Raw genomic sequence first — 71841 nt, 5'->3', positions numbered from 1 at the left:
TTGCCAAAGGAGAGACAATACATAATATCCCAAAAAATTCCAAAGACATTAATCGGATGCAGTGAACAAATGGAAGCCAAGACACGCCATGCAAAAAAGAGGGTGGCAGCTAAACTTGCCTAGGTTGACTCGGAGAATGTTCTAGTGGACAGCCTAGAGGAGGAACGATCTTCAACTTCTACCACACAAAGCTTAGGCTCTAATGCATTTGAAGGTGTAGGATCAGAGGATGAGTAGTGTCCTTTGAAGGACCAGTGGCATGTATGTTTGTGCAACAATGTGATTTGTACCTTTTTAGGACTTTGAAATGTGTTATGCCATGGTCCTTTTATGTGCATTGGCCCTTATTGTATTGGTTTAAAAGAATTAATGTATTTTTTGAAATTTTGGTATTCCAAGTGTAGGTGTTTGTGCCCATTTTCCAAAAAAACTTTGTCAAATTTTCATAAAGCATGGTTTTTATGTGTTTTTTCAAAAACTGTCGTGCAAAAAGGGCATCTTTTTTAAATAAACATAAAATTCACATGAAAAAGAGGGAATCTTTCCAAGATTCCCCTAGAGTTCTCTTTTTGAGGTTACAGTTCTCGAATTAGTTGTTACACTATTATGGATGGATGCCTCATTCATACGTGAGGAGCTCTTGGAGACCCTCCCATTGTAAAAGTGGTTAGGAGAGGATGGCCTAACCTAGTTTTCTTCAAGTGATTTGGGGATTGCAGTTATACTCCCCTAGGGTTAGCTTTCCAAGTGATTTTGTCTCTACCTAGCTACTACTGAGTCAAGGTTGTATTTTTCCTAATCTTGATAGGGGGAGATTTGCTGATAGTGGCTCTTGATCACCCTTCTTGATATTTCTTATTGCAAGATCTAAATTAAGTTCTTGAGCATGTGGTTGCATCCTCGTGTTGTTGATATCATCCATGATAGCGGTACAAGTTTTGTTTAGTAGCGTAGCATCTTTAACAACATCTTCGCCTTTTGGGAGGAAATCAAGGAGCCTCAACCTATCATTGTTCTTTTTTTGAATTTTGAGAAGGGCTAGGGTGGGGTGATTTTTTTGAAAGGCCCCATGAGGAGGATGGGCTTCTCTTAGGAAACAGATTTGGGGGGTTGTGGCCTTGTATATGGGGGGTGACATTTAAATTCTTATTAGGGGGGAGGCCTTCTCTCTTTCCTACTCTGTGTTTTAGGGTCTCCTCTAGCTCACTTCGAGGAAAATTTTTTCGTTCCCAATTGTTGGACTTGTATGGATGCATCTATTGATCCATTTTGATGAGAGTTTCTAGACTTAGAGTTTGCAGATGATACATCCCTTTTGTGGAGGGCACAATAGTTTGGGTACCCTAGAAGTATACTACCAGGCATTTGGGGTTAGGATTAACTAGACCAAATAGATTAACTTCTGTACAACAACAGTTGAGGAAGTTTTGTAGATTGTGGACTAGAGGGCTGATCTTAGCTTCCAATGGATCTCATGATGTTAGATGATGAGGTAATTAGGCTGCTAGATGGGTGATGACATTTCAGTCGGTAGTAGATTACCCCTATGCTAGAAAGTGTATTGCACAAGCATTTATATTGGATCTTGACCACACTCTCCCAAGTGGGGCATGCCCTCATGGCCTACTAAATACTTTTAGCAATGTCCTACTACATAGCCTCTTGGTGGTGTGTTCATAGAGGATGCATGAAATAAATTAGGTGCTTGGTGAACAACTTCTTATGGTATGATCGAATGTCATAAGAAACAATAAGCCAAGGGTTACCTCTAGTAGATGGTGATCCTACCCCCAAGACAGGGGGAGGAATTAGATCATAAACCTAAAGATATAGAGCATAGCCCTTTTGGGCAAGCTACTAATGTGTGGTCTCAACCTAGGCTTGGGGCCTCAGATTATCTTGCTTAAGAGAGGGCTTCTCAAGAACACCCCTTGTACAATAGACTAGTGGGGCAACAGTCTCATTTGATGGATCTTCTTAGAGGCCCCCCTAATTGGAGGAATCTACAAAAAATTTGGTAGTATATTCTAGGAGGAGTCATTGGTTCCAACACTTAGTGTCACAAGGAGTTTGAATGCCAGCCCCTACCATGACATCTAGAGGTTCGAGATCAAGAGGACCTCATGCTAGGGAAATGGATGTATATTGGCTTGGCCAGTTCTTTTGGATCTTGGAGTTTTCTTTCCATTGAAACAAAGGTACGAGCAAGAGCCCTCTCTCACCTAAGGGGGAAAACCCATGGATGCTAGAGATAGACTCCACTATACGTGAGTTTTGGAGGGATAGAGCCTGAACTCCCCTTAATAGATAGTTCTCTAGGATAGGGGTGCCCTTGAGGATCAAGTAGCTGCACTGAGCCTTTGGATCTATTTTTTCCAAGCATTAGAGAATGGGCCACAAGGTCTTTTTCAACAAAATTCAGATTGATACCTAGAGATGGATGGGGACTTGGACTTGCTTGGGAGGTAGTGGATCGAAGTAATGGACCATTTGGGCTAGAAATGGACCATCAAATTGGCACTAATCACTTTGGGTTAGGACCGGTTACTAGTTCTAAAGACCTTTAGAGTGCATAGTGGATGTCTTGAGCTCAAGTGCACCATTTGCATCAACTTTTGAAGCTATCCCTTTAGCATAACCATGATTGGGGTACTCTAACTTTTCACTAAGAAATCAATTGAATTTCTCTATTGAAAAATAAAGACCATTTCAATTACTTTTTTCCTTAGGTAAAGTATGTGTATGGAATAATTTGTTGAGATTATGGGCCTTTAGAATAGATAGATGGAAATTTTAGATGATCAAACTAATGGAGGAATTATGTGAGAGACACTAGGGGGCTATGCATATTTATTAAGTTACAATAAGATGAAATAATGAAATCTAAAAACAAGTCCAAGTCATTCTCAATGAACTTGGGTAAGATTATGAGAACTTGGTACAAAGCATAGCCATTCAAAAGTAATTACTAATACTAAAAAAGCTACAATTAGGTATATTGGGCAAAGTCTTGAGAACCGAACTAATTCCCAACTAATTCAAACTACGAAATGACAAAGAAGTGAGAAAGCATTTGCAACTCAAATAGGGGTAGAGTTAGATAATCAAATAGAGGTGGTGAAATCAACATAAGCATCAACAATCAAACCATTGACAACAAAATAAAAATCAAGGTAGTCACACCAACTTTATCATTCAAGGAGGTAACTACCAAAACAAGGGTAATTCTTCAAACATTAAAAATATCAAATAGATTGCAAAAAGAAACAAAATGATCAAGGAGGACAATACAACAACAGATGAAATTTTAGAGGAAGAGATAATTATCATAGACAAAATCAAAGTCACAATCATTATGCAAATTGCCAAAATGAATCCTATGAATGAAACAACTTGAAAATATGTATATTATAATCAAAAGAATGGAAGAAATAAATCAATAGTCAATTTCAAAAGCAAGTACTTTAGGTGAATACATTTATCATATCAACAATACAAATGTTGATAACCAAGTCCCATGGTATATTGAAAACAAAGTATCATTTCATACGACAGGTCATAAAGAATGGCTCACACAAATTAAACATTTGGAAGCATCAAAGAATGTAGCCTACATTCCTGATAATATACCAATCCCATTAAGGTAGGGGGAAAGTACCCATGGAAACTATTCAGTCAAGAAAGAATTGACAATTGTTGTTACTATGTTCCAAACATTAGCAAGAATCTCATCATTTGGACAGATTATAGATAGAAGATTTATAGAGTGATCTTACATGGAGATTAATGCATGAAAATATAATTTTTTATTGAGTTCAATGGTTAGAGAAGTAGGGAAAAAAGGCAAGATGATAGCCTATGTAGCTAATCTACATGCAATGACATTAGAGTATCAGCCCATGTTGTGGATGTGAATTCTAGATGCTTAGCATAGCTTAGAAATAAAAAATATGTCAATCTCTCTTCCAAGACTTAGGTTCCTTGGAAAAGTATAAAGCATGTTTTTTTTCGAAAACATACAAGAGCCAAACTTTTCAAAGTCATTATTGAAAACTAGACATGCAAAAATGTCAAGGTACTAAGAGCAAACTGAGGGGATGAGTATGTGTCTACAACATTCATGAAAATTTTCAAGGGTCATGGAGATAGAAGAGCATTGAGATGTTTTGACACACCTCAACAAACTATAGTTGCAAAAACAAGGAACAAAACATTGGCTAAAATTGTGAGTTATGCCAAATGAAAAACATTTACCAAATCAGCATTAGGTAGAAGTAATATGCATTGCCAACTACTTGCTAAAGAATCTAAAAATGAACGGTTAAGGGTATCACATTATGAAGCCTTTACAAGATATAAGCCAGATATTTAGCATCTTTGCATTTTTGGTTTCATAGCATATGCTCATATTATGATGATTAAAGGAGGAACTTGATGCCAAATCAAGAAAGTGCACTATGGTTGGATACAATGAGCATACTAAAGGATGCAAACTATATGATTCACTTAGTTGAAAAACAATGATCTAAAGAAATATAGTGGTTGAGGAAGATTTAGAGCAGAAAATGTTAAATACCCAAGAGATGATTCTAAAAAAAGCACAAAATACATAGTGATAGATATTGAGAAGTGAAAAAAGAACATGCAATGCTTTAAGAGTAGAAAATCCTAGCAAGAGAAAGAAGCAACCACAAAAGTTAAAATATTTTCAAAAATGAAAAGCTATTTAATCTGAATGCCAATTTTGCACGGATGACAACAATCACGCAAACAAAAGAGCCAATTTACTTTGAAGTTATACTCTATAAACAACAAGCAATAATGGTAATGCGCTATACAAAAATAAGTCATTGGGAATTATGTGACTTGCCACTAGAAAAGAAAACCATTTGTAGAGACAAATGGAAACCATTTGTAGAGACAAATGGATTTACAAGGTAAAGTACAATTCAAATGGAATCATTGAATGGTACAAAAGCTAAACTAGTTGTTGCAAAAGGATTTGCCATATGGAGAAGAAAAGGTTCCCCCAATTGAAATAATTATTAAATTTGTGGAATAAAATACGTATGCCCAATTGAAAATAATTAATGAATATATGGAGAAGAATACATACCGCCAATTGAAAAGAATCCAAAAATTTATTGGTGATGTCCTTTTATTTATGAGGGGTCCCTCCCATCTTATTTATGGGGGTAAGAATTTATAGCCCCTTATACTCTAGATTTCCCTAGCATGTTCCTCCTAGGTACAACCTAGTTAGTGAGTGATAGCTGTCTTGAGTTCAACTCTCCCCCTCTTCCTCACAACAAATTTTGAAGCTATCCCTTTGACCTTGGCTTTATTTGGGTGCTCATCGTCTTCACTGAAGAAATCAATTGAATTTATTAATTGAAAAGAAATGCCTTTTTAATTACTTCTCTCTTAGGTAAGCTATATGCATGGAATAATTTTTTGAGATCGAGGTTGAAATTGGTAGATGGGGAGTACAAATGAGCAAATTGATGGATTTATTTAGTGATAGATAGCGTTGGTGGTGGTGATAGTAGAGAAGGCAACAACGGAGAAGCTGGAGGTGATAGTGCCAATGGTGGAGAAGAAAGAGTTGGAGGCGGTGGAGAAGAAGGTGATGGTGGTAGTCATGTTGGTGGTAGTGGGAGTGGTGGTGATGGCAGAGTAGGTGGTGGGGATTAGTGGTGAAAGTGATGGCATAAAAGGTGGATGGAGGTGGAGGTGTAAAGGAGGAGGAGAGATTGAGGTGGAGCTAGAGAGGTGGAGACATGCAGGCTTGTGTGTGTGTGTGTGTGTGTGTGTGTGTGGGCATGCATGCATGCATGTGTGTGTGTGTGTTACTTATTACTTTAGTGAATCTACACCTCCACTAATTCACAATCTTAGTCAAAGATTCGGAAGGCCCAACACAACTATTGTTTCATCAAGACTATGTTCTTAATTAAGTTATTACTCAAATGTGCAGCCAAGAGAAGCAAAGAGATGCATTTGCTTACTCTAGCTACATTAAAAGAAAATGAGAATCCAAGGGAATAGTTTCTTGTCAATTTTTGCTTTGATAAAATCCAAAAGATAATTTCTAAATTAAGCATACTTTGAGATAATTCATATTCCAATTCCCACTGCAAATGGATACAATTATATAAGTGTACTCAATAGGGTCAAGAGTACTATATCTCTCATTATAAGTTTCTTAAGTGTATTCGTCAAGGTTGCCAACGTTCTTTTTTGTAATACTATGCCCAAGACTCCACTTGCAAATCCAACAGAGAGGTGTGCCAACTCACCTGGCACTATCATAACCAAATGAAAGTTAGAACAATTCATTCAAGCTGTGGTAGCGAGGCTTCAATGCTGGCACACAGATGTTATCCATGTCACACTAAAATAGAAACCTACATATGGATCAAAGGGTAAAATATGTCTTGACTCAACTCATAACCAAGACATGCTTCACTTGAATAATCTAGAATGTAGGGGCAAAAGATTATTTTCAAAAGCCAATTGTCCAAGATCATTCGAAGCATAACATACTGTGAAAAAATGCCAATGGCAATTTGTTGAAACTTCAATAGGTGCATGTGAAATGCTATTATTAAAATATCAATTTTCTATCCATTTAAACAAAGGATAAGGGGGCGTAAATAATCCAAAAGAATCTAAATCCTTGGCCCTTAAAGAATTTTATCATCCTCGGGGGGTTTTCATATGTTAATCTTTGAATTTTTTTATCCCAACAAGGCCCATTAAAGCCTTGGCCCTCTAGTACTCCAAGGGTGAGTTTCCAAGAGCCATAAGGCAGAAGCTTAATAGGTTAGGGCCATTCATGTAAAACAAGTATCACCATAAATCTTAGAAGTGTGAAGAATTCTACCATGTAAAACAACTTGAATGGTAAATAATCCAAAATCATCCAAAGGGTACAATAATGCCGTTTTAGCAAAGTCATCCCAAGTCATGTGTAATCATTAAATCCTTGGTTTTCAATCCTTGTCCCTCTAGTTTAAATTAACAAATACTTATACTATAGCATGAAAAAGTGGACATCCCAAATATATGTAAATAGCATTAAAAATATGGACATCCCAATGAAAATAATCAAGAAATGGAACATATACTATCCCCAACAAATACTTCCAAGTAGTGCTCAAAGTTGCTACAAGACAATCCTTCAAAAAACCATCTGTTAAGAAGTCCAAAGAAATCCATGAATAGGACTCATGAGGAGTTAAGCAAAGGAATGTTGTCCCCCTACTCTTTGTATACGTAGTCTTCTTATGCTCGTGGGCTATCCCTAGCAAGGTGAAATGTTGAGCATGAAAGTTTGAGTGTAAAGCCTAACATATTGTCTACTATATAGGTTCCAGGCATCGAAATCAAGCTCCGGGTGTCCAAAAACGTCTCATACCTACGTGGAAATTAGAGCATAGCTTAGAAATCTTTGTTAGGTAATCCCATAGCAATGTCAGTGCCACAAATTACTAATGATCCATCCCAAAACAAAAAATATCTACACATATATGGGTACTCCAAATGACTTCATAAAGCGAGTAGCAAGGTGTCCAATCTTGAGGTCTCTTTTTATTACACTATAAGTGTTATCTCCTTCCATAGAGGAGGCCCTAGTACCTCAAGCAGGACCATTTCAGTCTATTAGAGAGACCGTTCTATGGACGCTTCGGGAGGACGGGTATAGATGAATATTTTATACAAAGTACTCCCAACTATCAACAAAAGGATATCATTGTTTCCACAAATGATTGGCGAATTTGGAACACCTGCCCCCTACAAACATAGAGAAGGACCTTCATCGAGAGAGGAACCTCAAAAATATAGTATCTCGACCAAGAGCTCAGTCTGGTCATGTAGCATAGGTACTCTCACATCGTTTCTTCTACATATAGATTTTCATGTTAAAAAGAAACAATAGCCACCATCAGATCATGAATGCAAAAGTGAATGCAAAGGGTTTCCACAATGACATACTTCCTCGCCAATTTCAGGCATTGTAAGAGAGGTGCTCATGAGTTGGTACCATACAAAGTGGACCGGGCACGAAAGTGAGTGAAATATCTATACCTCTAACATCTATCATTCATATCAAATGAAGTAAAGCATAGGGTAGGATTCTGCACTCTGGCCAGCAATCTACTATGGCGCAGCCTGTCACATGATCATAGGTCACCAAGATGATAAAAGCTTATGGGCTCGTTGGTTAACAGAGAGTGCTAGAGTCTCACGACTACTCTGTCGGGTTAGTGCTTTTGAAGTTCCTCAGCTTCGCTCTATACACCACCTCTATTCAACGTTACTCCCAACGTGGGTTGAGCTGGACTAGCCACAATAGCGCCCTCCTAGCAGAAACACAGGCAACAATATTATAAGTGGCTCATCCCATTCTCTTTGTAGTAAGAAAAGACATCAAGGCAACATTGCGACTCCTCTAATTGCCACAAGCCACTTCAACGCTCCTAGGAATCGACCCAACTTCATATATAAGCATCACACAGACTAGCCTAAACGTGATAGTCAGAGGGTGCTTCTGAGGTAGCACACCGTATGGGCAAATAGAAGGGCTCAATCCAAATGTTAGGGATGCATGGCTAAACCTCTATCTTTCGAGCCATAGCATTGTTGAGATCTGACGAAGAATGAGTGGTTGCAGTATGCAACCTATGTGACCAAGCCATAGCACACCATTGAATGACTATGGACCAAGGTGGCGAAATTGTAGATGAAGGCAGAGTATAACCACGACCCAAACAATCTCTGAGCAGAAGGAAGGAGAGTCAAAACACTCAAACTCAAACAATATCATACCAGCAGGTTGGAAACCTTATAAGGGAGTTGCATGCCATCGGCGGGTGATTATGAGTTAGAGTAGTGTGATTGTCAATGACAATAGAGCCAAGTAGTTGTAATGCTTCAAGCAGCCATGGCCTAAGGTGTGGAGGTGAAAAGGTAGAGAGCCACTCTCAATAGCTTCCTCCTGGCTCATAATCTACATTCAGGATACATGTAGCCCCAAAATATGTAGTGTTCCAAATCATACTTTCCATCGAGATTCGAAGTTCCATTTCGGGTCTAAAGTTCTAAAGATTCAAAGTTCTGAAGCTTTTGCATCTCGTAATGTAATAGTAGAATCACTGGTATATAAGACGAGATCGAGCGGGTAAGAATTCCATGCATTCTAGGAGTGATCCCCCTTGTCATAAGCTACGTCTATCATGAGCTTCAAACATCAAGTTTAACATACTAGACAGTGCACACCTCCATCTCCATTCACCATTCCGCTCCCTCAATGAACGTTTCCCGTGTCCCCTCCTCCTAATATGCTCCATCTCTTGAATGTTGGGGAGAGTACTCTTTCTCGACTACTACTCTCTACTCAATTGAGTCATTCCTTCAAAATGGCGAGGTGGGATCTCTATAGAAAATCTATTAAGATCTCAAGATCTCTCTCTCTATCTCCAACTACTAAATGCTTGTCGTAGTACCACTAAATGTGGTTGTCTCAACACTTCCTCTTAAATCCTAATATTATTATTAGCCTAGTATATTATTCCACAACCACCTTGCCATGTAAGGATTATATAGTTAAGGTGGTCCGTACTATTTTTTGTTGGCAATTACCATTCCCCTCCAACGCATCCCCATTGGGGTTGAACTTAGTACACTCTCTTCTCCATGTGACTTTTTTGATCTAGTATACGTCCATTGTTCTTATGAAAATTCAAAACCAACAAGAACTGCATTCCCATGAGTTTTGGTTCTATATAGTGCCCCAATGGTTAGGCTTTATAAGGCCTAAGCGCATAGCAGACACAAAGGCAAAAGATGATTCATCTTAGCTCATATAAATCAAAGGATCCCAAGGATTCTTGTTACTTGCCAAATATTTATATGGTATGAATATAAGGAATCAATGTATTTATTTTAAGTGTGTCAATAAATAGGGGGCATTGGGTCCTCTCTTTTTGCTGATTATACTATACCATTTTCCACAATGTGGTCCAAACAAGCTCTTTACAACTCCATTTACTATGATTGGAGTTTAGGATTAAAGAAATGCAAATGCATATATGCACTCAATAAAAATGGGGATCCAAATCCACATAAGGAGTTTAAAAGAACCAGTACATGGGGATCTAGAACCAGGTATTCTCAAGGTGGAAATCCAAAAGTACTATACCAACCTATTATGAGAGGGCAAAGTGGTATCTATATCCCCTCTATGTCCTTGGGGCCCATCAATTGTAGGTGCACCCAAGGGTTACAAAGGTCCTCGGGGGGATGCGATATTATATGGGCCTAAATCCTTAAGGAAATAAACAAAAGGGCCTAAATGTTACAAAGGTCCCTAAGGGGATGAGTATGCACACTCAAGAATCACAAGGGCCCCCAAGGGGAAAGAGTGCACACGTGCATGTGTGCATGCATGCGTGTGTGTGTACGCATGCATGCATGTTTGTATATGTGTGTGTGAGTGTGCGCATGCACACTCGCATGTTATAAGCCAATACATGGTACTTCTAAGACTAGAAAGGTTGTATAGACGATAGGGTGGCCATAAGTACTTCCCTATACTTAAAAGGGTGCCCATGGGCTACAATTTTTATTGCCTTATCCAAAGAGAATTTGCATGTGGCTCTAAATCTTGCCTTATGGTTAAAAATGGTTGCCCACACTTGGCCATATTTCTAGCCTTACATCCAAACGTACAAACACAATCAGCCCTCTCTTCTATCTTATGCACAATATAGTGGCCATAGGCTTCCCTATTTATAGAACTGTGCAGTTGCCCTATTTCCCTAGCTAAAAGGAAATCTTATGAAATAACCACAGTTTTGGCCAACTTTTCATACCACTCTTTTTATAGTGTATTGGATCTTTAATGTATTTGACAATTTCAAAGCCATATATATGTTAGTCTGCCAGTTCATCAGCATAATTTATGTCAAATCCAAAACAATAACACTACGTGCAACCAAGACATCAAAGGCACCAAACAAACTGTTTCAAATCCAATTCAGAAGAAGTAATAATAGGTTGCATGGCTATTGTAATAGATCAAAATACTAGAAGATCAACCCAATTTTACATATTTTTCCTTAGCAATTTCATGGTTAACAAACAAACAACCAATTTGTTTTTTGGCATCAACAAAAGTAGCATGTGAAGTTATATGGCTCAAATGCCTATTGTAAAAAATAGAATATTTTGATGAGACATAGCAACAACATATTGTAATAATCAATCAACTTAAGAACTTGAAAGAATATCGTAAATCATTATTGGGCAAAGCATATTGATGTCAAGGAAAAGTTCAAGGAACAACATATTGACATCAAGGAAAAGTTCATCAGACAAAGAGAGCTACTTAGTGACATCAGACTACAAGAATATCACAACAAAGATAGTGTTGTGGATATCTTTACCAAACTACCCAAAAAGTGCTTTTAAATAAACATATACAAGCTTTGGGTTTATCTCAAAGGAAGTACATCCCACTAAGGGGGAGTGATGGAAATTAATGCTTAGTCCTTCTTCAAAACTTTGAATGATTAGCCTGAAGGAAGGCCAACTTCATGAGGTCAATATTAAGGGAAGATGTTGATGAAACAATCTCAACATTATGTAAGTACCAGGGAATATGTTGTTAATATTGTGCAAGGGAATAGAGTGGGATAGACTAATATTAAGTAAGTACCATGGGAATGTGTTGTTAATATTGTGCAAGGGAATAGAGTGGGAAAGACTAAGGTCCATGTTAAGGTAAATCTAGGGCAAATGGGAAGCAACTCCTAACCCTAATCCCTAATTCTATATAAGTGTATTCGTTCATTTTTCAATAGATATGTACATTGTAGGCTTGTATAGTGTACTCTCTCCTTCCATTCACTCCATTTTTGACAAAAAGGTCCTTAAAGGACCTATTTCAAAAAGGGGTGGCATTTTTACCATATGGCAAATTAGCCTCAAATTCTCCCTTACAAAGCCCTCTCACAAAGTCACATGGATCAAATGATTATTCCTCATGAGAGCATCTCCTAATGGTTTGGGCTCCTTTGCTTTTTGGTTGTTTTTGCATGTTTTTTTTGGGGCACTTGATTGGCTTTTAATTTTGCACCTTAGTTGATGCTTTTTGAGAATTGAAACCAGGAATTCCTTTGAAATTCGAAAGAATTGGGACCTATCTCCTAGTACCTTTCGTTCCTCTAACAAAGACAAGGTGACAAAACATGCTTTAATGAAAGGATGAGTAGTTGAGGTAGTACTAAAGAAACGCAACCTTTAATGCCAACTAACAATGATCACAAACATGAACCTACGTGCTAACATGGTCAGCTTGACTAGAAACAAAGGAAAACAAACATTGGCCCATGGTAGCCAAAGAATCCCCAACTTTCCATAGATCCTTACCCTCATAATCATCCACATGCACAAAAAACGCAAGGGCTGTAGACTCAAAATCACCCGCAGCTAGCACTGATGGTGGCTACAACCTTACCGGGCGATCCGAATGGTATGGCCACTTGCTACTCATCACTTTTCCCAGTGACCTGCATGCATAATTTTGGTGAGCAACTCCTTGAGTGGGAGTTTCTGGTTGTCAAGGCTTTCTTTGATATGTAGACTTTGGTTTACGCACGGCAGATTGGGCGGGTTTCTCAAGGGGGACGTGCCAATGGATAGAAATCTCCAAACAAGCATCGATCCTTGTCTTAAACTTCACTCTCAGGCTGGGTTCATACCACCTGTGGGCCATCCTCCAAAAGGTGTTGCTGTCCTAGTTGGCCTGATAGGAGGGACGGGCGTGGACATTGACATAAACATTTGTGTCCAGACTATGAAGATGCCGCCAACTCCTTGAATTGGTACATGATGGGCTCCTCTAACCTCTACACAAATCACTTGTTTTTTTTTTGGGCGGGGGAAATTCAAAATTGTATTAAAAGAAAAAGGAACTGTACATGAAAGGAAAAGCTGACTGCCTTGAATAAAGGCAAGAACAACACATGACATTAGTTCTGAAGGTCTAGTTCTTATGACCAAAATGCTAAAGAGTCCTCTTGACATCGTGAACTACTCTCTTCCGACTCTCACTCTTTTGTAAACTAGAGTCCCCTAGAGTTCCCTAGAAGGGCCATCTTCCACCTTGCCTTGAGTGAGACTTTTACTGATTTCCTTCCAAACTTCTCTCGTGGAAAAACAAATCACATGTTGGTGACACGAACCAAGAGAAGATAATTCTATTCCATCCTCCAATTCTATTTACTAGCCTCATAGAGCTTGCTTACTATTCTCTTTGACACACGCATGAAGCTCTCATTTTAGGCTGGCTTCTCGATGGCAGTAGTCCGTCTCTCCCTCCTCAAAAGAGCTATTGTCTCGCCACCGTTTCGGCTTGGCCTCGCTTCCCACTCTCGTTGCATTAGCCATTCCAGGCATGTTTCAGAAGAGCCCACAGATCCTGACTCCGGCTACAGTCAGAATGTTGGATCCGATGCATTCGACTCTGCCTTGGTGGAAGCTCAGAATTTGCCCCGGGAAGACGGTAAACCATCTCCAAGCACCCGTCCCTATCTGGAAGAACTGCGGGAAAGTTTGACAGCTAAATATCTCCGTAACCAACCTGTTGCAAAGCCGCACTCCCTTCATAAAAAATATTCAGAGAAGTTGACCTTGCCAGATGTGACCGTAAAATACAATAAGCGTGTATCGACGTTGAGAAAAAAATATGCGCGTGAGGTGGAAAGGAAGAAAGCAGCGAAGGCTACGCACGACCTCAAGGAAAGGGAGCAGCTTCTCGCCGCAAAGGAGCAAAGGCTTAGGTTAAAGAAGGAAAAGTCGGCTCAACGTGCATTAGAAGTGGAGAAGGAAAGACAGATTTTCCAGGCCCAGCTGGTAATGTCGTTACTATTTCTTTACTGACTGTGTTCTCATGGTTGCCCCGTGAAGGTTTTCATGTTTCGAGAAGGAGCTTAATAAAATTGGATAAATTTCTGCACTACTACAAATTTATGAGAGAGAAAGAGAGCGCTTTATTTGGCCTTTGGAAACCAAATTATGATGTATGGATCTAGTTCTGGATACTTGATTATTGCATGGGTGGCTACATCCAGCTCAGGCGTAATATGCTCGCTGCTGCTGGAGTCGGTCTCGTTCTACAATGTAAGAACCAAGCTGTTTCTGTTAGCAGAAAAGGCTATAAGGTTCTTGAAGCCATCTATCATTTAAGTGTGTGTCTTTGACCTGCTGAAGAGTTGGGCAAAGCATCAGATCATGAATCGTTGTGTTCTCGTTCTAACTGAACCACGCCTATATCACAAGAGTGCATAGTTGTGAAATACGGAGCTGATCCCTGGTCACCCTCATCAGGCAAAGCATGAGATCATGTTCTTCAAATTGGACCACACCCACGTGGCAGATCTATGGTGTGATGTGGCAGACTGCACAGCTGCTGATGTGGCATTTTGCCACTTGGATCCATCACGGCTGTGCTTGTTGGTTGGCTTGCGTGTGGTAGGTTTCCTAGGCTTTGGCAACGCGTTCTTTTACGGACTCCATGATCTGCTCATAGGTCTCTGTGGTGCGATTGGCTTCGTATACCTTCTCGGATGTCTTGGTGAGAAGGGACTTGAACTTCTTTCCGAAAGCTGCCTCATAGGGAGTCCGAACCACGTTGGAAGAATGGGTGTCATCTAGGATCCCTTGAACTAGGGGTAAGTATTGTTCCCAGCGGGACTGAGCATCTGCAACATAGCATTTTAATATCAAATGCTAACTTGTTGTAGACATCTGTCTCGCCATCTGACTGTGGATGAAAACTACTGGAGAAACTAAGCTTGATACCAAAGTTGCCGAACAGGGCTCTCCAAAACTGGTTGGTAAACTTGGAATCCCTGTCGGACACAATGATACGGGGCATTCCACACATCGGATACTACCATTTGAGAAATAAACGAGTTGTGTCTTGTGCGTCGATGGTACCTTTGCATGGAATCAGCATGACAAACTTGCTAAACCTGTCCACGATGGTCAGGCACATGTTGTTCTTGGTACCAATAGTTGGCGGAAGGTTTGTAACAAAATCCATGCTAATCTGCTCAAAGGGTTGGTTTGGAATCTTGAGGGGCTGGAGTAACCCTGGTAGCTTCTTGCGAGATACCTTCACTTGCTGGCATATCTGGCAATGAGACACATATTGATGAACATCATTGCATGAATGAGGCCAGAAAAACTTGCGCTCTATCTTCTCGTGAGTGCCTGTGACGCCTCTATGTCCGCCTGCTAGAGAATCGTGCATATCATGGAGTACGGTAGCACGGTAAGAGGGCAACACACAAAGTCGTCCTTTGAAGAATAACCACTCGTCATGTATGGCATAGTCGCCTGGGCGTTCGTTGAGCATGACTTTGTACCAAGGTGTGTGGAAATCTGCGTCTGTATGGTACTAGTTGTGCATCTCTTCGATAGAAGACTCCCAGACTATGGAAATAGAGGTGACCATTCCTCATCTTCTGCTAAGAGCATCTGCCATAACATTCTCTGATGCGGGCTGATACTCGATCATGCCGCCAAACTATTGAAAAGTTTGGCTCCATCTGGTTTGTTGATCGAACCACTGAGCGGCGGGCATGGTCTGAAGCCACTGCAAGGCATGATGATCTGTGCGAATTGTGAAATCCTGACCATAGAGAAAGTGTTTCCATGTTTTGAGGGCATGGATGACTGCACATAACTCCTCGTCATAGATTGAGTATCTGGTCTCTGCCGGAAGCAACTTGCGTCCCTCGAATGCGACAGGGTGATCGTTTTGCTCGAGAACCGTTCCAATGGCAATGTTGTTGGCATCGTTCTGTACATCGAAGGGTTGATCCCATTGTGCCAATGCTAGGCACGGGGCTGTAGTAATTGCCTCCTTCAACTGGGTGAAGGCCGAAAGACTTGTTGGAGTAAAGGTGATAGGCTGTTTCTTGGTTTTTACTCCTTGTAAAGGTTGGTGATGGGAACTGCAAATTTAGCCAAATCCTTGATATGCTTCCGGTAGGCCTCGCAAATGCCCATAAACATCCGAATCTCCTGTGTTGTGGTAGGCACCTCCCACTCTACAATATCCTTCTCCTTGGCTGGGTTCAGGCAAACACTTGTTGGAGTGATGAAGTACTCCAAACAATGTACCTCCTCCAAGAAAAACTTGCTTTTCTTGGGGTTGATGTACAACTGGTAGTCCTTCGGAAGTTGAAGAACCTGCTGAAGGTGCTTTACATGCTGTGCTAGATCCTTCGAGAAAGTCAGAATGTTGTCGAGAAACACAAAGACACTCTTACCGATCAATGGCTTGGAGATTCGAAGCATCATTCGGTTGAAGGATGCGGGTGCCCTGAGAGACCAAAGGGCATCACCATACACTCCAAGATGTAGTCGATCCTCGATCCTTGATGGTCAGCTTGTTCAGTGTGTGGTAATCCCACACATCCGAGCTGAATTAACCTTCTTCTTGACGAAGAGGATTGGAGCTGCATACGGTGAGTTACTAGGGCGGATGAGGCCACTGCGTAACAACTCCTCTAATTGCTGCTCAAACTCCTCCTCCATTGTCTTGCTGAGATGGTAAGGATGCTTGTTGGGAGGTGATGATCCAGGCAAAAGCTCAATACGATGGTCCTTTGGCCGGTTGGGTGCTAAGGCTGGAGGCAAGCTCGATGTGAGAAAAATGTCCTGGTATTGTTGAAGCAAAGCTTCCTGCTTGGGGCTCCTAACTGGAACTTCTGTATTGGTTGCGTTGACATAGACAATGTATGCTTCTCCTCCTTTGCGAAACTCGCCCACCATCTGGATTGTGGAAATCAAAGCGCGAAGCAAAGCGTCTTTAAGCCAAGCGATAAACTTACCCCCGTGGTCTGGAATTTTGAGGTCCAAACCCTAGTTCGGCGAACTTCAAACTGGTGCCACCATCGGGCTCCCAAGATGATGTCCACTGCTTGAGTTGGTGCGACCTTGAAAGTACGGACGTCGGCCCATTCTCCTATCTTTAGAGTGGCACTTGAGGTGCCCCATTCAGGGCGATGGTATCAGACGGGGTGAGAGTCAACTTGGCTCACTGAGCAGCTTTGGTAGAAATGATGTCCTCGGAACTCCCTGAATCTGCGAGGATGAAGACTTTCTGGCCCCCGATTTGTCCATAGAACTGGAACATGGTGGGAAACTGGTGAGAGTCCCCCTTCTGCTGATCTTCTTCAATCTTTTCTATAACCACTGAGGTTGTCTTGGCCAGAGTCAAAGCTGTAGAAGAACCACTTGGCATGGATCCGTTGGCTTGCTGCTTTTTGAAATGCGGGCAATCCTGCTTTTTGTGCCCCTGCTCATGGCAAAAGAAGTAGCGGCTCTCTTTGGCATAGGTTGTTCGGGTGGCTGCATCCAAGTACCCTCCATAGCCGTTGCAGTCTTTTGCTGGTTAGTTCTTCTTCTGTTGCCCCGTGCTGGCCTTTTTTCCTTCATCTATGGCGGAGGCTTCTTACTGTTGAACGGCTTGGGTCCTTGACCCTTGTGCATGAGCTCAAAGTTTTGAGCAAGCTCGTATGCATACTCAATAGTCTCGTGGCTGAAAACTATGGACGTACCACTGGATGTCTGTGTTAGAAATGACCCAACAGAGGGTACGCGCAGCAGAAGACTTATAGTAATGCCTAGGAGCTCACACAGTGTGCGTGTGGGGTGTGGAATCACAAACTTCTCTACTTAATGTGTATAAAATAGGTGTGCAGACTCATCAATAGACAATGAACCAGCCAGATAGAGAAACCACCAAAATATATTTCCGTCCAAAACTATGGACACAATACAAAATAGATAGATCCAGAGTCCCACCAATGGTGTGGTCCTTTGATCTAACCACAAGGTCCTCCTATCTACTGGCTATCTCTAGACTCGAGTCTGCGTGCTCCACCTCGAGCATCTGTAGACTTTCCGTCCAGTGTGTTCTTCTCCACCTTACTGCCTGTGAATCAACCTAGGTGGGCAGCCCCTGCCAAGCTTTGTCTGCAGCACACAGGTCCCTGTTCCACTGCTCTAACCTGCTTGTGAATGGCTGCTCTAGAAGGTATGATGATCTCAGCACCTTGCTGCCCTAGAAGACAGCATAGTTGCATATGAAACGCGTTTCATACTTTTATGAAACGCGTTTCATAAAGCCTCAAATTTTGGGTAGGGTTCAAAAGAGGGCAAAATCGCGATTTCACGCATTTCGCCGTACCTGTGCACTCCGTACTCCCGTAGCTCCGTCCGTGCAGCCCGTACACTCTGTCCGTGCAGCCCGTACGCTCCCTCTTGCTCCTTCTCGAGGTTTGTGCCCCCAATCATCCCCAATGTGCATTCAATCGTCCTTTCAAGTTTCTACAGTCTACCCTTCTTCTTGAATTTGGCGCTGCATCCTTTCATGCAGGCTGAAATCTGCTCTTTGAACTTTCTGATGTTTCTGAAATCTAAGTTCTAACGCTCCTCTCTTGATTCATCTGCTCATCTTGCATGCATGATGTAGGCTGGAAAGCTGCAATTACTTTTGCTGTTCTACATCGCTTTTTGCGAGCAAGAAGATGCCTCGAAAAGGTAGTGCGTTGTGGAGCAATGTCACCTTCAATTCCTTTGGTGCACACTATGATAAGAGTGGCACAAGCAAGTGGACCTGCAACTTTTGTGCTGAGCCGCATCATGGGACATTTCAGAGATTGCAGGCTCACTTTTCTCGAACAAAGGGCTTTGGTATTGGCCCTTGTTCTCGTGTGCCAAAGGAGGTGTATGATGGCTTGAAGGCCTGGAAAGCTAAAATGCTAGGGATTCCAATTGATAGAGTCAATGCATGGGATGAGCTTGAATTAAATATCTCAGCTATTCCAGCATTAATGAGGGAGGAGAATGACATTTTGCAGATGTCGCAGTATTCAGGCTCCACGCCCACAGCTAAAAGAAGTGCCCTTCCCGTGTTTAAGCGAGGAGATATGAAGGTAGCCATGCAAAAGGCAGCTATGAAGGAGGCAACTAGAGAGGTAACAAAGTTGTTTGTGCAATGTGCATTGTCTTTCAATATTACTCGAACCGCCCGTTGGAAGTCTACTATGCGAGCTATCTCGCGTATTGGGTGTGAGTGGGAGGGTCCGAGCTATGAGACATTGCGTACAAAAGAGCTTCGCCATGAGAAAGAAGCATTGATGAGAGAGCTAGAGCCTCTGAAGGGAACATGGCAGAAGTATGGTTGCACCTTGCTATGTGATGGCTAGTCAGATGTGAGGAAAAGAAATGTCTACAACATTCTAGTTTCCTCTTGCAAAGGAACTATGTTCCTTCGTGCTATAGATGCATCAGGTTCAGGGACAGTGGTGACAGGTGCATATATATGGTTTCATTTGCGCATAGCTATTCTTGAGATTGGTGTAGCAAATGTGGTGCAGGTGATCACAGATAATGGCTCCAATTGTGTGTCCATGGGAAGGATGCTTGAGGATGAGTTTCCCACTATTGTTTGGACACCATGTGCTTCTCATAGTTTGGATCTTGCCATTGAGGACATGGCAAAGTTGCCTTGGGTTTCTCAACTATTTTCTAAAGCTTTGAGCTTGGTAAATTTTGTAACCAAAAGACCCAAGGTCTTGAGCATGTTCAGGGAAAATAGTGACCTCGAACTTTTAAAGCCCTCAAAGACACGGTTTGCTTATATGTTCGTAATGTTGGAGAGGGTTGTTCAAGTGCGGCATGGCTTGCTACGTATAGTTGTTTCCCGTGATTGGCAGCAATGGGGGGATAGGAATGAGCCCAAAGCAATTGGTTTCAGCCACATGGTCATGAGAGATGCATGGTGGGAGGAGGCTGCAGCTCTAGTGAAGACAATGAACCCCATGTACAACGTTCTCCGATTGACAGATATGGAGGGGAGCACCATTGGGCTTCTCTATGAGTTCATGGACAAAGTGGGGGAAGCCCTTGATGCGTGTACTCACCTATCTGCAGACATGTATCCCGTACTCATGAGTCATCCTTTGAAGTTTAGCATTTTTCCAATTAGCAAAGTGGCATGCTTAGAATTCCTTTTAATCTATGTTTTCATTTTTTCTAAACATTATTGGTTTTGCCTTTGATTCATAATTTCTTATGAAGGATTGAAGACCTTAAGGAGATTTGGAACACGCGTTGGGATTGGTTTAATAGGCCAATTTATACTGTTGCTCATATCCTTCATCCTCTATGGAGGAATGAGCAGCAATATCTCGATAGAGAATTAGAGGACAGGTGGTCAGCTTATATGAGCAAGATCGTGGGAGATGATGATGATCTGCTTTTGAAGCTGGAGGATGAGCGTCTTCTTTTCCGCAACCGAAGCGGTGTTTTTGGATCACGCAATGCACAGAGAGAGGAGACTCAGCTAGCAGCAGTTTCTTGGTGGGAAAAATATGGCATTGAGGCACCCCACTTGGTAATACTTAACCCTAGAGGCAATACTTTCTTATTACTTGAAAACATGTGGGTATAGCTCAACAATTGGAAGCTGCCACTAAACTGTAAAGTCTGAGAATGTCTCTTGTTTTGTTTCAGAGACGCATAGCTATTAGCGATGCGAGTTCTCTCACAAGACTGTAGCTCTGGACCTTGTGAGAGAAACTGGAGTACATGGGCCTTACTCCATACCAAGAAGAGGAACAGATTGTCCACTGTGCAATTGGAGAGGTTGGTCTTTTGCCACTGCAAATTACGATTGCTCGAGCAAACGAACTACCCCATTGAGCCTCGGCAGGTGAATCCCTACAAAATCGACGTCACAAAGTGCAAGGAGATGCCGGTGATTCCACCTGAGGAGAGGGATATCTACGTTATGTTGTATGAGGAGATCACGGCTTCATCTCACCACACCCGATCCTCCCAGGCAGTTGGTGCCAGTACTTCAATTGCACCTGCATCTCATGAGGATGCTCTTTATGAGTCTTCTGGAAGTTCCAGTAGCAGTGAGGAGGAGGCTGATGAGGACATGGATTTGGTTGAGGAGGAAGATGCTGACATTGATGATGAGGCTTGACTTTTGATTTGTGACTTTGTCACTTGTGACTTATTATTGATAGACAGTACTTTGAATTCCAGTTGTAGTTTGACCTTTTTACCTTCATGGTCCATCACCATGGAGGTCTTGGGAGGTTCATTGATGACTCTAGTTTTTATTATTATCAGTATTCAGTATGTGTGATCAGTATGATGAAGATTCAATTATCAATATGTATGATCATTCAGTATGTATGTGTGAAGATGATCTTTGAGTACTCTAATATGTATAATGTATGATCATTGATGACTAGCTTTTTGTAAAATTGTATGATCAAGATTCAGTATGTATGGTGCTTATACTTATATGTATGTTTTTTGTATCATGTATGCACTATGGAGTCACTTACAATCTTTATTTGCACATTTTTGTATATGTCATGATGCATACCCTAGGTATGAATGCACATATTTTCACATTCCGAATGAAACCCGTTTCATTCATTTTTCGAAACCCGTTTCAAACGTATGAAACCCGTTTGAAACCTCCCATTTTAGAAACTCCTGGCAACTATGGAAGACAGCCAAGGTCCAGCCTCTCCCTAGAGCTAAGTCTGCAGCACCTGTTGCACTCTCTCACCTCCTGTAGATAGGCCCAGAGAGTAGGCTTCCTGCTGCTCCTTTCTGCCCTGGAACTGCTGGCTATGCTGGATATTAAATGAGGCCAAGAGCCTCTCCTTATATAGGCCCTAAGGCCTGCTGAGAAAACCGACCAGCCAGCCTCATACTGGCCGACCAGTCTGCTGCTGGTCCAGCCCTATTAGGGCTCACAAACCGTGGCCTTTATGGCCCACACTTCTAGGACTTTTGGCCCTCCAATCTAGGCAAGGGCCCAGCCTATTTAAGGCATGCCTCTGCCCACTGGCAGCCCCATTTGCTGCTCCACCAGGCCCCAGCCATGTCAGCGCCTGTTCACCCTGCTCTCCTGACCCGCCTGTACCGCGCCTTTGCTCCAGCCTTCTGGTCATCTGCATCTGCTCCGTACCTTGCTTCCAGCCCTCCGTACTGGCCCGTACAGTTGTGGTGTCCACCTGCACGTCTGCTGCAGATACTCGCAGCCCAAAGACCTCGCTCCAGGCTCTCCAGGATGCTCTTGAGCAGTGCTGCCCACATGACAGCCTTGCTGCTGTCCATGTGGCAGCCATCTCTTCACTCTTGGCTGTGAGGTGCTGCCCATATGGCAGCCCCCTCTCTTTCACTTCTCTAGGCATCTTCTGCCCTAGGTCTCCCTCCCCCACGCTCTCCTCATATGGGGGCTTACAGATGGGGAGGTGACCTTTCCAACAGTCTGATCGCAGCCCAGAAGGAATTTACTGAGCTTCTGATTCTCCTCTAGCTGCAACTGTACGAACTCTTGCGTGAATTTATTGGTATAGTGATTCACTGACTCGTTGTCCCCCTAGTGTAGCTCGTAGAATTGACTCTAGAGCTTGTCCAGGTATTGCGGTGGCAGGAACCGTGAGCGAAGATCTGTCATGAATTCCGTCCAGCTGCAGAAAGGTGTCTCCTCGTTTGCATCATAGTGGTCCTTTTGCCACTTGAGCCACCAAGTGACCGCCTCGCCTATGAGGTGCATGGATGCTAGGATGCACCGCTCGTTGTCTCGTAGGCATCACTGAAAAATAACTTTCGAGCTGGTCGGAGTAGAGAAATGAGAAGCTGCCGATCCCGTTCTTCCTTCTCTTCTTGAGCAGTACGTTCTCAGAGCTCCTTGGCCTCCTGAGCCTTGCGGTCCCGGACTTCCTTGGCTTCCCAAGCCTCGCGATCGCGTTTGTCTTTTGCTTCCCGAGCTTCTCGATCACGTTCTTCTTTTGCCTCTCGAGCTAGCCTTTCATGCTCTTTGGCGGCTTGCTCATGATCCTTCCGCATCTCTTGAAGCTGGGTCATGCGGATGAAGAGAGCCTCGGACTGTTGTTGCTGCATTTGCATCATAGCCTGCAACATGGCTGTCATGGCAGACATGGAAGTGTCTTCAGGATTCTGTGGTGGGGGCACTGAACCCTCCCCCCCTATGTTGGACTGCTCACTGTTGCTCGTGGTCTCCTTATCGCATCTTGTCTGGACCATTGTAAAGATCTACGGGTGAAGACGGGAGCCGGCCCGCTGCACGATGAAGTAAAGGGAGGGAGCGACGAATGGAGTATGGTACTACCACTAGTATGATAACCCTCTGTCTCAGGAAAGAATTTGAACCTCTGATACCAATGTAGTGGGAGATAGACTATCCTCACTCTCTCTCGTACTCAATACTAACTGCAACTGCAAAATGATGCACTCAATACACAAAGTGATGCTGTGGATGTGAGTGAGAGAATCAAAGGGAGAGAATGTAGTAGACCTCGAAGACTGAATAATGAATGCCTAGAGGTCTGAATACAACTATATGAAGGGGCTGAAACCCTCAGTGCAAAACTACCTAGAGGAGGTGAATCCTCACTAGATCCTTGAAAAGGCTGAGGCTACCCTACTGGTCTGCTTTGCGGGGAGGCCTAGGTGCTGCTTCTCTGAAGGCTGGAAGGCCTGAGGTGGGATGCGAAATGAAGGCCAAGGGGCTGCCTTTTATAGGCCTCCTTGGGCCTCAAAACTGACCGACCAGAATGGCCAACCCTATTACCGCCCACCGACTAGGCTGATGTGGCACCGACCAATCCACGTGGCAGCCGATTGGCTGCTGACGTGGCGCCTTTGCTGCGGCTGCTGCTGTCCGGGTTGCTGCTGAGCTGGCTGCCTCTGTGGCAGTCCAATATGGCCACGGGCTGTGGATGCCCGTGACACCATTGAGGAAATACCACTGATAGCCAACATGCTAATACAATTAGAGGATGTCTAGTATGTTGATCGTGGTGCCACCCAGCACATGACTAACAAGAGGGAATGGTTTTGTACCATCAGATTGGTGGATTCCAAGTCACCAGTCATAATTGGTAAGATTCAGTAACAACGAGACTCCCTCCATCGCAAAGAAAGGTGAAACCAAGGTATTGCAGATGTGCGTCTTGTTTCCAAGCTCTACAAGAATCTCCTCTTTGTTCATGCCATTACAAAGAATGGAATGAAGGTAAGTTTGATTACATCAGGGGGTTAGGATCCTTGTCAGAAGAGGAAGGTGGTTGAACAAGGAGTATCAGATAATGGTCTCTATCAAATAAGGACAGCCAAGAGTACACCAAGAGCTTCTTGCATGATGGGTAGGAAAGCGCCAGCTCCAGCACAGAGACATATGGAAGCCTCCAAATTATTCATTCAGTTGGTGAAGTGAATAAAAAGGAAGTAAAGGTTGAGCCACCACATTTTTCAAGAGTAGCTATAGCAAAGACCTATGAGACTTCCTTGATGGTATAGAGAGACATTGGAGGAGCCCAGTACATCGAAAAATGACTCTGATGAAGAAGACCAAGCTAAGTGATGAAATAGAAAGAAAGAAAGAAAGTTTATTGACGTCTTCAAAAGAACAAAGGGTGTATGAGACTGAAGAAAAGCCATAATCTAAGGGGTGGGCATTCACACCAAGACTGATGTCTGAGGCGAGAATATCAATAGAGTGTTACATCACGCTATCATCAACAGGAATATGGGAGTACATGGCTGCAAACCACCACGAAGATTTTCCATGAATCTCTTGAGTTATACACATTCAACTGTAGTTATGAAGGCTGCCCTGTACTCAGCTTCGCAAAATCATATTGCCAGAGTGATTGTTTCTTGCTCAACCAAGAAATGCCTGAAATGCCAATTAATGCAATTTTCACTGATAAAATATCCGGTATCATAATCCCTAGCCCAATCTGAATAATTGAAAGCATGCAAGTTAGTGTCACCCCCCGGCATAGAACAGACCAAGAGATTGATTACCTTGTGAGTATCTGGAAACCCGCTTTACAACACACCAATGCTTTGTCTTTGGACTATGCATATAATTGCTCAACTGGGATACACTGAATTGGTTGTGCTTTTAGACGATGAGTTTGGGCATGTTCCTGGATTCATATGTATATATATATATATATATATGTACTGGATGGGTATTGTAGAGATAAATAAGGCATCCGACAGTCTGATGTATATAACAGGATCAAAAAGTTTGCCTGTACCATGCATGAACAACCTCAACCGTGACTCCATAGCTCAACCGTGATTCCATAGGATTTGAAATAGGCTTGCAGTCCTGAAAATTGAACCTGTGTAACAGTCCTTGAATGTATTTTGACTGGCTGAGTACAATGCCTTCTTTTGATTGCGTAAACTGGATACCTAAATAATAGTGTAACAGCCTCAGATCAGATACAAGATCATTCTTGAAATTACGAGGACATGCACGCCACCCATTTTTGGAAGTATCGCTCGTACCTTCGCTCGCCTTACTCCATGACTCAGATGGATCTTTTCGGAGGCCCCCTCACAGCAGGGAGGGCTCCCCCTGGATGAGGAGCCTCTTTAGAGTTTGGCAGCACCGTTCCAGCAGACTCATTCAGGCCAACCCGTCATGCATGGAGGTGTTTGAGCGTCAGCCACTTTTGTGGCACCCAGAGGTTCGAAACTCGGAGGGGCGTATGCTAGGACAACGGACGCACATTGGGTGGGCATAGTGGGACAACGGCTTGGCGAGGTCTTTTGGGGTCAAGAGGCGGCTCCTCGCGAGAGGCAGCAGCTAGGGCATGGGTCTTTCTCACTTGAGATGGATAGGCACCTGGATGACAGAGATTGAGGCATTGATCCCCGACTCTTGGTGGGAGGGATTAGGTCATCTTTGATCCCGCACTACTGGGCCGGTCAATTCTCATGGATAGGGGTGTCTCTTAGGATACGCTTCTTCCAGGATACTCTCCTCTCTTGCCGCCGTCGCTTCTGCAGGGTGGGACCAGGTGGCCTCTTACAGGCTGAGTCAGAGAGTGACAGTGGGGAGGTGGGAGATTTGGAGGAGTTGGAGTGGCTGCGGATCAGGGTAGTAGGCTGACTAGGCAAGGCGTGGCACATTGACTCAGACATACTTCTCGCGGGATTAGAGGGAGCAGTTTGGTGCCTTTGGCTTTGGGGGGGCTGGCCTCTTCATGACTTGTAGTGAAGCCCAGGGAGTGGTTTTGCCTACACGAGTAGGATAGTCAAACATAGTGGAGGAGGTGCCCTTCTTCTCTTACATGACTTGCATGGGTCATTGGATACAGTTACGGGCCCGCAGCTTGGACCCTGTCGAGGGAGTGCCACTAGGTTGAGCAAGATGTCCTCAAGGAGGTCATCTGACGTTTTTGGGCTTGCCTCTTGACTAGCATGAGGCCACGGAAGATCACCTATCTCTTCTGGTTGATGGCTCATGGAGGGCTGCCCATTGGTCCCTAGCTAGAGCAGATACGTGTTAATGGCAGATGCCTTTGTTGTGCAGAGGGAGTATTGGAGACCATCGCCCACTGCCTGTGGGGCTGCAGGGCTGTGCAGAGAATTTGGCTCGCGACTTTTCGGATTTTGGCCAACACATAGTAGATCCAAGGGACTTCACTTGGGATATGGTAGCATGGCTGATAGAGGTCAGACACACTTTTTTAATTGATGTAGTGTCACCAGCTTACAGGATCCATGGCCAACATGTCTCCTGGATAGAGGCTTCAACACCCACCTGTTTATAACCGACGTTCCCACGAGAGAATAGTGTCTAGGAGACTGTGGCCAACATCACCGCCTGGAACATTTGGGTTGCTCGGTGCAGCCAGGTGATGGGGGGACAGCCGACGACTCTAGCGGCTACCTTAGTGGCCATCTGGCAGGATATCATTTTCACGATGTGCGCTATTTGGGAGCTTGGCACTCTAGGTTTGAGTGGGACTTCCGAAAGGCGGGACCGCTTCTACAAGGTTTGGCATGCAGGGATTTTCTACACTCTTTCTGCGGGAGATATCCGTTGGATGTATAGACCACCTCCATGGCTGTTAGCCCCTGTTCCAGAGGCAACCTAGGCAGTGAGCCGGTGCCCTGGGAATGGGCTGGTTTTTCTTCTAGCAGCCTTGCCATTGTAATTACCGGTTTTTTAGCTCCTTATGGGGGCTGAAAGCACCGGAGTTTTTATTTTTAAGCATTAATAGAAGTTTCTGCTCTCTGGAAAAAAATAAAATTGCCATGACTTTGTTTTGGTTGCATTCTTGAGTGTTTGCAAAATTCACCCAATGCATCTCAGTGTGCTTGCTTGTCTTTTTTTCCTTTGCAATGAGGACCGCATCATCCACGTAGATGAGTAGGAGTAGGGCAGAGCCTGCAATCTGGACTTTGCCCCCCTGTGGGCTTGCATCCATTCTTCCAATTCATTAGTGAACAATTCAAAGAGGGTCTGCTGACCCGTGTCACTGCTTATGATTACCTTCCCTTGTTTGTAGATTCTATCAGCTAGTGGTTGTGCCAGTTTGGCTAGCATGCCCTATATAGTCTAAGTGTGGCTTCTCTGAGTGATTGGGGGCCTTGCAGCTTTTCTAGTCTTTCCCACATTTTTTTGCGTGGTACTGTGTCAAATTTCCCGAAGTCCACAACAAGAGTGCATGGCTTTCTTCTTATTCTTGACCCCCTTTGCTGGAGCCCTTAGAGTGATTAAATGGTCCTTTGTCGGCTGGAATCCTCGCCTCGGATGGTGCCCTTACTCCTGTTCCTCTGTCCACTTGCTGATTTTTTTGCTGGAGGATGGTGCCACAGTTTAGCCAGCAAAGTACTCACATTATACTCTGTTGCTAATAGCTATCTCTGTCCCCTCCTTTGTGGATCGGCACTATCTTGTTGAGCTGCCACCTTTTGGGGAATCCCTCTTCCAGTGCTTTGTTTGTTACACTGGTGAGCACTTCTTTTTGTTTTGTCCACTCCCCATGTGAACATCTCCATAACTAAGCCTTGTGGGTCCGGTGCCTTCTCGTTGGCTAGTTTCTTCAGCCCCCTCGTATAGGTCCCGAACAAATCGGTTCATATCATCCCACACCATGTGTAGCTTCGGGAAGAAATTTTAATGGTTTTCTTGAGCTCTTTGAAGTGTTCAAGCTGTTTGTTTCTTAAGAAGTATCTCTTCTTTTTCCTGACTATTGATCTGTAATCTCTTGCTCTGGCCTCTTTCCCCTTTGTGTTTGTTGTTTTCCATGCTTTATTTGCTGTTTTGCACTCTTGGTTTTACCAATGATTGCAGGGCATGCCTACGGTCCTTGCCTTGCCTTTTGGGAAGCATTTGTGGGCTGGTTTCTGCAGAAATTCTGTCAGACATTTGCCCCTCTCCTGGCAGGTGCAAGGCATCTGAGACTGTGAGATTGCTTTCTTCAACTGCTTATAAACACCTCCCTTTTTATAGTCTATCTTCGACGGGGGGTGTGTGTCGTGTGTTTCTGCATTCCTGCAGTAGGGAGAGGGACTTGTGGTCAGACTCCGTAGTTGCCCCATTGATGTTGTGTCTTGCATCTGGGCTGATTACAGTGTAGTCTAGTCTAAGCCTTGGGGGTTGTGCATGTGAGTTCTCCTGTGTTTCCGAAAAGGTAGGTGCCATGGCATATCTGTAGCCTAGAGCACCCACATAGAGTGAGTAGGTGTCTTTGAGGTCTCCTTTGTCTTCCAACCTCTTCCAACCCCTATTTTTCTCACTGTCGTTGTTAAACAATCTCTTCTGACTACAGGCAGATCACGGGAGTAGCACCACTATTTTTTCCACCCAACCAATTCCTGTTGAACATAGTTGCCAGGAGTTTCTGAAACGGGAGGTTTCAAACGGGTTTCATATGTTTGAAACGGGTTTCGAAAAATGAATGAAACGGGTTTCATTCGGAATGTGAAAATATGTGCATTCATACCTAGGGTATGCATCATGCCATATACAAAAATGTGCAAATAAAGATTGTAAGTGACTCCATAGTGCATACATGATACAAAAAACATACATATAAGTATAAGCACCATACATACTGAATCCTGATCATACAATTTTACAAAAAGCTAGTCATCAATGATCATACATTAAACATATTAGAGTACTCAAAGATCATCTTCACACATACATACTGAATGATCATACATATTGATAATTGAATCTTCATCATACTGATCACACATACTAAATACTGATAATAATAAAAACTAGAGTCATCAATGAACCTCCCAAGACCTCCATGGTGATGGACCATGAAGGTAAAATGTCAAACTACAACTGGAATTGAAAGTACTGTCTATCAATAATAAGTCACGAGTGACAAAGTCACAAATCAAAAGTCAAGCCTCATCATCAATGTCAGCATCTTCCTCCTCAACCAAATCCATGTCCTCATCAGCCTCCTCCTCACTGCTACTGGAACTCCCAGAAGACTCATAAAAAGCATCCTCATGAGATGCAGGTGCAATTGAAGTACTGGCACCAGCTGCCTGGGAGGATCGGGTGTGGTGAGGTGAAGCCGTGATCTCCGATTTTGTAGGGATTCACCTGCCGAGGCTCAATGGGGTAGTTTGTTTGCTCGAGCAATCGTAGATTGCAGTGGCAAAAGACCAACCTCTCCAATTGCACAGTGGACAATCTGTTCCTCTTCTTGGTATGGAGTAAGGCCCATGTACTCCAGTTTCTCTCACAAGGTCCAGAGCTACAGTCTTGTGAGAGAACTCGCATCGCTATGCGTCTCTGAAACAAAACAAGAGACATTCTCAGACTTTACAGTTTAGTGGCAGCTTCCAATTGCTGAGCTATACCCACATGTCTTCAAGTAATAAGAAAGTATTGCCTCTAGGGTTAAGTATTACCAAGTGGGGTGCCTCAATGCCATATTTTTCCCACCAAGAAACCGCTGCTAGCTGAGTCTCCTCTCTCTGTGCATTGCGTGATCCAAAAACACCGCTTCGGTTGCGGAAAAGAAGACGCTCATCCTCCAGCTTCAAAAGCAGATCATCATCATCTCCCACGATCTTGCTCATATAAGCTGACCACCCGTCCTCTAATTCTCTATCGAGATATTGCTGCTCATTCCTTCATAGAGGATGAAGGATATGAGCAATAGTATGGATTGGCCTACTAAACCAATCCCAACGCGTGTTCCAGATCTCCTTAAGGTCTTCAATCCTTCATAAGAAATTATGAATCAAAGGCAAAACCAATAATGTTTAGAAAAAATGAAAACATAGATTAAAAGGAATTCTAAGCATGCTACTTTGCTAATTGGAAAAATGCTAAACTTCAAAGGATGACTCATGAGTACGGGATACCTGTCTGCAGATAGGTGAGTACACGCATCAAGGGCTTCCCCCACTTTGTCCATGAACTCATAGAGAAGCCCAATGGTGCTCCCCTTCATATCTGTCAATCGGAGAACGCTGTACATGGGGTTCATTGTCTTCACTAGAGCTGCAGCCTCCTCCCACCATGCATCTCTCATGACCATGTGGCTGAAACCAATTGCTTTGGGCTCATTCCTATCCCCCCATTGCTGCCAATCACAGGAAACAACTGTACGCAGCAAGCCATGCCGCACTTGAACAACCCTCTCCAACATTACGAACATATAAGCAAACCGTGTCTCTGAGGGCTTTAAAAGTTCGAGGTCACTATTTTCCCTGAACATGCTCAAGACCTTGGGTCTTTTGGTTACAAAATTTACCAAGCTCAAAGCTTTAGAAAATAGTTGAGAAACCCAAGGCAACTTTGCCATGTCCTCAATGGCAAGATCCAAACTATGAGAAGCACATGGTGTCCAAACAATAGTGGGAAACTCATCCTCAAGCATCCTTCCCATGGACACACAATTGGAGTCATTATCTGTGATCACATGCACCACATTTGCTACACCAATCTCAAGAATAGCTGTGCGCAAATGAGACCATATATATGCACCTGTCACCACTGTCCCTGAACCTGATGCATCTATAGCACGAAGGAACATAGTTCCTTTGCAAGAGGAAACTAGAATGTTGTAGACATTTCTTTTCCTCACATCTGACCAGCCATCACATAGCAAGGTGCAACAATACTTCTGCCATGTTCCCTTCAGAGGCTTTAGCTCTCTCATCAATGCTTCTTTCTCATGGCGAAGCTCTTTTGTACGCAATGTCTCATAGCTCGGACCCTCCCACTCACACCCAATACGCGAGATAGCTCGCATAGTAGACTTCCAACGGGCGGTTCGAGTAATATTGAAAGACAATGCACATCGCACAAACAACTTTGTTACCTCTCTAGTTGCCTCCTTCATAGCTGCCTTTTGCATGGCTGCCTTCATATCTCCTCGCTTAAACACGGGAAGGGCACTTCTTTTAGCTGTGGGCGTGGAGCCTGAAGACTGCGACATCTGCAAAATGTCATTCTCCTCCCTCATTGATGCTGGAATAGCTGAGATATTTAATTCAAGCTCATCCCATGCATTGACTCTATCAATTGGAATCCCTAGCATTTTAGCTTTCCAGGCCTTCAAGCCATCATACACCTCCTTTGGCACACGAGAACAAGGGCCAATACCAAAGCCCTTTGTTCGAGAAAAGTGAGCCTGCAATCTCTGAAATGTCCCATGATGCGGCTCAGCACAAAAGTTGCAGGTCCACTTGCTTGTGCCACTCTTATCATAGTGTGCACCAAAGGAATTGAAGGTGACATTGCTCCACAACGCACTACCTTTTCGAGGCATCTTCTTGCTTGCAAAAAGCGATGTAGAACAGCAAAAGTAATTGCAGCTTTCCAGCCTACATCATGCATGCAAGATGAGCAGATGAATCAAGAGAGGAGCGTTAGAAATTAGATTTCAGAAACATCAGAAAGTTCAAAGAGCAGATTTCAGCCTGCATGAAAGGATGCAGCGCCAAATTCAAGAAGAAGAGTAGACTGTAGAAACTTGAAAGGACGATTGAATGCACATTGGGGATTATTGGGGGCACAAACCTCAAGAAGGAGCAAGAGGGAGCGTACGGGCTGCACGGACGGAGCTACGGGAGTACGGAGTGCACGGGTATGGCGAAATGCCTGATAGAGGCAGACCATGCCATGCAACCAACACCGTGGGTATCTTCCGATTTCGTATTTGCATTGTTCCTCGGTCCAAGATTCTTGTTGGTTTGCGCCTTGCATTATCCTCTATCTCCTGAAACAAAACCACACCTTCGATTAGTGAGTCACTTGTATGCAAAAATTTCTTTAAACAAGAAAGATGAAAAACCGGGTGCACCTTGCAACCCTGTGGCAATTCTAATTTATAGGCTACCTTGCCTATTCTCTTTAGAATTAACCACGGCCCACAGTATCGAGGTGATAACTTAGCACACTGTCCTGAAGTTAACGACTTCAAGTGCGAAGGAACTCTGAGAAAAACTTTTTCTCCTTCCTTAAATTCTCTTATAGACCGGTTTTCATCCGCATACGCCTTGGCTCTATCCATAGCCTGGCGGATATTAGCTCTCGCAAGTGCTAGCATCTTCCGCATCTGAACCACAAAGTTCGCGGCACTAGGCACTTTCCGAGTTACTCTAACTATAGTTGGATTTGCTGGTCTATAACCATAGTTCAGCTCAAACGGACTGAACCTTGTAGAGGAATGTTTTTAGGCAAACTATAACAATGGCAACCACTTGTCCCACGTATGTTGGCTCAATGACACATATGCCCTCAGCATATTCTCTAAAGTCTGGTTGACTCTCTCCGTCTGACCATCCGTTTCAGGATGATCCCCACTACTCATTCCCCACTCCGTCCTTAGTGTCTCAAATACCGCTGTCCAAAAATGACCAGTAAACCTGACATCTCTGTCTGACACTATGGATCTAGGCAATCCATGCAGACGAAATATATGTCTAAGAAACAAATCCGCCACTTGCGGGGCACTAACAGACTCTCTAGTCGGAATGAAGTGAGCCATCTTGGTTAGACGATCAACCACCACAAGGATAGAATCATATCTACCTTGTGTCCTAGGCAGTCCTACAATAAAGTCCATGGAAATGCTCTCCTACTTACTTAGTGGTATCTCCAAGGGCTGTAAAAGTCCGGATGGCTTCACCCGCTCGGCCTTGCTTACCTGACACGAAAAACACCGTGTCACATATTCATGAATATGCTTTTTCATCTTTGGCCAAAAGAAATCTCGCTTCACGAGATCATATGTCTTCTCGACTCCTGGGTGTCCCGCACATGGGCTATCATGGCACTGTCGAATGACTCTCTGCCTGAGATCATTCTGACTAGGTACTACAACCTTGCCATTTCTTTTTAGCATACCATCCCTTATGGTATATCTTGCATATGTTTGGCCTTTTCTGGATGCCAGGTTATCCCTTTCGTTTTCCCCGGGTTTTAACACATGAGCCTTAGGCCATAGACTCTGGACAAACTCGTCCACCTTTTGAGTTTCTCTTATCTCGGCCATTAGAGCACTCTCTAATACCGTAAAACTCATATTGTGCATAATGCGAGACAACGCATCAGCAACCTTATTATCTTTTCCTCTGGACAAATTCGTCCACCTTTTGAGTTTCTCTTATCTCGGCCATTAGAGCACTCTCTAATACCGTAAAACTCATATTGTGCATAATGCGAGACAACGCATCAGCAACCTTATTATCTTTTCCTCTTCGGTACCGAATCGTCAAATTAAACTCCTGCATGAGCTCTGCCCACCTAGCTTGGCGGCCCCTCAAGTCAGGCTGTTTACAAAAATGTTTCAGAGTATCATGATCTACATCCACATAAAACTCTGAACCATACAAATAATGCCTCCATGTTTTCAAAGCATGGATAACAGCATACAACTCCAATTCATGAGTTGGCCAATTCTTTTGAGAGGGAGAAAGCTTCTTGCTTTCAAAGGCTACTGGCCTTCCCTCTTGAAGGAGAACCGCTCCTACCGCAATGCCACTTGCATAGGTTTCCAGGAACAACGGTTTCTGGGGATCAACTATTTTTAACACCGGTCCTGTGACCAATGCTTGTTTTATGGTGATAAAACTTTCTTGTTGATTCTGTCCCCATATAAAGGGTACTTTATCTGAGGTCAGATCAGTCAATGGCGATACTATTTCGGAATATCCTTTGATATGCCTTCTATAAAATTGGACAAATCCCAAGAATGATCGCAACAAAAACGCGGTCAGACTCTGAGGGATTGGCCAAGTCAGTATCGCAACCACTTTCTTCGGATCCATCTCTACCTCCTCTGGAGTGATTATGAATCCTAAATATTCAAGCCTAACCATACACAGTATAGTTTTCTTTTTATTTACATAAAGACTGGCTTTCCTCAAAGTACTGAACACTATTCTTAAGTGTTCACGATGCTCAGTAATACTTTTACTGAATACCAAAATATCATCAATAAAATGTACTACAAACTTTTCGATATACGGACGTAGTCAGCATGACGATTGTAGCTGGAGCATTGGTAAGTCCGAAGGGCATTACCAAAAACTCATAATGACCAAACCTGCTTCTGAAAGCGGTTTTATGCACATCCTCGGCTCTAATCCGGATCTGATGGTAGCCACACTTAAGATCTATCTTGCTGAAAATCACGGCTCCATGTAATGCATCTAGCAAATCATCAATCCAAGCCATCGGATATCTGTGCTTAACAGTGATATTATTCAATGCTCTGTAATCTATACAGAGGCGAAGCGTATCATTTTTTTTCTTCTTTAATATCACTGGCGAAGCAAAAGGTGAGAAACTTGGTTGAATCTGCCCCAACTTGAGGTATTCTTCCAGTTGTCTACGCACCTCCGCTTCCTCAGTAAAACTCATCCTATAGGGAGGTCTATTTACAGGTTCTGCCCCCGGGATCAGTTCAATCTTATGCTGAACATTCCGCTCTGGAGGTAACCCATAGTAACTCATCCCAAAAATATTCAGAGAATTCCTCTGCTATAAGATTAGCCAGCTTGGCCATCTCACCACTTTGCGAAACATCAGCGCTAGCCGAAGAATCATCAATCGGCTCTACCGATGCCGTACAAAGGAATAAAAACTCTTCTTGAGCTTTTCGGGTTTCCATCACGGAAACCAACGGTCCCTAAGGTACATCTTTCTCACCTCGTAAGACATAAAGCACATCGTTCATCTTGAATTAATATACGTGTTTTTTCCAATCAATGGCTGGATTCTTTCTAGAATGCCACGCCATACCCAGGGCTATATCTGCATGAGCAAGCTTAGTCATTTCAAAATCAAGCTTCTCAGCATAGTCCTGAATACGAAGCTCCAACTGGGTAACCCTTTGGTCCCATACTTCAGTTGAACTTCCATCTGCCATCCTGACTGTATAGGCATAGTCAGATGGGCTAGTCTTTAACTTCAGCCTCTTCACGAGCTTGGAGTTAATTACATTGTGAGTTGACGCCAAGTCAAACAACACAATGACATCATGATTGGCCACTTGCTCTTTCATTTTAATTGACTCCGTATCATTAAAGGTTGTATACCCCGTTGCTGCGGGCCTAGATAGGATGTTATCAGGTGCACTCGTTACTAGCTTAGCAACAGATACACATAACAAACAAGGTACTGACCTCTGAGAAGATCCCGCTAGCTGAATCTGCATCTCTTCCGCTCTGGGACTTCCCTCCATTTCCACGTCGCATTCTGAGACTACCATCTCAGCCATTCGACGATCCTTATTCCGTGGACAATCCTTCCACTGATGAGGCTGAAGGCATCCAAAACACAAGCCTTCTCTCCTCGCTTTTTCTTTTGCTCTGGGTTTAAGAGAGGCTTAGACCAAGCCCGGGCTGCCATTGGTGTTACTTTCCTCTTCACTCCAATGGTGGTACTTGATTTAGGAGTTTCAGCTGGTTTCGCCTGCTTGGCTTGACCACTCGGCTGAGAACCACTCCCTTTACTAATCCACTTCTTCTTAAACCCAGATTTCTTCTGGTGCCCATACTGGGTTCCGACCTGTGCAAACCCACTTGGCCTGCTGCCCTTGGCATCTTCATAGTTTAGGGCTATGGCTATTGCATCATCCAACGTGTTCGCATACTTAGCCCGAACTTCCATTTTAATCCGATTATTCAATCCAAATATGAAATCTTTCACTTGGATTGATTGAGGTAGGGGTTCATTAACCTTCATTACGCTCTCTCGAAACTTATGAGTGTATTCTGCCACTGATAAATTTCTCTGACGAAGGTTTCTATACTGATCCCAAGCTCGGGATGCTTCGTTAGGAGGTAAGAAGTGTTTTCTGAATTCTCTTTTAAACCCCTCCTAGGTAGTGGATGCAATACCATCTTTTTGTTGTTTAATCCACCACCGATCCGCTGCCTCACTAAACATGTGGGTGGCCTCGCGGATCTTCTTGATATCATTTCTGATTTCACAAATGGCGAATGCCTCGTCCCATTTGTGTAACTAGGTCTCAATGACATCGGAACTATGGTCATTCATCCGACCAGAATACTTATCCGGCCTATAATTGGCAATATTAGGTACTTTAGCCTTTCTAGGCTCGACCGTATGGACACTAGACTCCGGTTCCATTAGAGCCTTTTCCTTCTCATCTCGAGAAGGTCTGGCAGACATACTGTGTATCACTCTTCTAAGTTCAGATTGCCCTGCATTGGCCTGTAACTGTTGCGCTAATAACTGCTACAAGGCATCCTCAAGTAATGCAATCTTGCCAGATAAGGTGTGAGCTACTGGGCGCGACACCTGCTGGGTTGGCCGGACTCCTGATTCACCAGGGTCCCTCCTGGAAGCTCCTTCTTCTGCTTCCATTCAAATCAATGGGTGTTTTGCTTTAAAAAAAAAAAAAAAAAAAAAAACACCCCTCAAACACTGTACTTACAAACTGACACAATTCCCTATACTAGGGAATACTTGCAATCTGACAACTATACTGACTAGGTATTTGACACAAGCATATATCACAATATACCCCAAACCACTTTCCCTGTACTAAGGAAATTCCTGCATCAAACTGACTTGAGCACACAAGCATAATCTGAAAGACTGTCCACAAAATTTATTTTTTTCACTTCAGATTCCCTTCTGCTGTATAGAAATAAATGAACTGTAAATTGAAATTTTGCACAGAAAGGAAAAGAACTGCTCCCTGATTGTTCGCTCCTGCATAACGGCAAATGAAACGATCTTTTGCAATCTCTCTGGTCTCCGTTGATTCCGAGTTCCGCTAGCTATAACGAATGATAGGCTATCGACTGCTTTGAATAGCTGCTAGATGACCTGAAGGCCTCGGCGTAAATTTTTGAAAGCGGGGGACCCGTCAACCAAGCATTGTCGTCGAGTCACACATACGACCATACCGCCGCCCGTACGTCACCCATCGCTATGCTTGAGCTCCACGAGGTAATTCTGCGCTCTTGCTATTCTCACTGTTCCGTCAGAGTTCCTTCGTCACATTTCGTCACAATTCACAAACTATTTCCTTATCTTTAGAAATGAAGGGCAGCGCCAACACCTCGTTCACGGGCTATTCTCGTGACCACATCCCATCATCGCTAAACACGTCGAAGGGCTTCCCGTTCACGAGCTACTGTTCCCTGGCCTTATTCAGATTTACCAAGCGAAACGATCTTTCCTCTGTACTCCGTCAAGTCAGCCCGTCGCGTGAACCCTCTGCTCTAGCAACAGCTTAGAAGCCTGGAGCTTGGCTGTTTTGTCGTCACACATCCCGCGCCTGCACCTCCTTCATACGTGAAAGTACAGGAGATAATTTCGACTTCACTTTCCGTTGGATCACACATATCCCCTCTCTTACCTAGCCTGGGCTCTGATACCAACTGTTAAACAATCTCTTCTGACTACAGGCAGATTACGGGACTAGCACCACTATTTTTTCCACCCAACCAATTCCTGTTGAAGCGTGAGAGCTCACAGAGAGTCGAAATCCAAAATTCTACGTAAAAGCCCCTTCTCCCTCTCTCACTAGCTCCAACAAGCCCCATCTCCCTAGATGGATCTAGATGCCACATGTCATCATCATAGGGCCTTCCTAATGCATCTTTTCACCCCTCTCTTGGGATACTTTAATTCCAATTGCCCCTAGGCACATTTCTTGCATTAGGCCCTTAGCCTTAGATCCACCTAGTCTGGTGCTATCAGCCCTCACCTAGGACCTTGACATTAATTCCCTCCCGATCATTTACATGAAGCGCAAACAAATATATTACAAACATAGATCCTTTAAGGGAAATGTCGACTGATTCTTCCGAGGTCATGCTACCTCGGCTAGAGCGTAACAGTCGTCTTTCATGTCTTCCACCCACAGTGAGTCTCTCCCTTCCATTGTTATGGTACCCTGCCTTGATCTTGTCCCCTGCCAGTACATTTGCATGGTCTTTAGAGTATGCAGCTATATACTCTCCCAAACACATGAAGGGGTGCTGCTTTTGTGTTTGTATGGGGGAGAGCAAAATAGCATGCTGCTAGTTGGATATTCCCCTCATTTGTTGTTCTCTAACCACATGTATTGTAAATGTGGGTCTTCCTTTATGACCTTGACTGTATTCTCCCAATCTTTCCGAATGTAACATGCTATCCCCTCGAAGCCCCTTCCTCCTATGGATGTTTTTGGGTTCCATATTGTTTCCTTGGTAAATCTAATGGGGAAAGAAAAACATACAAGATTCAAGGTGATCTGTGTGTGTGTGTGTCTGTCTCCCTCTCTCTCGTCGTGCACCCACCTCTCCTCCCGCATAGGGGGGCGGGGTCTATGAGACCCAGACATCCGAGACCCTATCCTGTACCATCTGGAACTGTAATGGTACCTTATGGTCAGAACCAGGGAACTTCTCGGAATCCTATACAAGTCACGACATAGTTTTTTACACAGAGACACATTAGAGTCCAGAGTGCCCACTACCAGCAGTCAGCGGGTATACATGGGAGTCAGCCTATAGAGATGAGACGAGGGATACAGGAGGGGTTCGAGGATCAGGAGGAGTCGCAGTCCTCTATAGATCCACACTTTTGGGGACCATCTCAGTGGAGCGGAGAGAGCCACACTCTAGGTTTCTCTGGATTCGGATCCGACACATGGATAGCCGAGATTTGTTTATGGCAGTTTGCTACTTCTCCCCCGAGACCTCCCGCTTTGCCAGAGATATTCGAGGCGAGGATGAGACATCCCCATTTGCTGTCCTTTATCAGTCCATCGTTGACTTCTCTAGCTGCGGGAAAGTCCTCCTAGTTGGGGACTTCAACGCGAGAACATGCGCTCGTCAGGCACCACTTCTCGACTTCAGGGATGATTCCACTCTACTGCCAGACATTGACCTTGAGGAGGCAGGTATGCTACGAGTTTTGACTGACAGACGAGGACGGTTCACATCCTATGGGCAGGCCCTATTAGACCTCAGCAGGATGCATGATCTCATTATTTATAATGGTCTTGACAGATGGACCGCATTAGGTGGCTTCACTTGCTTTCCACATGGGGTAGGCTTCAGTGTTGTGGACTACATCATGGGATCCCCGCATCAGGTGGCTTCACTTGCTTTCCCCATGGGGTAGGCTTCAGTGTTGTGGACTACATCATGGGATCCCCTACCTTCACATCTCGCATCACTGACTTTACCGTAGCACCTCTCCCTCCAGGGGTTGACCATATCTATCTTTTCTTTAGCATTTCTACCCCCTGCCGCACATCACTTTCTACCCTGTTGAGCTCTTACTCCACTTACCATGATATACGCTTTGATCGCGATCACTCACCTACTTACTCTGGCCGTCTGTATATACTTCTCGCATGCATTGACTTTATACCCTTACTAGAAGACCGTGCTGCCCTAGTTACTCGCTATCGGGGTCAAACAAGGGTGCCCTGTATCACCTACCTTGTTTGGCCTCTACATCCACGAGCTCGAGACAGTGATGCAGACACAGGGTGGGGTAGGCTGCTCTCTCGCGGACACGTTGATCCAGATATTACTTTATGCAGATGACGTGGCTCTCTTGTCTTCCTCAGCAGAGGGGCTCCAGAGGATGCACTACAGTCCTTTTGTGAGTCTCATGATTTGAAGGTCAACTTGGGTAAAACCAAGGTTCTGATCTTCAATACATCTCGAGTCGTCATGCGCGATGAGCATTTCACATTCGATGGGTCCCCTATTGAGGTAGTTTCATCATACACTTATTTGGGGGTCATCTTTACAGGACCCACCTTCACCATGAGACCCGCGATGCAGGCGTGCTTGAGTAGAGGATATGCTTCATTGGCTAGACTAGTGAGACAGTGCTTCCGCTCTCATTTTCAGGATCCACGGACCAAAGGGTTGCTTTTTGACTCCTTGGTCCGCCTTGCAGGGATGTATGGCAGCCCATGCTGGGGGCTGGATTTGTCAGATACAGAGTTGGCCAGGGTGGAGCGGCTACAGGTTCTCATGTTATCATGGATGATCCGTGGTAAGCCATTTGTCCTCACCAGGTCATTCGGATAGAGTTTGGGTCACCCTTATTACAGCTAGATGTTGCATTTCAAGTCATTACATATCTGTATAGAGTCAGGGAGTATTTACACATCTGGGCATAGCAGGATACCATGGCTAGCAATGTCCTCTTCTATGGCACTTGCAGCAGGGGGAGATCAGAGGTGTTGGTATGCACGCACAGAGAGATGGTTTGCAGGACTAGGGCTCCACATGGACAGACTACCTCCTTTCTAGTATAGCATGGATGCTCCTTTCTCTCCCCTCCTATCACACGAGGTCAACTGGGTTATCCTTGAGGATCTACTACAGCTACACACATTTTGGACTTGGTTGGGCCCGAGTGATCTTCCAATGAAGCTGGGCTTCTAGATAGATCACTTCCGACATATCACAACGGAGGGTTTCATTGATCCACCAGGATACATGCAGATTCACCTTCCTCACTCGCTAAGGATCTCCCTTGGGCAGTTCCGGGTCTCTTCACACAGACTTCGTATCGAGAGCGGCGGAGCAGAGCGGTTACCCAGGGAGAGGCGCATATGCACACTGTGTGACATGTAGGAGGTTGAGACAGAGGAGCTTTTCATCTTCAGGTGTCTTGTTTACTACGAGATCCGAGGGCGTTTCTACTGCCTCTTCAGAGATAGTGATGGGATGTTGGCCCGTGTCCTCTCCTACCCAAACCAGCGATGCTTGGCTGGTTTCATTCATGAGATGCTAAGACACCGCATAGGATACTCCGAGCACGGAGACATGAGCAGACTTCTCCCTCGACTGATACCTCTCAGAGCTCTACCACGGAGTTCTTTCAGCCAAATCACATAGACCCCTACGAGGCGAGACCTCGACATGACCGTGACCCGACAGCTCGAACAGAGGGTTGACTCACAGATCACACTTGGGGACATCCCCTCCTTGTTTAGGGTCGGAGCGCGACCGACGGGAGTCACAGTGGCCTTGGTTAGATGCAGAGCTACGACCAAGAGACGTACCAGGACTGCACCCTTGAGGGGGCGACAACATTCTATTGCTGACCTCATGCCTCCACTTCCAGAGCCTCATCCATCCTGATGTCTTGTTGATGATGATGATGATGATGGTTATGATGATGCTGATATTGATGTATATAGTCGGGATATGACTATGTTGTACTTAGGACTTAGTACTGCCATTTTGCATTTTTTGCATTTTGCATTGGTGTGGATGCTCATTTAGTAGCTCCACTACCATAGCTCATTGTATCAGGTTTTTCACAGTCCCGTAGACCCATCGGTCTTCCGAAGACTTTAATAAACTTTCTTTCTTTCTCTCTCTCTCTCTCTCTCTCTCTCTCTCTCTCTCCCCCACTCATTGAGGATCTCTATTGGGCAGTTCCAGGTCTCTTCACATAGACTTCGTATCGAGAGCGGCAGAGCAGAGCGACTACCCATGGAGAGGCACATATGCACATGTGACATGCAGGAGGTTGAGACAGAGGAGCACTTCATCTTCAGATGTCCTGTTTACTATGAGATCCGAGGGCGTTTCTAGTGCCTCTTCAGAGATAGCTATGGGATTTTGGCCCAATTCCTCTCTTACCCAGACTAGCAATGTTTGGCAGGTTTCATTCACGAGGGACTCAGACACCGCGAGAGGATACCTCGAGCACGGAGGCAGGAGCATACTTTTTCCTTGGCTGATCCCTCTCAGAGCTCTATCCCTGAGTTTCTCAGCCAGATCAAATGGACCCCCACGAGATGAGGCATCGAAATGACCGTGACCAGGAGCGAGTGACCCGACAGCTCAGACAGAGGGTTGACACACAGATCACACTTGGGGACATCCCCTCCCTGTTCAGAGTCGGAGCCCGCCCGACAGGGGTCACAGTAGCCTTGGTTAGACGTAGAGCTATGACCAGGAGATGTGCCAGGGCTGCACCCGTGAGTGGCCGACAGCACTATCGCAGATTTCATGCCCCCATTGCCTCATCCACCCTGATGTCCTGATGATGATGATGATGATGAGATTGATATATAGTCAACCACCAACATGACTATGTTGTACTTAGGACTTAATATTGTCACCCTGCATTTTGTGCATTTTGCATTGGTGTGGATGCTCGTTTAGTAGCTCCACTACCACATATCGTTTGTACCAGGTTTTTCACAGTCTCATAGACCCATCGGTCTTCCGAAGACTTTAATAAACTTTCTCTCTCTCTCTCTCTCTCTATATATATATATATATATATATATATATATATATATGTATATCATTCAGTAGTGTCCCTGTAAGAAAAGAAAAACAGAAATGATGTTGGCAGCTGATTTGTCTATGATGCAGGCAAGTGAAAGAGCTGAGAGAGCTTCACAACGCAAAGATAAGGATAGAAGGCTGGAAGAGAGACGGCTGAAGGAAAGGGATATTATTCGGCAGCAGAGTGGTACTTGGATTGAGGAAAAAGACCTGGAAGGCAAAGTACTAGAAGCTTTGGCGAATCCTATTGAGCTCTAAGCTTTGCATAATCTCTGTTAAAATCTGACAATGCTGTTGTTAGAAGCTTGTAGATTTACACAGGCCTTTGCCATCGGACTGAGTGGTGAGAAAGACTACCTTTCGAAAGTTGTTCTTTGTAGATTTTGAAGTACGTCTCTGCTTTTGCTTTCTTTGCTTCTATGCAAATGTGTCTGCAAATGGCCTATTGAGCAATATAAAGCCCTTTGGTGAGTCTACTGGCCGCACAGGCTTCAGAAGAAATGCAAGAAAGGAGAAAGCAGCAGGCTGGATCAGTGGATATTATTCACTCCCAAGGTTTAGTTTGAAAGGTTACTCACTTGAAAATGAACTATATTTCCATGCTGTTCTTGGTATGTTGGATGCATAGTCACAAATTTTGGCTAGAAGCTACTGTAATAGGTAATTGGTTATGTGGAGTACGAGCATCGATATGTCTTGTATGCTTGTGTGTTTGAGTTTAGAACTGCACGTTGTTTGCGTTACCAAACTTTAAATGATCTTTTGTTATTCATTTGCATAATGGCATCCTAGGATATATGCATGTACACTGTAGAGCCTGTTACTGGCAAGGCAATCTAGTTTGAAATTGAGGCTGATTATTGAGGGCATTCCTAGAATATTGTTGGAAATCTAGGGTCAATTTCCCACCTGTGAGCCCCTTAACTGAGGAGTGCAATGGGACTTGACACCTACAGGATGTTGGATAGAGATTGTGCTAGATGGGCACATGTAGGGAGAGACAGAGGCTGCCACATGGGCAGCAGGCTGCAACGTGGGCAGCAACAGAATGTCCTTTATGATGTTTTAGGGCAGCCCACATTGGGCCACCCTGGTCTGCACAGATGGCTGACACAGCAGCAGTCACATGGGCTGCTGTACAGGCCTGGTTAGGCCTTGGAACAGCCCCTTGTGGCAGGCAGAGGAGCTGGTGCAGAGACAGCAAGGGGTGCCTGCATGGGTTTATGGGTGGGATGGACCAGACAGGCCTGGCTGCAGGTCAGCTGGGGGCAGAATATGGGGCAGTAGCAGACTGCCTGTTGACAGGGCTGCTCGGCCCAGTCTGTGGCAGGTCCGCAGAACCTGCATCTGGTTAGCCAGATTATCAGTCTGGTTGGCCAGACTGGAAGGCTACAAAGCCTATAGAAAGGCCCCATTGAAGGGGCAGCAAAAGCAGCAACTGTTTGAGCACTCTTCTGTGTGTAGATCACCATCAGGGTGAAGAGCAGCAGAGAGTCCCATGTGCACAGTGAGCGGCAGGGCTTCCATGAGCACCTACCGAAGCCTGACAGGAGGCACATGGTAGTTTGGAGGAGCTCCTTTACAAATGGTGCAGCATACAGGATTTTGGTGGTGACTTACCTCAGCAGTTTTGTCTTTGGAGGAAGCTTCATGAAAAAATCCCAGGAGTCTTTCTTCCATCCCTTTTTGTCATGTGGCCTGAACATGCATAGCCCGTATCTAGCTAGAACTTTCCAGCTCTCTTCTCCCCTTTCAAGTTCTCCCAAGAACCACTTGAGGGCAAAGGCCGTGGAATAAAGCTTGATCTTCTTAACACCCAGGCCTCTCTTGGATTTGGGGTGCATACATTGCTGACCTGATACTGTAGTCCAGCATCATTTAGTGCCCTTTCCACTCCACAAGGAATTTATAATACATCGTTGAATTTCCTTGCAGTATTTGGTCCAGGAGGATCCAGCAAGCTGCAAAATACATGGGCATAGCGGAAAGAACAGAGGAGACCAGCTGCAGCCTACCAGCAGAGACAGAAATCTGTTTGATCGTGGTTGATTTTCTTGAGAATTCTACGTTTGATAATCCTGGCTGTACTTTATTTTGATTTCGCGCGGCAGAACAAGAGCCTAGAACTTGTTGAAAACTCCCCACAGTTTTTTGGGACACCTATTAGCATTGTGTGCGAATGAACTGCAACACGTGCACATCTTGGGAAGATTCTGGTACTAGAGTCTAAGGGGGAATATATTCATCCTTGCATGCATAGGGAGATGGTCTTGGGAGGTCTCTTGGCAAGGTTCATCTTGATTTTAGCCCGGGGCCAAGCTCGAGCAAGGATACTAAGAGAACTTGTCCCAGGTTTGCTGCCGATGGTGCTCACCGCTTCTTTGCAGTGGGAGCGAAGGGCACCCCACCCCCCACCCAAACCACCTGAGAGTGAAACAGAGGATTCCAGTGATCAAAGTCTGAAGACCAATCCTACACAACAAGCTACTTCCCTGGGAGCCTGCTACTAAACAAGAGTTCTTTTTGCACTTTCGCATTACTTCTAATTTCTAGATAGTCTCTACCTAGTAATATGACTTGAATGAGCGAATTAAAGGCTTGCGGTTTCCCCTTTACTTTTGCAATCATAGAGAGAGGTTTTTCGTTTTTCTCCTATCCACACAATTTTCTGAAATCATAATCTGCAAACCCTTTCTCCCCCCATTTTGTTACCCGTGGAGGGGTTCTTTCCAAAGGTCTCGTCTGATTCAAATGATTTTCATATCAACTTACTTAAGCATTATAAATGAACTATTCCTACATTTCCTTAGATGAGGTGCCATCGAGGAGGATCAAATAGTGTATTAAAGCAATAAGGATTCTCATACATGGAAATCAATATGAACTAAAGTATTTTTCCAAGTTTTAGCAAAATCCTACTGTTGATGTTAAGTGGATAGACCCCTATCCTATGTTGTAGTTTCTTATTTGATTCAACCATTTTTTATGGAGCTTTATGATAGATTGCCTTCAAGTACCTCATTACCATTTCACACGTAGGCTTACTGATTATCTATGTGACTATTTCAAGATTTCACACACCGGCCAATTATCTTTAACAAATCTAGCACATTGTCTTTAGTGATATCACCCTCTGGCATGGTTTTTGCCATGAGTAATAATCATTTTTGCTATTGTGGTACCATAACTGACACCTTTACAATGCTCATGTGGTCATCGTAAGTGATGCGATGTTGGAAGATAGTATTGAGTTGATTATACACTAAGTGGAATTATGTCATCTCCCAAGACTTGCTTAGTTTTATTGGATCCTCCTTTACTTGATCTAAGATTATTAGCATATCATACAAGAATGATATGCTTTGCACATTCATGGGGTTTCCATGCTTGGTCAACAAGCTTAAAATTGTGATGCTTGGATTATAAGATTATTCAATGAGGTAGATGACTTACCTTTTGAGTGTTTTCTTATCTTCGATAAGATTACCTTAATTGTGTGCATCACATTAGATAGTGCACATCAAGACCCAACCACTAATGTTAGTTTGAATTAAATTCGAGTTATCTAGCATGTGTTATGACCCTAGCAAACTTCGGATGCAATATTTGGTCTAGGCGTAATGTCTAATTAGTTGTGTACATGGGTAGAGGGGTCTTGGGACAAATGTTCAAATGAAATATTAGCTTTTACTTAATAATTTATTTTTTATTTCTCCAAATTAGGTTAGAATATTTATTTCAACAAAAAATTTATAATAAAATAAAATAAAAAATGTATTCTTAGCTTTTTATTGCTTTTTTACCTTTGCTTATTACCAAATTGTTTAGGAATAAATGTTTGCATGTATATTTGTTCTTTCTTGCAAGAATTGAGATTTAGCTCTGACTTGCCTCAACTACTAACCTACCTTCATAATCTCCATATTCTATGACCATTCTCTCATGCCGATTTTCTCCTTAACCTAGTTGGACATTGTGCTTGAGTGTGTTCAACTATTCCAAGCACCTCTTTCCCATTACTCTACGTTCCTAGATGGTCCAATCATTACATTTTGCTAATCTTCCCCTTAACCTCTTGATTATGATTTGCTCCTTCAGCCCCTTTTTGGCATCTTCAACCCATTTCATTGAATTTTCTACATTATAAAGCTTTCCAAAAATATTTTCTACTCACCCATTGGCCAATAACATCAGTTCTATCTACATGTGTGACCATATGCTACCAACACTAATACTTGGAGGGATACTCGCGACTTGAACATGAAAGTTTGTCAATGCAAGTTTTGTTGACTCACCTATGCAAGCAATTTCACAAAACCCTATGCAAACTTGCTTGCAAGCAAACTATTAATGTAGGCTTCTGTACAATTTTTAAGAACCCTCCATGCATTGTGCAAAAAAATTTGTAGGATGGTCTGCATGCAGAAAGGAAGCATTCATGGGCAATTTTCGTACATAGAATCGAAGGAAACATAGCGAGTGAAAGATTAGAGCATGAGTAAAAAAGAGAGAGAATTTGCAGAAGGTTAAAATTGTGTAGTGTACGTCTACAGAATGATCTCAACCCACTCTTGCAAATCAATAGCACATATCTTTACCAACCATTATCTGAATCCATCAAGGTCTATCCCAATATCAAGGCGAAACCCAAGCCTATGTCTACTTACCTAATGTTGAGAGCTGTGGTGACCAGCACAAAGATAGAGGCAAGGTATGAGTGAAGGTATGGAGGTAAGAGCACGCTACCACATGGCAAGGAGACATTATCCCATATGGTGAGGAGGCATGATCCCACATGTAAGCAAGGAATGCAAGTATGTATCTACTCCTACAAAAGGGAGGTCATTTTCATGCAATAACATAATCAAATCTCTGGAGTCTCTTTATAAGTATCAACTCCTCTAAAAGGGAGATTGTTTTCATGCACTAGCATAATGTAAGCTCCAAGTCTCTTTATGAGTGCAACTCTCATTCTTGTAACCCACAACTTTTGTCCAACCCCAAGAGACCGCCTCCTTCATCACCTGATCTTCTTCACCCCATGGGCCGGGCTCACAGAAGCCCTCCAATTTTGCAACGCACCGTAGTACCAGATACCGAGCGGCTATAGCACCATGTCACTAGAGTAGCTCTACTCTACTTGATGATACAATCATTTGCCTACATCTTATACATTATCCAGGGGCATTCCATGTCACCATTGTAGAGTAGGCGAGAGGATGACTAGGTGTGTAGTCTCAACGGTGACTCACCTATCATGGGGATCTTGAAGGAATGCCAATGGAGTCTTGGCTTTCATTAGTCTAGCTCTTCATTACTTAGGTACACCCACCTACATTATTTTAAGCACTTAAGAGATCTTGAGATACTCATGTTTTAACATGCTATTTGAGCTAAGGTTGATGGTGTACTTCTTTCAGAATTCCAATAACATGCTCCATGACTCGAACAATTTCTAGACGCTATCGACAGGACATGCCTAGATCTTCTCTGAACTCCACTTTGTCAACTTCTTTGATATGGGAGGGGAGAACACACCAAAATTGGAACTACAAAAAGCCTAAAGCCGAAAGTGTTTACCCCAAGGGTTTGCCAACACTACCCAATGTTTGGCCAAACGCCATTAGTCTCCAACTTCCTTGTTTGAACATTTAAACTTTGTGGGCTGAAAGACAAGCCTTGGTTGTGATTTCATAGAATTCTAATCGTTAAAACCCACGTTATTAAATTCCTAGCCACATAGACTGAGAGCACATATTTTTACAAGCATTTTCTCTATGAAATTGAAATAAGAGATGTGCTTATCATCTATCCAATGAGTGTCTAAAGAGTTTCCCGTCTCTATAATCGTGGTGCCGATGACATCTTTAAACAAGGTAGGTATGTCAACACTGCATAGACAATAACGAGCTTGTTGAACTACATCTTCATAATTAGTTTGATAACTCCCCCCATTAATATGAGTAGGCAGATTCCCACTGCTAACACTCTCTTGCCATAAAAGGAGGAGATAAGGACCAATGGTCACCCAAAATCTTTTGTAGAATTCAATAGGCAATCCATCTTCTCCTAGTGTTTTGCCATCTACCATTACCTTAACAACCTCAAAGAGTTCATCAATAGACAGAAGTTTTTCAAGGTATTTCTTATCAAAGCTGAGTACAGTATTCTTTCTAGCAATCTGGTGATGCACACATAGACTCTTGATGTCTGAAATAGCTACCTCCCTCCAAGAAACATACACCATTCTAGCATCTTGCATATGACATAAATGGATTGCTCTCCATTGTATATATTTCCCTCGATGTTTCTTACATTTACTATGCTCAATGGAATTTTTAGTTCATCACATGTCTCGCATTTTGACATTGGAGTGATTTGGCTTTAATACCTAGAAAGATGCATTTGAGAGACTTCCAAGGGGCTTCAAGTAGGAGAAGAGATAAGAGAAGAGTTAATGGGAGGATCTTCTCATCTACAACAATGAATGCAAAGTTCAGCAAATAAGACAAGGCAACAACAAAGAACGTGAATGCAAACATATGTGACTACATACTAGATAGCAACTAGACAACCAGTCGAAAGCACCTGGTGAACTATAACACATGAAGGCGGATGGAGATTCACACCCACATAGCATCTACAAGATAAGACATGTGGCAAATATGCCACATCATTAAGGGAGCAATTGACATTTGACACGTGCCACATCAAGATCAATCACCAGCCCACCTCAACATAGTTCTATGTGGCAATAACCATTTCATCACTATCATGTAGGCAGCAGACATGACACAGTGCTACGTAAGCACACACTGTCTGTTAAGCAAACTTTGAAAGCAACATGTGAACAGACATTGCCATATCATCACATAGTACCACATTATCATTTTGGTCCTTCTTCTTGATCAAATTTTCAAAAGCCATAGCTATTGATGCAAAAAAACTTTCATAACAGAAGTGACCGATTTTTCGAGCTCTACGCTTTGATGTAGAGGAACTTACATAAGGTGCAAGAAGAACCGATTTTTAACTCTACGTGCTTATCACAGCAAGAACATTGGACTTATGGCAAGTAACAACAAAAACTGCTCTAAAATAAAGAGACATTCCTTTACTTTCCTTAAACAAAATTTAGTTATAAAGAGCCAATTATTGTTCCTCTACATGTATCTTTGCAAACATAGTAATCGAGGAGCTTTCAAGATCAATGATTCCCTTCTCATATCAAGAGTGGATGCCCATGAAAAAAAATGCTAAGTGGCCCACAAAACCAAAGATAGGACCAATGAATTTGTCCTCCCTCTCAATAAAAATTGTCTTGCATCTTCAGAAGGTCTTAACTATTTGCCTAGCATATTGATTTGTTTCATTTTGTACTAAAAGAGAACAAAAAATTATAAGATTGGAATTCGTACAGCACTGATAGGAGTCTTAAAGAAGTGAGACATGAGGAAAACATAGAGAGCCATTGAGAGGTCAAGCACACCCAATATCACCATCTCCACTAGCCCCACCTTGCACACACATAGAGCCATGAATTTGACGTGGCAAGCACAACCACTAGGGAAGCCATTGGGGAAGCCAGACAACAATAGGAAAGATGGGCCCCTACCCAGTTTTTGTGATGCTACTTTTCAAGGACAAGGGTCACGATGAGGGTCTATAACCAATTCCAAGTAACAAAAGTAGCAAACGGGAAAAGAAAGTGACAACGACAATGAAACTCCCTTCAACTAGCGCAAGGACATGTAATGAACAAAGATGATACTTGGGAAACAACGAGACAAAGGCTGATAAGAGAAGTCAAAATGGCAGGGGTTACGTCAGCTCTCTATATGAAGAGAAAACATACCCATCGAGTGAATGAGAAGCGTTCTGTACCTCAAGCTCAACCAACATGGAGGCAGTTTCAAGCAAAAAGAAATTAAGTAATCTTATGGGTCCAAAATAATGCAAAGTTATCTTAATATGGATGATGTGATTACTTTTGTCTAAACCTTCTTAGTTGAATCTTAATAACATCTACTCACCCTCTTTGTACTCTGTTACCCTTTTTCGCTTACTAGTAGAGTTCCAATGTTGCTCTTGAGATATTCTTTTTGACATACTCATAGGCTGATTTTTGATGCTTTTTCGCTTAGTAATAACATCTACTCACCCTCTTAATAATACCTACTCACACTCTTTTTACTCTACTACCCTTTTTTACTTATTAATAGAGTTCCAATGTTGCTCTTGAGATATGCTTTTTGACATACTTATAGGCTGATTTTTGATGCTTTAGGAGATGATTATGCCAAAAGTTGTCTATAAACTTACTCTGATGATAAAAAACATTGGAATATCATGATGCAAAAAGATATGCTTAATAAATATTGAGCTGAATTCTATAGCTTTTAAAGAATTTCTACTCAAAATAAGGTGTGATTACTAAACTTTTTAATCATTTTCAATCACTATCCATCATATATAGTGTCCTTGAAATATATATATGTATATACATATATAGGGACCTCAAATGTCCTGTAATGAAACTTCTTGCAAAATGTGCCTATGATGCATCTTTAAAGGTTTAAATAGCCCTTGTGTCTTTAACCAACTATATTGTGGGAAAACAACTAGCAAATTGACATACATCCTTCTTGATTTGAGGACAATATAACTTTTCAAGTAGATAACATTCATCTATGACATGAAGGATGATGACATCCTTTCATGACATTTTACTTGCAAGTTCCTATTACAAAAGTGTGATCTTGATTGCACATGTAACAATCTCAAAGATAAATCCATATGACCAGCTCCATCACTGAGCTGCATCTAGATACATGAAAACTTTGATAATCTCTACAAGCATACTTCATGAACACCTATTCTTTATGATGTGCACAAATGAAATATCGTTTACCTATGGTATCCTAGACAAGTCCTGTGTAACCAAATTCTCCTTTCTATGTGTGTGATAAATTTGAAGATGAAATGTAGCAAGAAAGTTCACACATCTCATATGCTCGATCTAAATTAGGAAATCAACACTGTAGTGCTTCCAAACTTGCAATGACAAGCAATTCCTTCTCATAGACATCGTAATCAACTTATCATCATTGCATTTATGATTCTCATTGGCTATTGTGTGATTATCCTTCAACAAGTTAGCTGCAATGTATCCACCACTAGCATCTGCTTTTAGAGCAAAAGGGATTTGGTAAATTTGGCATAGTAAAAATTATAGCAGATGTCAATGCTTTCTTCAACTATTTAAATGTGGCCTTCTGTTTTTCAATTCAAAAATATTTTATCTTAAATCAAGTAGTGATAAAACCTTATGAGCAAAAGATGTATGAACCTTTGATAGCAGAAGCATGATCCTAAGAAACTTCTGTCCTTATGACATTCTTTTTGGTCATTTGAGTAGAAGTCGTGTTAAAACTTGCATGCTTCTTTTATCTTCAATCCTTGATGCTAAGGTAATATGATACTTTAATTGTTCCATTTTACCTCAAGTTGAATATCATGGTACAACTCTCCTAAATACTCATACACTTCTTGTCTAGCCTTTGATGTAAAAGTGGTACCCTCAGTAGCAGACTTGTCTAGAAGTGATTATCATACTCCCAAACAATCTCTTCCAATCTTGCCCATTCCATAAGAATTGCTAAAAATATGGAGATAAGAAGTATTCTTGAATATTCCCCACATCTTCATAATTTGTCCTTCCTATTCCAAAGCCTATTGCCATAAGGTGGTTGAGCCTTGAAGCGTGTGAGAGTTGAAAAATTAAAATTTTGCTTTTCTCACGCAACCAAGAAAAACCAATGGCTTATGGTCACTGCACTTGGTCATCTCTACATCCGTCTCACCAAGTTTGATCTGTTGGTCACATCTATCATGGCATCAATGTCCATAGAATGCTATGATTGTTTTTCAAGTTGTTCTTTCATATATTTATCCCAAAGTGACTTCTTCCAAGAATTTTTGCAGAGTTGGTCCTAGTTGCTAATTTGTTCTAGATAAATCAATATTGAGTGAATCATTAAGTTAAAATAAATCCATGGTTTCCTCATCAACATCAAAACCTTTATTTGTCTCTTATTTTTGTGTCTCTCCTTCTTTAACATGTAGGTATCGACAAAGTGGCACCAAACTTGTGTCAACATTGGTTTAAAAAATATATTGGTAGTAAACAATCACATGTAGATATAAATTAACATTTAGGCTAGTGGGTGAGTAGTAATATTTTTCGGAGGCTTTGGAACATTGGAATGCAAAATGGGCTCTAGAAGAAAACCACAATGAGGAGATGAGGGGTACAATTATAAGAAGGAGAAGTGAATGGATCATGTGGGAAATTTGTAGTAGAAGGTAAGCACTTGGAATAAATTAAAGCTATGAAAACGCAATGAAAAGCATTAGAACAAAATTTATATGGAGGATCATTATATTGTCCTTAATACATTTCCATTTTGTTACTCGTAGAGGGGTTTTTTCCAAAGGTCTCATCTCATGCATAAAATTGGTTGAGCTTGAGGTACAGAACGCTTCTCATTCACTTGATGGGTATGTTTTCTCATTCATACCGAGAGTTTATGTAACCCCTGCCATTTCTACTTCTCTTATCAGCCTTTGTCTCACTGTTACCCAAGTATCATCTTTGTTCATTACATGTCCTTGTGCCAGTTGAAGGGAGTTTCATTGTCATTGTCACTTTCTTTTCCCGTTTGCTACTTTTGTTACTTGGTATTGGTTATAGACCCTCATCATGACCCTTGTCCTTGAAAAGTAGCATCACAAAAACTGGGTAGGAGCCCATCTTTCCTATTGTTGTCTGGATTCCCCAATGGCTTCCCTAGTGGTTGTGCTTACCACATCAAATTCACAGCTCTATATGTGTGTGCGAGGTGGGGCTAATGAAGATGGTGATATTGGGTGTGCTTGACCTCTCAATGGCTCTCTATGTTTTCCTCATGTCTCACTTCTTTAAGACTCCTATAAGTGCCTTACAAATTCCAATCTTACAAATTTTTGTTCTCTTTTTAGTACAAAATGAAACAAATCAATATACTCAGGCAAAGAGTTAAGACTTTTGAAGATGCAAGACACAATTTATTGAGAGGGAGGACAAATTCATTGGTCCTATTTTTGGTTTTGTGTGCCACTTTGATTTCAATCTAAGAGCTCATGCATTTTTGTTTATGGGCATCCACTCTTGATATGAGAAGGGAATCATTGATCTTGAAAGCTCCTAGATCACTATGTTTGCAAAGATACATGTAGAGGAACAATAATTGGCTCTTTATAACTAAATTTTGTTCAAGGAAAGTAAAGGAATGTCTCTTTATTTAAGAGTAGCTTTTGTTGTTACTTGCCATAAGCCCAATGTTTTTGTTATGATAAGCACATAGAGCTTTAAAAACCGGTTCTTCTTGCACCTTATGTAAGTTCCTCTACATCAAAGCGTAGAGCTCGAAAAACTGATCACTTCTCTTATGAAAGTTTTTCTGCATCAAAAGCTATGGCTTCTGAAGCTTTGATCAAGAAGAAGTATCAAAATGATAGTGTGGTACTATGTGATGATGTGGCAATGCGTGTTTCACATGCTTCTTACAAATTGTGCTTAGCAGATAGTGGAAGATGTCACCAGCACCACGATTGTAGAGACGGGAAACTCTTTAGACGCTCATTGCATTGATGATAAGCTCAGCTCTTATTTCAATTTCATAGAAGAAATGCTTGTAAAAATATGTATGATAGAGAATATTACGCTCTCATTAGTTTGTGTGGCTAGGCATCTAATCTCGTGGGTTTTAACGATTGGGAGTTCCTTTCTAGATATTTTAACATTTGGAAATTTAAATAGTCGTTTAGTTGAAAAACAAAAAACTAAAATCCACACAAAGAGAGGGCTGAAAGAGTGATATAGAGATAGCGACACCACATTGGGTGCAAACAAGGATTACCCCTTGCAAATATGAACTCTAGAAGGTGATGCTTATTTATAATTTTAATAACAAGCTTAGAAGTTTGAACAAAACCAATGAGTCAAGAGGTTTCCAAACAAATTTCAATCCCATGTAGGATGTACTTGTTCCTTGAAAGAAGCACCTTCTCCTCTTCCAATCCAGTCACCATATTGATGAAAGGAGTTTGGAAGATAGTATTTGTGTATACCTTCTAGAAATCGAGGGAATAGGATGAACAAAAAAGTACTCCGATTTATTGGTGAAATGATAAGAGCTCTCGTTGAATGCCAAAATTCATTCCAAGAAAGTGGCTAAAATAATAATAATCAAGAAGTTCACTTTACTGGTTAGAAGCATGAGTACGTAATGCAACACCAATCCAATAAAATACCATAGTAACAAAGTCTAACATTCATTCTTTCTTCCAAGAAGGCAAGTGTCCCTTGCTTGATCGTGCTGCATTTTCCACGCCCTTCCAACCCTTTGAATGAGAATAAAAATTCGCAAGGGAAACCCACTAAAAGGTGTTGAAACCTTAGTGGATATGGAAACCCCATTAATGTGCAAAGCATATCATTTTTGTATGATATGCTAATAATCTTAGACCAAGTAAAGGAGGATCCAATAAAACTAAGCAAGACTTTGGAGATGACACCAATTCCACTGAGTGTATAATCGACTTTCAATACTATCTTCCAACATTCCATCACTTACGATGACCACATGAGCATTGTAAAGCTATCAGTTATGGTACCCTTGCAAAAGGTACCACCAAAATAGCAAAGATGATTATTACTCATGCAAAAACCATGCCAGAGTGTGATATCACTAAAGGCAATGTGCTAGATTTGTTAAAGATGATTGGCCGGTGTGTAAAATCTTGAAACAGTCACATAGATAATTAATAAGCCTATGCATGAAATAGTAATGAGGTACTTGAAGGCACTCTATCATAAAGCTCCATGAAAAATGGTTGAATCACATAAGAAAACTACAACAAAGAATAGGGGTCTGTCCACTTAGCATCAATAGTAGGATTATGCTAAAACTTGAAAAAATACTTTAGTTCATAATGATCTCCATGTATGAGAATCCTTATTGCCTTAATAACAATATTTCATCCTCCTCGATGGCACCTCATCTAAGGAAATGTAGGAATAGCTCATTTATAATGCTTAAGTAAGCTGATATGAAAATCATATGAATCTTCCAACATGGAGGCACGTTCAAGCAAATTGGAGAGAGTAGGTGATTGAGGACGTATTGAACTAGATTTTGGAGCTACAAATGCTCTAAGCTTGGGATTTTCACCCATCTCTCTGTCAAAGCTCATTGAATCCTCAAAGCTAGACAACTCAGCTTGGGATGGTCCATGCATTGAGTGGGCACTAAGTATTGAGGATCCTAGCTAAATAGTTGTGAAACTTTACACATAGCTAGATAAGACGTCACTTGAGGCACTATCTTCGTGCTCTTGGTCAGCTCCTAGGATTCTTCCTAATATGAAGTGCATGTGTTAGTTTGTGCAATTGATGCCCCAATTCTACATTGAGTCTACCTCTATGCGGGGTCAAGGGGCAATAGCCCCTTATGGGGATAGCAGGTCGACAAGATAAGGGCCTATGGCACCAACCGCTAGTGGGGTAGAGTTAAAACACTGACTCGATGGGATAGAGCTAAAGCACTAACCTGGCGGGATAGAATTAAAGCACCGATCCGACGAGATAGAGCTAAGGCAACAACCTGGCGGGATAGAGCTAAGGAATTGACCCAGCAAGATAGAGGTAAAGCATCGACCCGATAGGATAGCAAGTCGGCGGGATGTTCAGTATGCTGGTCTGAGGGATACGGCTATGGCACCAGGTAGAGGGATAGCAGGCTATAACACTGGGTCAACCCTCCTACCACACCATAAATTTGGTAGGTGGGTTAGGTGACTGAAACGTGTCAGTCGATGGGATAGGAACTAAGGGGATGAGTCGGCGAGATAGGAACTTGCTATTTTGTCGACTAGTTTTTGATTATTTTTTATGATTTTGAAGTTTCTGGTCAGTTTTTTTGTGATAGGGGATGCTAAACTACCTAGTCTACCTACTCAATGCAAAAAACAATAAAAAAGAACAACATTTGAATGGCAAATGGGGTGTTTTGCAAAAAGTGACAGTGTCTCCTTCTAAAACCACTTCAAAAATCACTTCAAGCATCACTTTTGGGTGTTTTTGTTGGAGTTTTCTATCACACACCTTAGCAATCCTGTAAACTATCTTCCTATCAATTGAAAACACGAAAAAACTTCGACAAGTTCTAAATGATCAAACATGTTTTCCAACAAAAAATGACATCATCTTCTTTTCCCTTCCAAAACTCACATTTCTCCACTCATTCCTCTCCTACAGCTCCACTATCAATTCTCCTAGTTAAACTTGAAGCGGTAGATGATGAGAGAAAGCAAGTGCAATGCAAAAGCATACCTTGAACTCCCCGATAGTGGTGCCAAAGATGTGTAGTCTTGACAGTGACTCACGTGTCATGGGGATGGCGATGGAGCCTCCACTCCAAGATACTCCTTATGAGAGCAATGCAAAGCATGAGCCATCTGCAAGTGTCACTCAACCAGCTCCCGGATTGTTGCAATGTGTTTCCATGGGAGAAGGAGGGAAAGGGGAGAGGGGAGAAGAGAGGGAGAAGGGGAGGAGAATGAATGGGGATGGAGTGGCAAACACAAAGGCGCTACAAAGAAACAATAGAACACCCAAAAACACTCTTGGAAGAGAAGAGGGAGCTCGTATTTCAAACTTGTGCATCCAACGATAAAGACCAAACTCAACACTTGGCCTTTTATACATGTCACCTTTTGAAGGGAGGGCCAACCCTAATCTTCTGATACCACTCTCTTTGCTCATTCTTTACAATCAACTTGGGCCTATTTGGCTCCAAGGCACAATCCTAGCTCTATGAACTTGCTACTATCCATCAAATGACATCACTATCCAGTGGTGGAATATTGTTAACCAATCGGTTAATAGCTGCACTCTGAGAGAGAGGATAGAAGGGGGATTTACTTCAGACCTAGGAGATGCATTTACTTCCCAAAGCAATGTGTAGGCTAGTAATGGCATATTGCACTGTGAGAGAGGGGATAGAACTACATAAGGTGAGAGAGATACTCATCATCATTATTTTTGCAATTCAATGCAACTTTAGATCTTTCATCTATTAGCGGTGTGGTTTGCTATTGAAAACTAGAATGGGTGCTTTTTCTAGCTTTAATTTTAGCGCTTCAATCTTGTTCTTTTCCCAATGTAAATCCTAATTCTTTATAAGCAATTGGGTAATGGGTAAGATTTGGGTGGAATAATCCTCATTCAACCATACATAATCTCGTGTTCCTCCCATAAAACTTTACAATTGTGACTATGGCCAAAAAAATTTGCAGGTACCGATTGTGCAATATAAAGATTTTGAAATCTAAGAATGTTTGCTTTGTGATGCATGTATATATTGCTAGAAGAGTTGCATTATTGGATTGCAAAATGACTCTGATAACAATGCAGAGAGCTTGTACTACATCATTACCCAAATCCACCCTAAAACTATTGGTAATGGTGTAAATCTCACCATACACTAAGTTTCTAGTTTCTCTCCCAACAAATCTACCTAATGAGAGAGAGGCAAAGATCAAGCAAAAGCTCAAAGATCTGTGACTACAACATGTCCATATTCTCGACAAATCTACTCAAAGTGTGGGAGCTAGAGCTCAAGTATTCATGGACCCACTCTATCTGCACTCCCAAAAAATGCACTACATGTGTAGGGAACGGCTCAAGGATCCATGATCCCATTTTGTCTACAATCTCAAAAATACACAGATGTGTGGGAGCTCGAGCTCAAGAATCTATGACCCAATATGTTTGCACTCTTGGCAAGTGCACTAGATGCTGGATTTATTTCCAACCATTACTCTTTATGAAAACTCATCACAAAATGCAAGAAAGATTTATTGCCCAAGAATATTAGTTGGGGCTACATCCTTAACACTTTGAAATACTCAAATGCTCACTCTAGATCCTCAAGATACTCAAAGGATTTGTTGGCCATGGATTGGGATCTAAAGGAAGCAATCCAAATAGCTATTAACTTCCAAGATGTTGTTGACATGTTCAAAGTGCAAGGAGCTATAGGTTGATGCATCAAGGCAACTTGATTGATGAAGGATGGCATTGAGGGTGGATAGATAAACAAACCTCCTCTTCCAAGCCATTTGCATTGTTAGCAAATGAGCACAAAGTACCAAAGCCAAAAAGCTAAGTACAAGCATGCATGATGGTTAAAAAAGGAAGCACACTTTCAATACCATTGCATTAAGTTTAAGCATCACCATTCTCATCACTACCATCACTAAAATCATCATCAATGTTTTCTTCCTCATTTAGGTTTAGAAGGCAAATGTCATCTTCGTCCTTGTCCCAACATTATCATAATCCTCATTAGATATCTCGCCATCCTCCTCCTCCTCCTCCTTCAGGCATTAAAAAACAAGAGAGGAGGGGCTCCTTCAAATTAGATAGAATCAAGTGGCGCATCATAGACCACTCTGGAATTGACTATTCATATTCCACATCCCCCAACATTCCTAGCATTTTATGATTATAAGGGAGCCAAAAATGGCATTTCCAAAGGGATTTTATGAAAATGAAGAAGGATGCAAGAAATCCAAGAGCAGCTCACTCATTGCAGAAACAAAATCAATAGCAATGGAAATTTCACAGATGAACAAGCCATCAGAGGACTCAACGAGGGTATGGAAGAATAGATAAAGTTGATACAGGTCAAGGAGGAATTGCTCAAAGAGTTTATTGAGCAAGCCTATGAATTCTTCTCACAAGACAAAGATGTTTTTCATGTGGGCGTACATTAGGCCTAAATTGTGTACTAGCCACTTTGATTCAATACCAAATCCCTTTGATCCTAGATGCAAAATGATCAAATGCAAAGGAACCAAATGAGCTCCAACCATGCAAAGTTATTTAAGATTGAAATTGATCAACTACAAAGGATGGGCTTCATTTATGCAGTGGACCAAAGAAAGTAGTTGTTCCCAATCATCATAGTGCCTAAAAAGAATGGATGCGATTATGAGATGAATATAGTAAGTATGAATATTCGAGTATTCTTCATGGATGAATATATTGACTATGAGATATATTCATTGATGGATGACTATAGTGAGTATAACAGATATCAGGCTTTTTGTTGTTGCAAGCCATGTGCTTAGTTTAGTTGTCACATCCTACTCATTCCACACAAAGTCATACATAGGTCTATGAGTGACCACCATTCATGTCAACTTCTACTCGAGCAAAGTGGACATGTGTATGTGTAACCACTATTCATGTCAACTTCTACCTGATAAAATCAACCTCGCCCACCATAGTAAGCAAAATATCTTCATTGGAGAACGTGCTCCCCACATTAGTGTGCCTCAACTTGAACCCATATCCAAAGCCATCAGATAATGATTATGAATGTGTGTTCGTGCGTGCATGCGTGCATTCATGCATGCGTACGTATGTGTGTGTGTGTGTGTGTGTGTGAGAGAGAGAGAGAGAGAGAGAGAGAGAGAGAGAGAGAGAGAGAGCTAAGGTGGGCTGCATATGCCTATTTGGACAACATTCTTAATTTCCCCATTTAACTTCACTCTTAGAATGTAAAATTCCTTTGACATAAAATCTTGGTGCTATGATCTTACTAGAGCATGCACGAGGAAATCTTATGTTCTAAGATTGTTGTATCATGAATTGAACTATTGGAAGTGTCCTATGAACCATTTTGCTAGCACTTTATGATTGATGAGACATAGAAGAATGTTCAATTCATACACAGAAGTAGCTCGAAGGCTACAAAATCCAAATATTCAAATTCAAACGATATGTTTCATGAATACGATAAAATATCTCTTGAATTTCCCACCCTAATAAAATATGAAGGGTGCTATGAAAAGGAAACATAGGGGCTCAAGGACTCATGTGCATAAGTCCTTCTTTACCTCATTGAAAAAGCATGGAGAACAAGGGTACATGTATACACGAAAGCACTTGGCTCCAACTTGTGGGTTTTACGGGTCTTTAGACATGGTCGATTGTTTAGTAAGAAAAATTTAAAAAACAAACACTTTGAGGACTCGCAAGATCCACTAGGATTTACCAAGGTTCTATAGTTATTTGCATGCTCTCACACTACCTTCAAAGCCACTGCCCTTTTTATATAAGAAAACTATAATCTAAACTAAAAGGTAAATTGGCGTTATTTTTTCTTGAAGGTTTTACGAATGATACCTGCAAAGTTTTGATGTCAATTTTCTGGGGGATTTTTTGGCTTTATTTTTATAAACAGATCTAGTAGATGACAATCTCTTCACTGGCAAGCATGAAGCCCTTTCAAGAGAAAAACGAATTCTTTTTATAGGCGAACCTGCTTTTCTGGCAAACGACTTTTGTGGATAGCATTTTTTTTTCCAAGCAACGGCTTTAGTAGTTAGCCATGTTGGAGGGGGGTAAAAAGCACACACAAGCTAAAAGCTAAAAAGCCAATAGCCACACATAAGCTAAGAGCTGAAAAGCCAACAACCATCTAAAAGTAGAGGTTAAGAATTTTAGAAATTCCTAATAAAATTTCCTTAAAAACTAAGAATAATCACAATACTCCCACTCAACTCAATCCTAAAGCACTATCTCTAAGAGAGCCAATGGTAATAAAGCTATGTAGTACATTACCACCTCTCCGTAGTCTCCCATAGACTTCCACTAGCCTAAAAATAAATGAATTATTTTTTATTTCTAGGTCCATATTAAATTTTGAGGTTTTTAAATGACTACCATGTGTGCACACACCATTCTATCTATTTAATTGCAAGATTCTTTTGACCATGATGTTGAGAGCAATATCTTATGCCTCTAGCACTAAGGACCAATAGCTAAATCCTTTAGTTTTATATGTTCCTTTGATTTTGGTGTAAAAGTATTGATTCACAAGGATGTAAAAAGTTTTGTAAGGGCTATCACCACTTTTCATTCTATCTCACACTAAAGTATATGACAAAAATAGCTTATTTGTTTTTTCTCTTAGATTCACTCCCGTCTACAACGTCACCTTTATAGCTTATGTTTTGTTAATGATTCAGTCATGTATTTCAAATGGGAACGTTTGTCCCCTCTAGTTCTTTCTTTATTTCTTGCTTCCAAGATGCCCTTTCTCTTGAGTTTCTTCAACGTGCATCTTTGACATTTTGTGTCTTTGTCTTTCTAATTGCTTTCCTTCAAGGCGCATCTTTGATACTCTACATCATTCTCTCTTTAATTGGTTACTTAGACTTGTTTCATTATGGTATGCACTATTTGAGCTCTAATGCATTGGCTAGTTTTGCGTTCATTTGCTATATACATATGGGTACTATCTCTGTCTTATTTAACAATTTATATATAGACAGCATGATATTTGTTAAAGTGTGAATTTAATTATCAACTAGTTTGTTCATGTCTACTTAAGTTGATAGTTCGTCTATTTATTTGAAATTTTTGAGAGATCATGGGCTAATACCCACAAAGAGGACTAAGATTAAGTCTCTATAGACCGACGATATAGAGTATCTAGATGCATATTATGGATTATATGTGTAACTATGTTTAAGTAGATTCAAAAACAATTTCATAAAAAACAAATCTTGGTAAGTAGGTTCTTGCATGATGCCAAAGGGATTGTTGAAATATATTGGACAAGCATTCGTCACACACGGGAATATCCAAGGAAGATATGCCTAAGAAAGGGATACCTGAAATTTGCTAAAAAGAAAAATCCAGCCTAATCTAAAAACAGCTAGAGGTCTGCAATGACGTAAATGTTTAAATGAGATGGAAGGGGTAATGCCTAGTTCCTAGATTCTTCATATATGATATTTGAGAAGAGGTGTCTCAAGTCTGAAATATGAATTCATTCGAAAGAAAATCTTGTGGTCTTTGTGAATGAGGAAGTCAAGTGCTACCTACCTACCAACTAATGAGCCTTTAAAGCCTTTCTGTTTTGTAAGTCAACCATAAATATATGCTTTTTTGACACGCAAAGGTGTGCACGTAATGAGGGCGTGACCATTTGAATACACACTACCTTGAAAGTCTATACCTTTTCATCGTGTTGAGAAAAGGATGGACCATCATGAAAGCCTTGAGCCTTGAAGAATGTTGTAGTACATTTATTCTTTCTTTTGGGTTCTCATGCTTACAACATGCTTACACAATGTGTTGCTGAGAAATGATAAATAAAAAACCCATAAAGGAAATAATTAAAAATTTTGAGGAAAGTATTAATGTGTACCATGCTAAAAGATAAAAAGATACATGGAAAAGGAGCACGAACTTGTCTATTTAGTTAAAAAGGCATTTGATCATGTACTCTTTGGCCAAAAAGGCATGCAATCATAGGTGACAATAAGTGTGGTGTTGATACCTGAGGGAAAAAGGAGAGCATGTATTACAACACTTTAATTTTACTCGAGTGCTCAATGTAACACCCGTATTTAGTAGATTGAGTTTTGGGTAGTGTGTGAGGCTTGCGAAACTGTAAATCAAAACTTAATAATTGTTGGTTGTGTTAATAGTAGGAGTTACAGCTAAGGTAGTTTAGATTTGTGTATTATTACTATCTTTACGGGTTGAATAAAACGTCATTCCACATACTCCTTTTGAGGGCTGTGTAACACTAAGTGTATAATTACTCTGGGACAAATAAATGTAATTTCACACACTCTTTCTACAAACTTTTTCATAAGAAGAGTGTGTCACGAGAGAACCGTGGTATTTAATCCGTATGTGAATTGGAAGTGTGAAAGACAAAGTGATGGGCAGAAGTGGATGAGATCTTGGGAGAGAGGGAGAGAGATCATGCAAGCTTTGGAGAGAGGAGAGGAGTGCTAGAAAGGGGTTTGTGGCAAAGGTGAGGAGAGCGTGCCACGTCCGACACGTCCGAAAAAGTGTGTGTGTGTGTGTAAGGGTGTGTACCTAGATATGGCTGCTGTCCTTTGTTCGACTGCGTCTTGGACTCGGTGTTACTACTAGTATTCCCCTACAAAGCTCCAATCCTTCCGTCTCCATCTCCATCTCCATCTCCATCTCCTCCTCCCCTCCCTCCTTGCTTTCCCCTCCTTTCGCTCCCTAGATCTCTCACCCTCCTTGCCTTCCCTCCTCCAGATGGCCCCCAACGGCTTCCCTTCTCCCCCTGCCCTCTTCGGCGACTACACCTTCTCCGACCTCGAGCGCGAGCCTTACTGGCCCCAGGAGACGCTCCGTATCTCCATCACTGGCGCTGGTGGCTTCATCGCATCCCACATCGCCCGACGGCTCAAGAGTGAAGGGCACTACATCATTGCTTCGGACTGGAAAAAGAACGAGCACATGACTGAGGATATGTTCTGCCATGAATTCCACCTTGTCGACCTCCGAGTCATGGACAATTGCCTGGCCGTCAGCAAAGGCGTGGATCATGTTTTCAACCTGGCTGCCGACATGGGCGGGATGGGATTCATTCAGTCGAATCACTCTGTCATCATGTACAACAACACTATGATCAGCTTCAACATGTTAGAAGCGGCGCGCATAAATGGAGTGAAAAGGTCAGAGCTTCATCCAGATCTCGCAAATTGTAATCTGCTGCATAAGCGAATTCGCTCCAGATCTGGGCGATTTCATCTTTGGCCTTGTAGCTATGTTTATTTGCTCACTGTAAATGTTTACTGTTGTGGGCATGTTCGATCAGGCTCTTCTACGCATCCAGTGCGTGTATCTATCCTGAGTTCAAGCAGCTTGAGACAAATGTCTCTTTGAAAGAGTCGGACGCATGGCCTGCGGAGGTAAAATCACGATGCTTTCCGCTTCTTGAGTTTTTTCTTTCGGAATCAAGTGTCTAAAAGCCTGTAATTTTACTGCAGCCTCAAGACGCCTACGGTCTGGAGAAGCTAGCTTCGGAAGAGCTATGCAAACATTACACCAAGGATTTTGGCATTGAGTGCCGAGTAGGCCGCTTTCACAACATTTACGGTCCTTTCGGAACTTGGAAGGGTAGGCGTGTACTCTTTTCTGCTTGTTTTACCGCGAAGTTTAATTCGATTGCCGATCATTTTATTTCGAATTTTGAATAGGAATTTAAATTGAAGGGGATTGTTGCTTCTAGCGTTTCGAAGTTAAAATTTGTGCTATCTGTGCGTTGACTAATTCGTATTTCGTTTGCAGGTGGACGAGAAAAAGCTCCTGCTGCTTTTTGCAGAAAGGCCCTTACCTCCGTCGATAAATTTGAGATGTGGGGCGATGGCAAACAGACAAGATCATTCACATTCATAGATGAATGTGTTGAAGGTGTTTTGAGGTAAGTACACGCCAGAAACAAATCTTATATGGCTACAGTTCGTTGAACGGTGGATTACACTTTCTACCTACTTTCGGTGCCATTTCACATTGTATGGCGTCTGACAGATTGACCAAGTCGGACTTCAGAGAGCCTGTAAACATTGGCAGTGATGAGATGGTCAGTATGAATGAAATGGCTGAAATCGTCCTGAGCTTTGAAAACAAGAATCTGCCTATCCACCACATTCCAGGCCCAGAGGGAGTTCGGGGACGGAATTCTGATAATACTCTGATCAAGGAGAAGTTGGGTTGGGCCCCATCTATGAGACTCAAGGTGAGAGCTTTGGGAGACAACATTTCCATGCCCAATCCCACAAGCTGCATGAGTAGTTTAGGAATTCTATGCTTTGTCTTATATTTTTCTCCAAGCAGCTTATTTGCTTTACCTTTGCATAGTTACATCATTCTTGAGGAAAGTTTTACTTCAAAATTGCTTCCCCATGCAAGTTCTTGACGCTGGGTGTGAGTGTTGGTCTGCTATCTAATTCTGTCTCTACTCCTACTCCTCTCCCCCCGATCTCACATGCACGCATAGGGCAGCAGTCTTTTATTCCGCAGAGGGAAACAACAGTGAGCATAATGCAGAATTAGGTAGCTATCTTTGATTCTAGGCGATGGAAAATGTGCATTTTTACATTCTAAGAAGTTGGGAATATACACGGCTAAGCAGTTATATGAATGAGTGTGTCATCTGACAGATTTAAGGTTTATGTCCAACAGGATGGACTGAGGATCACGTACTTTTGGATTAAAGAGCAGATCGAGAAGGAGAAGTCTCATGGCGTAGACTTAGCAGCAACATATTCTTCATCTAAAGTAGTGGCCACCCAGGCTCCCGTCCAGTTGGGTTCTCTTCGAGCAGCAGATGGCAAAGAGGGTCTGTGAAGCATAAATTTTGGATGTCTTCTTCAGCAGTGGGGAGCAAGCAACCAAATGGATGGTTGGGAAGGCAGCTAGAAGTACTTCTGATACAAGATGAGACGAAATTTATATAGATGTAAAAGGTTGCAGCATTAGTAGTGGCCTCTTCTGTCATTTTTTATTGTCCTCTGTGTCATTCATGACTACCATGACTGACAACATGAGGGGAATTTCAGTCTGAGTGGAGGCTGTAAAAGGTTTTTTTGATATTTAATACTATTACTCCGTTGACAAGTGGGGCACGGCTGAATTTTTGAAAGGGTTACATTTCCTCTCAGCTCGGAAGATACCTAGTTACCTTGCATTTCTCTCTGAAGACTTGAATGTTTTTTCAGCCTTGCATGAGTATTTTCTCTACACTTAGTTATTTGTGTTTGCTTATTGCTTGCACTGCTAAATGTGATGATGGGGGTGGGGATGGGGATGGTAAGGACAAAGAGAGAGTTTGTATGTAGGCCCTCATATAGAAACCTCCACTCTGCTTTTGAGAATTTAAATGTGTGCTGTTCAAGAATCATTTTTTCTTGAAGGATCGTTTTCTCTCTCAGTAGTGTTTTTCTTCGAACAAATTTTTTGCATTTTGCTGGCATGAACTAGAAGGCTCAGTTTATGATCCATAGCACGGCGGCATTTCAGGATTCATCATGCCAACTGTCATTAATATTTTAACGTGAATTGCATTCGCTAAACATGTTTATGGTCTAGGACTTACTGGTGTACAGTGGCATAGCATGTCAGGAATGTTGTGGTTGGCTGGTGGATTAGTCATTTTTCGACCTTTGGGAAGTTCAGACCTAATGTAAGACGATCACATCTCCTCAGGAAAGGCCTCTGCCGATGCATGCGCTCTTCCAGTGTTGGTGTGTGCAGAACCTTGCATAATTATATGGTGTGTGCAGAACCTTGCCTTTAACGTTTTCATAATTATATGCATGTAACCTTGGTCCTCTGCTGCATAACTATATACCTTGCCATCACCTGCGTTATGAAGCTGCGAAGAAAAAATATCCTTGAGATGCTCGTAATGCAACATTGCGGTTGTAAAACTGGGCAAAGGGGGATCTCAGGAGGGAGCTCTCACAATTTCACAAGTTTTATTATCTTGTGGTAAGTTCGCAAGGGTATGATGAAACAGGTTGCTTATCTTTTTTTGGCTGAAGCTCTTTGGTCCTTCCTTTGAGAGGAACAGAAAAAGGGCAAATGGGGTTCACACGGCGCATCCCCTCTCTTTCATCAGGACAAACCATCTCTCGTCATTGTGAAATTGTGAGAGCTCCTGGGTCTTACATATGTTTTGATGGGTCAGGAACCCAAGGAGAGATGGTTTGTCCTAATGAAAGAGAGGGGATCCCAAGGAGCCCGCTGGGTCTGATGGGCCTTCGTACATGCAAGCTCCTAGATCCAACATGACATCATGATGGACAAGAGTGCCAAATCACTCCATGGACTCCGATTACGTGACATTAAATGTCCATTAGTCCACAGTGAGTGGGAATCTAATGATGGAAAGAAGAGGCATGAACTAGGAGATGAATTGACAATTGAAGATGATGTTAATATAAACCTAGTTGCAAAATGTGTAGTATGGTGTGAGATAACTCTTAGCCTAGTGATAAGAGTGAGTGAGTGAGAGAGAGAGAGAGAGAGAGAGGATGAATGTGAGAGACAGAGATAGAGAGATGGTTTAGGGTGAACGAGAGAGAGAGAGAGAGATGGTTTAGGGTGAATGAGAGAGAGAGAGAGAGAGAGAGAGAGACAAAGAGAGAGAAACATGTAGGTGTGTGATATTCACTATTGTGAAATGAGACAATGAGATAAAAAATAGTTCAAGACACACACACACACACACGTGTGCGCAAGTGCTCAGTCACTTCACAATGTGTTATTAGAGTAGATTGATTGAGTCTTTTAGTGGATGTAAGGAGCCTCTTCTATTGACCGGCCTTCAAAATATAGGGCATCCTTCCCCAAGGAGTTCATCTGTAGCAGCTTGCAATTAGTTGTAAAAGATAAATTTTTGTGGTCACATTTGAAAAGATTTGCTTTAGAAAATCTAGTTTTGGAACCTAGCAAGCTTTTGTTTCTTTGCTGTCCAATAAGGAGCCCAATGGATGTGTGATTCTACGTCAAACTAGCAAATAGCTCACAGTAAGTTTCACGTCAAATTGGTAATTTTGTGTCATTAATAAGAATACGTTTGTGGAGGACATGCGGAAGAGATACCGAAATCTATTAGAGAATAATGCAAAGGCTACCATGTCTTAATTACAATCCAAAGGCCAAAGAACAAAGGATTTCTTAGAGGTCACAAATGGTTGAAAGCTAGCGGGGGGCTCGGCATGTTGTCAATGGGTACCATTTTCTTATTGGAGAGGAATTTTCCCAGAAGCTAAGAAAGTGGAGTATCTTGGAAGCATCGTGCCAATTTCATCCCTAAAGATCGATTGCACTAGGACTACAAAGATATTGGACACTAGAGATTGGAGTTTGGTCTCATAAGAAATTAGATTCATTGGCTATAATGTGAGACAAATAAAGCAAAGTGTAGTTAGTGCCCCAGGTCCCGCTCCGCACTACACCTCAAGAACTTCTTGCATAGCAGGACCAAGTGCAAACTAAATGTTATGCAAATAGATTTCCCATGTTGGCAATGTACCATAGGTGGCAAAATCTTCACACAAAATGCACTAGGTGATGTGTTGTATGTGCCAGCTATTACGAAGAATTATGCATCGATTGGGCAAATGATGGATAAAGAAGGTGCTCCTTAATAGATATGGTACTTCATCGAGGAGTTTCATCATGGTTGTTTCATCGAAAGCTGAGTTGCGGTAGGAACATCAAACATGTGAATTTAAATCCATGTATAAAAAGGAGATTGTACACGATTTTCCTTTGTTTGGGCACATAAAATTTGAGCATGTGTGTGACTCGTGCCAATTTGATAAGCTGCCAATTTGATAAGCACTCATAGTTGCCATTTCCAAAGAGGGGGAGAGTGAGCACATATCCTTTGGGAATAGAGTTTTTTTACATATGGGGACTGTGTGAGAATGTTACACCCTTAAGCTCATGTTACTACATCACATTCATTGATGACTTCAATAGGATGACATGGTGTATTTCATAAAGGGAAACAACAGCACCTTTGATGTTTTTCATGAGTACAAGAGAATGGTAGGGAATGAGTTGGGACGCTACATAAGATGCCTGCATATGGATGGACAGGGAGAGTCCCTCTTGCATGAGTTTGATGAATACTTGAGAGAGCATGGGATAAGAAAACACATGACATGTAGGTATACCCCATAGCAAAATGGAGTCAACAGAGAGAATCACGTCATTAATGAAATTACCTATGCCGTGATGAAGTATTGTGCTCAAAGAAATCAGTGCATACATAAAGTTCTACGAGGATCATAAATGATCAAATGTTACAAAATGAATTGCGTTTAACGAAGATGAAGAGACTTTATGGCACATGGGGCATGAAGATGGTCTATGATGCTAATTGGAGTATCATAAGAACAATGCTATATGGTACTATGGTGTGCTTTGGGTTCATCCTTGTGACAAATACTCAATGTGGAGTGCTCATTAATCCGTTGGGTAGAAGTTGCTCAAAATTTAAAGATGTAATAGAAACAGGTTACATTTTATTAATGAAAAATTCACAAATAAGGTATTTTACAATAGGACTTGAACGCATGCAATATATATATATTCTCCTATTTTCCAATGTCAGGGTGAACATACTAGGTTTACTACAGAGTGGCCCCCCGATGATTTTTCAATACGTCTATAGCTCGTACAAGATTGTGGATCAATCTATCCTTGTTGTGCTAGTCATCCACCTAGACTGTGGAAGATTTATGTCAGTACTTTCATTAAAAAACATGAAAAGGATCAGTTGTAGAAAGTAGGCTTTGTGCTTCAAGAGGATGAAAGTTTGCAAGTTCCCAAGTTCCATACATATAGCAATGATTCATGTTTGGCCTAGCTATTGTGATAATTTAATAGTAGAGTGGAAATTTAAGCTGAGTAAAGCCTTTCAAGAGAGGATTCAAAAGGCTCAATGTTTGAATGCCCAACTGATCCAAGAGAAAATACTGAGTTCAAATGAAATGCATCTTTGCTAAGTGTGTATAAAACTTCTAGTGCCATGCATCTAATATACGCAGTGACAATATCAAAATTTTCACTATATTCAAACATATAGGTAATTTGAGTAAAGCGCAGTCGCTCGAATTCTAGTAATCCCCGCTTCTAGGTAGAAAGTGTCAAAATTTTGCACAAATTTCTCTCTTATTGCTTGACACAATCGTCTAGCCTGAATTACCTCTTTGCCAATTTCTACAAAAGTAGAAAGAAGGGCTTGAAAGTGCTAACAAATAAGAAGAAGGTTCTCTTTTAGTGAAGAAGCTAAAGAGTTGTCTTCCTTAAGGAGAAGTGGAACCTCTTCACTAGAGCTCTTTTTCCTCTTATTAGTTTAAATGTTTCTTTAGTTGGTCTATCAATCTTACCTACCCACCATTCCCTAAAAAAAGTGTGACTTGTTTGTGCCTATTGAATTCCCTCTTTGCAAAGCAAAAGCTCTTCTTGAGCATCAACATCACCTTGCCTTGATGATTCTTCTAGACTTTAATCCATTTGTTGTGCCTTGGTCTTAGCCCTATTTTTCCTAGAAAATTTGAGGATTGTTTGAGTGGTTTCAATTGTTTTTTTCCAAGACTCAGCACAGAATCCCAAAGATATACTATGGCAGCCTAGATTTTTGAAATACGTCTTTGAATAGTCTTTAAAAGAAAAAAAACTTAGATCAGCCTTGAATTAAGATGAAGACTTCCTACCTAAGGAAAAATCATAGTCTAGTAGAAGAGGCTTGTGATCTTAGGGCATAAGAAGAAAATATCTGCGAGTTGACCTTTAGGTGTTGCTTCCTTCCTATGTCCACAAATTCGTTTGTTTGACCAAATGAATAAACCTCAAGTTCCCAAATCCACAAGATGAAGAGCATCCTTTAAGTTTGCCCAAGCATGAATTTCATCTCCTCTAATGACTTCGCTTTTCCAAGATACATCTCTTTCTTATCTTCAACCATATTAAATCACCTAAATAAACCAGATTGCTATCTTATCTTGACAAAGTATCCAGGTAATTATTATGTCTTGACTACTAGTGGGATAAAAAACTGAAGCACCTAAGAATGTCAATTTCTTAAGGGAGCATTGAAGGCAGACCCATCTATGCTGAATGTTTATTCCCTCATTAATAATACCATTCTTATAGTGCAAAAGAATACTAATAATTGTTCCACCCCTGCCCTCATCATGTTTGGTGTAGTATCACAGTCTTCTTTTTTCAATAGCGTTTAATCTAGGTTCCAAAGTCCAAGAAATCACCTAGACCTCTTGAGGAGGCAAGAAAGTAGGAGGGACTTTTCTCTCAACCATCTAGAAACAATTTCATCCCTTGAGGGGTTAGTAAGCCCCCACACATAGAGTGTGAGGAGGGAGAGCATGAATTCCTTACCATTTTTTTAATGCCCTTTTTGGCCTTTAGGTTGGGACTCTATGTTTAAGGCTTAGCTTCCTTCACTTGAGATTGTCTTGTCTTGTTGTGCAAAATTGCTAGTGCCTTACTTTGGACAGCAAAGTCTTTCTCTCCTTGCATAGGAAAGGGAGACTCATCTTCTTATTCTTCCTCACCATTTGCTTCCATGGCATCTGCATTGTCTATGTCCTCTTCAAATCATCTAGACCATCCGTGTTCAACCTCTTTTGCCTAATTTTCTTGGTTTCTTGGTCCACTCGTCTTTCCTACCT

The 71841-nt window shown here is 42.1% G+C and overlaps 3 protein-coding genes and 1 pseudogene across 4 annotated transcripts; 3 read left to right on the top strand and 1 right to left on the bottom strand.

The window, feature by feature from the left end:
* Positions 1-13182: 13182 nt before the first annotated feature.
* Positions 13183-45130, top strand: LOC147893984 (stress response NST1-like protein). 2 transcript variants are annotated; one of them, XM_087385509.1, is made up of 4 exons: positions 13183-13920; positions 42769-42918; positions 44617-44725; positions 45069-45130. In XM_087385509.1, the coding sequence occupies exons 1-4, from the start codon at positions 13363-13365 to the stop codon at positions 45107-45109; spliced, it is 858 nt and encodes a 285-aa protein (XP_087241635.1). In that variant the 5' UTR covers positions 13183-13362; the 3' UTR covers positions 45110-45130. The 2 variants fall into 2 exon arrangements, with proteins under 2 accessions (XP_087241635.1, XP_087241636.1); XM_087385510.1 differs by lacking the exons at positions 44617-44725; positions 45069-45130 and having other exon boundaries at positions 13189-13920; positions 42769-43284.
* Positions 19335-21079, top strand: LOC147893986 (uncharacterized). Its single transcript, XM_087385647.1, has 3 exons — positions 19335-20023; positions 20167-20482; positions 20612-21079. Exons 1-3 carry the CDS (start codon positions 19350-19352, stop codon positions 21077-21079), a joined length of 1458 nt encoding a protein of 485 aa, XP_087241773.1. The 5' UTR covers positions 19335-19349.
* Positions 29314-31714, bottom strand: LOC147893985 (uncharacterized; annotated as a pseudogene).
* Positions 45131-63644: 18514 nt separating the features above from the next.
* GME (GDP-D-mannose 3',5'-epimerase) lies at positions 63645-66250 on the top strand. The gene is made up of 6 exons (XM_087385839.1): positions 63645-64305; positions 64449-64542; positions 64621-64750; positions 64922-65054; positions 65162-65369; positions 65816-66250. Exons 1-6 carry the CDS (start codon positions 63884-63886, stop codon positions 65978-65980), a joined length of 1152 nt encoding a protein of 383 aa, XP_087241965.1. The 5' UTR covers positions 63645-63883; the 3' UTR covers positions 65981-66250.
* Positions 66251-71841: the final 5591 nt, after the last annotated feature.

The sequence above is a fragment of the Dipteris shenzhenensis genome, chromosome 15 (genome assembly GCF_047967505.1).
Source record: "Dipteris shenzhenensis isolate YYH24624 ecotype China chromosome 15, Dip_SZ_1.0, whole genome shotgun sequence".
NCBI lineage: Eukaryota > Viridiplantae > Streptophyta > Polypodiopsida > Gleicheniales > Dipteridaceae > Dipteris > Dipteris shenzhenensis.
This window is presented reverse-complemented; position numbering and strand designations above follow the sequence as displayed.

What these genes read in the sequence shown, in the direction of transcription:
- LOC147893984 (XM_087385509.1), top strand. Translation starts at nt 13,363, where the DNA reads ATGGCAGTAGTCCGTCTCTCCCTCCTCAAAAGAGCTATTGTCTCGCCA. An exon ending in AGATTTTCCAGGCCCAGCTG is followed by an intron (nt 13,921 to 42,768) that starts GTAATGTCGTTA and finishes TCTATGATGCAG; the next exon opens with GCAAGTGAAAGAGCTGAGAG. An exon ending in GCAAAGTACTAGAAGCTTTG is followed by an intron (nt 42,919 to 44,616) that starts GCGAATCCTATT and finishes ATTTCCTTGCAG; the next exon opens with TATTTGGTCCAGGAGGATCC.
- LOC147893986 (XM_087385647.1), top strand. Translation starts at nt 19,350, where the DNA reads ATGTTCCTTCGTGCTATAGATGCATCAGGTTCAGGGACAGTGGTGACA. An exon ending in ACTCACCTATCTGCAGACAT is followed by an intron (nt 20,024 to 20,166) that starts GTATCCCGTACT and finishes TTTCTTATGAAG; the next exon opens with GATTGAAGACCTTAAGGAGA. An exon ending in GCATTGAGGCACCCCACTTG is followed by an intron (nt 20,483 to 20,611) that starts GTAATACTTAAC and finishes AGAGACGCATAG; the next exon opens with CTATTAGCGATGCGAGTTCT.
- GME (XM_087385839.1), top strand. Translation starts at nt 63,884, where the DNA reads ATGGCCCCCAACGGCTTCCCTTCTCCCCCTGCCCTCTTCGGCGACTAC. An exon ending in CGCATAAATGGAGTGAAAAG is followed by an intron (nt 64,306 to 64,448) that starts GTCAGAGCTTCA and finishes ATGTTCGATCAG; the next exon opens with GCTCTTCTACGCATCCAGTG. An exon ending in CCCCATCTATGAGACTCAAG is followed by an intron (nt 65,370 to 65,815) that starts GTGAGAGCTTTG and finishes TATGTCCAACAG; the next exon opens with GATGGACTGAGGATCACGTA.